At 37.5% G+C, this 72,089-nt stretch overlaps 3 protein-coding genes across 9 annotated transcripts; 1 reads left to right on the forward strand and 2 right to left on the reverse strand.

The window, feature by feature from the left end:
* Window positions 1-4,455: 4,455 nt before the first annotated feature.
* Window positions 4,456-11,296, reverse strand: inhbb (inhibin subunit beta B). Its single transcript, XM_053496574.1, has 2 exons — window positions 10,478-11,296; window positions 4,456-6,621 (listed from the first exon to the last, which is right to left on the reverse strand). The coding sequence occupies exons 1-2, from the start codon at window positions 10,854-10,856 to the stop codon at window positions 5,849-5,851; spliced, it is 1,152 nt and encodes a 383-aa protein (XP_053352549.1). The 5' UTR covers window positions 10,857-11,296; the 3' UTR covers window positions 4,456-5,848.
* A 1,402-nt stretch (window positions 11,297-12,698) lies between these two features.
* On the reverse strand, window positions 12,699-24,027 carry si:dkey-3d4.3 (actin-fragmin kinase). Of its 7 annotated transcripts, none has more exons than XM_053496570.1 (8): window positions 23,831-24,027; window positions 18,758-18,956; window positions 18,578-18,660; window positions 18,338-18,416; window positions 18,126-18,172; window positions 17,713-17,833; window positions 16,538-16,718; window positions 12,699-14,114 (listed from the first exon to the last, which is right to left on the reverse strand). In XM_053496570.1, exons 2-8 carry the CDS (start codon window positions 18,918-18,920, stop codon window positions 13,550-13,552), a joined length of 1,239 nt encoding a protein of 412 aa, XP_053352545.1. In that variant the 5' UTR covers window positions 18,921-18,956; window positions 23,831-24,027; the 3' UTR covers window positions 12,699-13,549. The 7 variants fall into 7 exon arrangements, with proteins under 7 accessions (XP_053352545.1, XP_053352542.1, XP_053352544.1 ...); XM_053496567.1 differs by having other exon boundaries at window positions 23,725-24,027; XM_053496569.1 differs by having other exon boundaries at window positions 23,616-24,027.
* Window positions 24,028-26,048: 2,021 nt separating this feature from the next.
* ralba (v-ral simian leukemia viral oncogene homolog Ba (ras related)) lies at window positions 26,049-43,818 on the forward strand. Its single transcript, XM_053496546.1, has 5 exons — window positions 26,049-26,183; window positions 40,098-40,260; window positions 41,463-41,671; window positions 41,979-42,156; window positions 42,291-43,818. The coding sequence occupies exons 2-5, from the start codon at window positions 40,147-40,149 to the stop codon at window positions 42,411-42,413; spliced, it is 624 nt and encodes a 207-aa protein (XP_053352521.1). The 5' UTR covers window positions 26,049-26,183; window positions 40,098-40,146; the 3' UTR covers window positions 42,414-43,818.
* The last annotated feature ends 28,271 nt before the right edge of the window (window positions 43,819-72,089 follow it).

A 72,089-nucleotide genomic window follows, 5' to 3' on the forward strand; every position in this document is an offset into this window, starting at 1 on the left:
TAATTGCAATGTAAGGCCAAGTACTCTATAGGCTTTCTTAAATATAAGATTTACCCCATCCCCCTTTTCCAGTGACAAGGTACTGTAAGTTTGGTAACTTTGTTTCTGAGAGTTTAATTTATGTCCACCTCTCACCATCACCACTGCTAAGCTAGCCCATGGTAAAGATGAAATATGATTTGAAGTTTATATTCTGTTTTGTTCAATCATTCTGCAATTTATTTTCAAATCTCAGGCCATAACAAAAGAGGGACTCTTTAATAAGTTCATCCATTTAACAGCAATCAAACATACTCAAATCACTCAATTTACAAAAAAATCCATCTCTCTCTCTCTGGCATGGGTTACTTTAGGGGAGTGTGTCATACTCAAGTAAAGTTATGTTAGTTCTTCTTTTTCCTTGTACATGTCTTTTCTGTCTTCATTGATGTACTCAACAGCATCTCGATTCTTAATACATTCTCTCCCTCTTCAATCAGTATCTGTGTTTTTGTAAAATCAAAAAGCCCCTCACACTGACAGAACAATACGAAGAATATGGCACCACAATGAGACTACAGTCAGCCTTGATAAGGGACACACAGTCATGCTAATGGCATTCTTTAATGTGCTCTTAGGTGAATCTACAATCACACCTGAAATCCCCCTGAATGGAATTTCCCCACCTACACACATACAGGTACACTCTTAACCCATAATCTCCTATTTCCTTGGGTTTTTCTTGGTCCTGAAAGATCAGAGAGACAACTGGCTTTGTCAGTGAACTTGAGTCCAGAGCAGAAGGGCTGCTTCATTCATGCTTGTCATTGTCACTGCCTCCGTCAGCGGTTTCAACCTCTGCATGCACCACGTCACATGAATGTGAGTAGAAACTCTGCCTGGCAAACAAAAGGCCAGCTGTTTACCCTCTTCTACATTTACCTTCAGTGAACACATTACACGTTACTCATCACAGTTTCAGTTTAAAGGCTAAACTACTGTAGCTTTATCATTCAGAATGCTGCCAAGTAGCTGCCTTGCTTCACCAAGCTATTTGCCATTCCAGCCACAACAAGATGGCCAGTTGTGTATCTTGACAGCACACAGATGATATTGACTATGTCTTGGGTGACAGGCAGACCTAAATAGGTGGGGTACTGACTGTAGGCTTTCAGTTGCAACAAATCAGTTGCCCTTTCACGGCAAACTATCAGTTCTTTCAGAGCAGTGACTCCCTCGTCATCTCCCTTTGGAGGTGGCCTCTGTAGATCCCTGGGCTCTAGCCTGCACTAGGTGAAGTTGGAAACAAATGGAGTCTTTGTGGCCCTCAGTATACTCTAGTGGTCTAGGAGTCAAGAGGTCACCATGAAGGGAGGGTGTGTGTATGTGGAGGAAGGGGGGGGTGGGTTCTATGGGGGCACTGTGTGGTAAAGATTTAGGAAATAGAGAAATAAGAACAACCATTTTTTCTCATTGTTTTCTCATTTGCCAATAAAAATTTAAAGGTCTCTTAGTCTTTCTTTAGATATATCGTTTAGGCTAATACATTTTTCATAGATTTATGATGATGAGAGATGAATTGCATGCTATAGGGCTAGTAGGGCTGTTAATAATCCAAGGGTCATTTTCCTTTGGCCTTGGTGATTTGAATCCTGTTGACCTCTCAGGAAAGGTTCCTTAACAGAAACCAAATGGTATGGCTGGTCAAGGTACATCAAACAATTATTTATAAAGTTGCTTTGATTTCTGCATGCTCTTTAAAATTGCAGTAATAATAGAAAATATCTAAGTCATGTATTATGCCAATGTACCATGTATTTTGTAGTAACATGTGAGTCTTTGGTATCATCTAAATTGGTTTAGTCAAGCTACTAGTGGTATTTTAAATAACATTTAGTCTTTTATTATCCTGACAGGATCTGGACTGTGACCTTTAAAAAAAAACATTTTGAATCACTAACCACACCTATACTAGTTTGTGAGTCGCCTGTATTGTTACTGCTAACTCTAATAAGGCACAACTGTTATGAAGAGTGGGCTACATGATTTAACTTTTAAAATGGTCCTGGTATAATGGGTTTGGAAACACACCAGGAAATGTTTTAGTTCTTTTCTTTTTTTCTGTTTTAGACCATTTTATATTTTTTTATGTAGTGGCAGGTCTGACCAGTGGCAACACGTGACCAGTTAAGGAATTATTTTTTTTAACTTCCTCACACACCCTACCCCCACTCATTTTTTTTCTTCTTTTTTTTAAAAAAAGCCCAAAAGTAATTTGAGAGTTGGCTGGTCATTTCTATGCATGTGAGTGTTATTTCTTAATTATGCTACATACAAGTAAGCAGATAAAAGATCTAGAGTGAATTTCAAGTGATTGCTTACGAATCTTGCAGTTAACTCTCAATATAAAGTCCAAAGAGCTGTCATATTATTTTAAAAGCAAGCCATTGTTAGGCTGAACAATTAAGTTCTTTGGAGACATAGCAAAAACATTATATGTGGACAAATCAACTGTTTTGTACATGATTTAAAAGGTTGACAAAACAACAGTGTCCTTTGTGAGAAAATAGCCTGTGTAGTTCTGGAACAACATACTATGGACAGTTGAGATAAAATCTGCTAATGACAAAATGATAAGAAAAGAAGACAATGGAGAAACAAAGGAACTGCTTATGATTTGAAGAACGACTCACCTTATGCTATGAATGTGTATGGTTTATTTGCAACTGCTGACAAAATCAGCAGGATGAATTCTAAAATGGATTAGTCTAAATCTCTTTAAATTAGGCAATATGCTTAAAAACTCACTGAATGGTGTTTCCCAATGTAGATAGACAATGACCTGAAGCATAATTCAATATCAGCTTGACTTTTTACGGTAAAAGATGTGGTATGTTTGGCTAAAACACCTGACTTGTCATCAACTGGCCATGCAATTTACTTGCTGAAGGCAAAACTGAAGTAAAGACAACCTAAGAACGAGCAAAGACTAGACACAGCTGCATTAAAGGCCTGGTAGAGCATTGTCAGGGAAGAAACCCAGTGTAAAAATCTTCACAGTAGCACACTTTTTTTTATAACTCAAACATGATTGGCCTAAGTTATTGGAGAAAATAAAAATGAGGGGGAGAGGAGAGGTAGAGCTTATTATTGTATCTATCACTGTTTAAGAATACTGCGTCTACCTATGCTGTTTAACATTATGTGACCAAATAGAAATTATGAAATATTGCTAAAAACATTTTACTCTATTGTGTAATTTTGTCTTTTATTTAATACCTTTTATTCCATTTAGAGGCGAGCATCAATTGACCTACTTATTACAGACCTCAAGAAAAAATATGCTTAAAAAGTCATTCACTTCAATCCATAATTTCCTGGTAAGAGAACCATTGTGTGTGTGTGTGTGTGTGTGTGTGTGTGTGTGTGTCATGAGTTAGCCAGGGGGCATAACTATAGTGTCATTAACATTCCAACAGCCATGCCGACACCACTGACTTTGCACTACATGATGAGACAGCTCTCTCTCTCTTTCTTTCCCTCTCTTGTATTGACACACATAGCCTCGTACACGTGCATACATGTGCACACTCTTGTGCACACGTGCACAACATACAAACACACACACACACACACACACATATATGCATGCACACCCACACACATACTGTATATGCACACACACACACACACACACACGGTGACCATCTAGTGGTAGTAGTACTACCGCTTAGTGCTGACTCACCCTATTTTTTTTATGTCTCCTCCAAGCAAGTTAAACTTTATTTAACACAATATTTGTTACATTATCGGATGTAGAATAGCTACATTTTTAGGCAATTATCCCACGATGTCCTTGGGCATATTTCGGAAGACTTGTTTTGCAGTGCTACACTTGCTTTCTTCAGAAACACTCAACGCTTGTGTGTGTGAAGACCAGTATGGAATAAAGAGTTCCTTCATACTAGTTTGTTTTCGTAGTTCTGCCTTAAGCATCTAGAAAAAGGCAACAGATACAGATATGGTTGGAAACCTATTCTGATGTAATCATGCCGTGTGGCTACATGTCGACAGGTAGAAAACCTTTTCCCTCATAGGTGAGAGGACACTAAGAATGACAAATATTATCAGCATTTTTTGTTCAGGCATGTACACAATGCATTTATGCCATATGAAATTCAGCCAGTTAATTCATAGGCCAAAACACCGGATGGAAAGAAGATATTTGAGATAGTATCTGCATGTATTATGAAAAAAAACGATAGAAGAAAAACTCATAATTAATGGGTTTTTTTTTTAACATCATAATTTAAACATTTCTCACATTTAATGGCTTAAAATGTAAGACAAAACTGACTTGGCTTAAATTTGCCAACAAAATTTCAAAACTCCACACAACGCACTGTTTTAAAATGCAGAGTAGGATTTTATTTTAAAGTTACAAAATAATTACAAAAGCTTTATTTTACATAAACTGTACAGAAAGAATGGGTTTTACTGGTTGACTCTGTACCAACATCTAAAAATAAGTTTCATTACATAGAAAATGAGAGAATTAAATATGAAAGATTTACTGTACAAAAAAATCGTATCAAGAGCTGAAATGAAATCTGTGATATTTTACACTGACACAGTGATTAGGCTTCTTAAAAAAGATAAACAAATATTGTACAAATACTGTAATAGCCTTGCCACTGTATATAATAACTAACATGTTGGCCTCTTTGGTTCCATTATACGATACACACAAATGTTCACAAAAATTCATTTGACTATTATAAAAATATCTTTTCCATAGCAATTTATTGTTGTTGTTGTTGTTGTTGTTTTGTCTTTTAGTTATTTCTGCAACATTTCAGTGCAAACATATGAAGAATCATCCGCTTTGGAAAGAAAGCGAAAGATCACATTTCAAGTATTTGATAAAGAGTTAAAGATTAGCAGAACAGAACACTTGGTCTGGACCAGGATTACTATACATTGCATAGGTTATGCGGCACTTTATATGACTAGGAGTGTGTGAAAAATGGGGTAGGTGCACCTCTTGACAATCCTTTTGAAGGCATTTCAATAGGCAAGTGCTTAAATTGTGCATTTAGAGCATTTCTGCAAGTGCTATACTGCCAGCTGGTCAGTAATAATGCCTCCACAGAGCACATGGTGCTGACAGCATTTATGAGCCATTGAAGTTCACAGCCAAAGAGCTATAACATCACACTTCACCTGTTGGACCTCATGTCTTGGTTCAGCAGTCTGCCACATGGACCATCCATGCACAGGGTGCGGGAAAGCCACTTTGTTACAGTATTGTCCAAGAGATCACCAGCAGTTTCATTTAGCCTACCCGTTTGATATGGAACAATGAGAAAAGTTCAGCTATGGTGGAGGGAATGCCTTGAGGAACATACAAGGTAATATTACAAATACTTGTTGAAAACCCCACCTCTAAAGAGTGATTTGTCAGTGTCTTTGAAGTGCTGATGTTCTGAAGTGTAAAGGACGATGTATTGTTTGTGCCTTCACTAGTCTTGGAAGGGTTCTTCCTAAGTACTCAAAGCAGTGGGCAATACCAGCTTGTCGTAGGTAAATGTCATGTTATGTCCTGTTGGAGTCAAAAGGGCAATGTATTTTAACTATAAGAAGCACACAGTTTGGTGATTTCTGTTCCCTTGTCACACCTTTGTATTTGTAGTTTGTAACAGAATCACTCCTGAACCACTGCTCCATGAACACACACTAGAGTGTGATTGTGCATTTGTGTATATATTATAACATGTATTTATATGCCTGTGGTACAGGTCCATAAATATGTCACCACCGCTGTAATGTCCTTTGATTACATTCAAAGTCTACAATTCTCTTACCAGCCTCAGGCACAACCGCATTCCTCCACAATCATGTTAGGAACATCCCGCTTGACAATGTTGTACTCATCGTCAAAGTAGAGCATGGACATGGTACTGAGTTTGGTAGGGATGCAGCAGGAGTTCACCGATCCTGGGCTTATACCTCGCATGCGGTACTGATTGACCACAGCTGTGTGAAATGAGGAGGCTGAGCCTGGCACGCCTGCCATGTAAGCAGGGCAGCTCCCCTCGCAATAATTGCCAAAGTAGCCAGCAGGTGCAATGATCCAGTCATTCCATCCTATAAGTCTAAAGTCAATGTAGAATTGCTGCCGGCAACATAGACCACCATGATTTCCATCGCACTCCAGGCCACGCTTGTGAATACGATGCTTCCCTTCTGTCTGGCGAGCCCGCACCACCAGAAAAGGCCGGTGAGAGGGATCACCCATGTCCACCAGTACAGGAACCACACTGGCTACCTCACAGCCATCACAGTGCACATCCAAGTCCTGCCGTCTGCCACCTTTCCCTAATGCCACTCTGACTGCCTCTGACAGTGGGAATGTGTGCCAGCCACTCCGCTTCAGCTCCAGGCGCTTCTCAACCCACCTTTCCTGAGCACCAGGCTCCTGGTAGTGCACCCTCACTGTCAACTTTCGACGCACACCTTTTTCCAGACCTCCAGGCAGAAGTTTAAAGTACAGCCATAGATTAGCCTGCTGCACATACAGGTTCTGATTTCCCTCATTGGAGATCACAAAATAAAGGCTGGATTTCACTGAAGTCAGGTCATCTGTAGGAAAGGGAGGGAAGGGGAAAGTTAATTGAAGCATGTATTCATTTTATATTATAAGTCACTAAACTTTTATTGTATTGAAACCTGCTATGAAGTGCCAGAAAAACACACACAGTATATAACTATTTTGGCATATTGGTAGGTAGGTTGATTGTAGGTAAATTGTTCCATCTTATGACATGATAGCTCTGACAAGGTCAGATCCCTCAAATGATCTTTTGTTCTCCCTTCCATATATCACTCAGATTGATGGAGAGGTTGCAGCAGTACAACACTGGGCTTGAGCCCAGTTGGCCAAAGATTGTACACGGCTGATGTAGGGAAGCAGGGGTGGACTGTGAGTTCTGCCCTGGGGGGTTCACCGAGTTCACTGTGAGCATAGTGAAAACTCACAGCTCCTGGAGCCTTGGAGACTGACAGCACAATGCACTCTGTGAGGTATTTATGGGACAACCATAGCACAGCCTAGTGTTGAGCATGTGGCCTTTGAATAAAGAGGATGAACAGGAAAACAATTTGCATGACTTAGCACAGTATTCTTAATGCTGTTGTATTCAGCATGTAGGCAGTGTTTGGAACAATTCAGAATGTTGGACTTTGATTTTTCATTTTTGAAAGTTCCACTGAGTCAGTGAACATTGCTGAGTCAGTCACATTGCTGATAGCGCAAGCATGGCGGATGATATAGGTAATGATATTTCATTCGAACTTTTGGTTAAAATTGCAGAGCTGCCTATGCCTGGGATGTGCTGAATTGCTTGAATTACCTTGTTTGCAAACTGATTAGCTGAGGTCAGTGTCAACAGCTTGCCTCGGAAGATGGCTTGTTTCTCTGACAGCCTGTCTGGCCCCATGTAGCAGTGGCTTTATGTGCACTCAGCCCTGTCCAGACTCGTTTGCCTGCCTCTGCTCTCTGGCAGGGACCCATTTTCTCAGCAGTCCCAAAGTGGCACACAGTTAAAGCTCAGGAGGGACAGAAAATAAAGCCCTTGGGACATGGTGTGTCAGCTGTTAAAAGCTGTGAAGCAAAATATAAGTGAAATAGTTTAGTAAACAAGCCCCCTAAAATTTTCTACCTCATTAACTGCCGGCATGCCTTCGGGTTACAAATATTCCACTATTCCCTGTGCAATAAAGCGCACTACTGCCTGCCTCAACAGTTCCTTCTCTAAATTAATGACATGCACAGTGAAGACTGGTCTTAATGACGGAACTATAATAGTCCATAGATTTCCTCTGCACATGGAAGCAGGAAGGAAGGTGAGATCTGGAAAGCAGCCACATGATCCATTGCCCACACGCTGATTGGGCGTGCCTACTTTCAGCTGAGCTGAACCACAGATGGGCAATCATCACTGTCTGGCCAACTTTACAGGAGGCAGAGGAAAGAAGGGTTGATTACCAGCACTCATTAACACTTCACTCCCTTATGGAGCTTCGTGTGACATTCCTTTCCTGTTGCTTTCCGGTTCCCTGTGATCTTAGGAGGTGGTGCACAGGTGAAATAGGCCAAATATTTGACCAACATGTTTTTAAGGTATTACCCTAAATGGTAAAAGGTTTTATTTCAGCTAAAAGTAATTTGGTGTCCTGTAAAATTTATTTGATACGTTTACATCACTTCACTAACCTTAAGGATTCCCAAGCATGTGCTGCGTATCGGCAGATGTGCGGCTCACTAAATTTATTTTACTATTAACTCTTTCAGCCTGTCTGAAAAAGAGATGAGGACAGCTAAAAGTCTGCTACATTTATTACAACTTTCATGCTCCCCCACCACTGCAAACACGGGCACAGAACAGTGCTTTTAGTGTACCATGTGAGCATGTTGAGAATTCAAAAAAGTGTATGTTAAATATTAAATGGATAAGTGGACAACTAAATATCAGGGTCGTTCGAATGCTCTATTAGATCTTACGTGCATGCTTGAATTGTTTCATATGAACTGCTCAATCCAAGAATATGGGCTGCTGATTAGTTTCTAACATCCTGCCAATCCCCTGGCACTGTGGAATCTAATTTCCAAAACAGTATCCAATGTCAATAAAACAATTTGCCAAAGAGATCAATTCAAACAGGGTATAACTGACATGATGAAATTACAGGTCCTGTTGCAAACCCTCTGAATACTGCTACACTGAATAATGTCAAATTATAAAGCTTAATTTCCCATGCTGGACTGGACGTTAAGAGTTCAGCGAGTCCGAATAGCTATGGACAAATGAGAAGCACACATCTCTTGCTTCGCTTCCGTGGCTACGGGACACCAAATCCTTCTGAAACGGACCAGAGAACAGAGTTAACAGAGACGTGAAGCTGGCAGCTGTTCTCACCTGCATGTTGGCAGAGTTCATAATTCTGCCCTCTTAGAGTGGAGTAGGGGATGCAAGCAACGCTTCTGGACAAACCACTAAACCATTAAAACTGCAGCCCCATGTTAAGTCAAGAAAGTTATCAAATAAGGGCTAGCTGTCAACTAGATCTAGGGAACTGCACAGGATGAGCGCATCTGGAAGCTCAGTGGAGGAGTGTGCCACTCACAGCAGAATACCTTGAGAGCTTGTCCCAAAGCCATGCCCTGACTGGCAACCTCCACTCTGGGGGTTAGCGCCAGCTGGCCCTGAGGCAGAAGGGGTCCAGAGAGCAGGGACCAAAGCCAGTTTCGTGACACAATGCAGCTCAAAGGTTCAAAGGTGTCTTGAATAATGGGTGAAAATGCAAAGAGGCCTAGCTTTGCTTTGATATTTTAAAAGCATTCTTTCATTCTTTGCAGAACTGTGATATGAGTAGACCATCCCCCACCACAGCCTCTGTCCCCCAACCACAACTCAAATGTCTCATGCATTATTCTAAGTGTTTTTGTGTGTGTGTGTGTGTTCCTCATGATGACATATTGGGTTCAACAGAATTGCATAGTGCCCTACTAATAATTAATATTTTTTTGCTCATTTGTCATAAGTGTGTAATTTTTCTCAGTGTAGAAATTATGCTGGACAGATATTTAAGTGATAAGGAAGTCAGGCTGAGAAGCATCGCACGTCATCTTTCATACTATAACTGTCAAGAGTGAGACAATTTTTCACCATCTCAGGTCTCCATTATATTAATAATGATAAGAATGAATTATTTTTAAATAGTTTCCTATACCTTATCCTTACTAGATACTTATCCTTGATGTTTTACTGTTGTTGTTAAATGGTATATTCAAAAGAAAAAAAAAAGTTTTTGTAACCAATGCTCTTTTAAAGATCTAATCTACAGTTGTTGAAAATCTATCTATTGTTTCTGAAAATTTTATTATGCTGATCACAGCAGGATACACATGATTTTCAATGTGTGTGAATATGAAATGAATTTGATAAAGAAATGCTTCTGGCTGTCAGCAAGATCATGGAAGACTTTTATCCAGTTTCTGTATGTAAATAGTAAAAGGTGTGAACATATTACATAATCTTTATGTCATCATTGCCTTTCTACATACTTTGCTTGCAGAAGGCTGTGCAAAGTGAATTAATTATATAACCAATCACTATTATGTGTATTCCTTTATGATATTAAATAGGATTGTTTTTTATTTATTATGAAGATGGAATAAAATATGTTTGATTTTTACATGTATCTCTGGGTGCTCTGAATAACCCTATTAATATTATACAAAAATGACACATATGGCAATCGAAATATGTTGCAATCTTCTAATCGATAAATATAAAACACCACGTCCACGTGCTCAGAGGGAACTAAAACAATAACCGCTGCATCATCCTTGCAAACGTCACTCCGATGTTTACATTCAAAGTCCTGAAAGATCAGTTAGATCCTGTTAAACACTTGGATTTCTTCCCCTACACACCTGACTCGGCGAAGCTGATGATCTCTGATGTTTCCTCCTGCGCCTCGTTGCTGTAAGCGGCTTGTCCATCTAAGCTGGGAATCTCGAACCTCCCGTCCTCCCTCACTTTTCCGGCGTGTAGCTTCCTCAGCGCAGTGACCATGGCCGCCTTCGGGATCGGGTGCGTGATGTTAGGTCTCTGCTTCATCTGCAATCTGCTCAGTATGTGCCTCTTCACCGCCTCTACAAAGTCTGTGTCCATCGCGTCCGGAACGTCCGCACGACCGAGGCCGCATGACGCGCACGAGTCCCGGGGCAGCGCGTGGGTGTCGCTCCCGCCGCCCCGCACTGACAGCACGCAAGCCATCAAACAACACATCACCCGCACGATTACCTTCATCTTCTCTCCGCCGCGCCAACTGGCGATCGTCCTTGAATTAAACAGACTGGGTGCCTTTGGTAATCTGTTTACTCTGCCTTCACAGATATGTCGTGCCAGGTAAATCGACGCTGTGCAGCCACATGAGATATTTAAACAACGTGTTCATAAAAAAGTAATTGAAGTTATTTTCGTAACCTCACACTTAAGAATGAACTGAATTAGAAACAGTCCAGACCTCTTGGATGAAGCGACTCTGGCCAGAAGAGATGGGCTTGATGTCGAGCATCAAAACTCAGCCTCGGGCTAGATCAGTGCACGTAAAACATACAAGCCCGACTGCGACTTTCTGTTCGGGAAATTCTTCTTCAGGTGACGGCATGAGAAATTTCATCCCGAAAACAAAAGAGTGCAGTCAGAGTTTAAGCGCCGGTCGACTGCACCAATTCTTCACTAAAAAGTAGTACGAGCTGAAACGTTGTCCTCTCTTGTATCGCACCTTGTTTTCGTCCAGGTCGCCGCTTAGAATGATAAAAGAGCAGAAGAAAGGACGCAGAGCCTGTGCGTACTACAGGGAAGGATGTTGAGCTTTCCGTCCTTTCCCCAGTGCAATCAAGCTACTAAAGCCGACTCGCGCGGTAACTTTTTATAGTTGAAACCACGTGGGTCTGAGAGGAGATTACCGTGTGTGTGGCGAGAACAGCATCAGCTGCGACTGTGATCCATTCACTTCTGGATGAAGAGCTCTGGAAGCCAGCCAAGGCGAAATACTGAATAAAGTGTAAACGTCACACTGTAAACTCCCTTTTATCAGACTCATCTTACAGTCTGCTTTTCCTGGAAAGTTTTATATAATCTTTACAATAACCCCCTTTCTAGTGTTAAATATTTAGATATTTAATATTTATTATTAATGTTGTTATATATGATCTTTTTATAATTATGATTATCAAAACCAAATAAACATTTTGATTTGAAAAATGTCTGTTGCCATTTGTTTGTAACAAAACCTTTAAGAAATGCAGCATCTTGCAATATTTATTATATATATATATATATATATATATATACACACACACACACACACACACACGCGCGCGCACACTAGTTTGTTTTTATATTGACGTAAATTGAAGTGAATCAAGAAGTTTGGTTTGGTGCTTTGGCGCCATCTATTGTTCTCTTTTTCTCTCCTTGTACTTGTTGTCTGATTCCAAAAAGCACTGCCATGATCAGAGAATGAATAGGCTACAAACACGTTTATATTTGTGAATTGTTCAAAGCTGTAAGCAGCAAAGTATTTTGGTCTTATCTTAAGATATACCTTACATTCTTTTTAAACAGCTCAAATTTTCTAATTTAGGTAGAATGTGTTCCTTTTATAATGCACACGACACAAATATCCATGAATGGTCACTAATCCATGGATGATAAAAATGGCGTATCATCCTGTAAAAATAATTGTAATATGCTTTAAAAAACTACAAAAAAAAAAGAAAATGGTTTATTTAATTCACACAAAACGCAGAAATATGTTGAACTAAATCCATGAAAATGATCAACTTGAGGGGATGGTGTTTAGAACAAAAAGGTGAACATGTTGAGCATGTGGAGTTTTTTCTGGGTTATCACATTTCCTCCATCTCCCCAAAAAACATGCCAAAATTTCAACTGGCTATGCTAAATTGTTTAGCATCGGTTGTGAATGAGCGTGCAATGTGCCCTGTGATGAACTGACATCTCATATGTCGTTAACGTTTTCCTTTGCCCAGTGGTACAGTAGGTTACAGCCTGACCATGACCCTGACCAGTATAAAATGGCTACCAAAGATTAATAAACGAATGAAAATGACCATACTGTACTTACTTCACAAATACGTTTAATGCACAGCACACAATAATTTTAAACAATTGTAATTAAGAGTAAAAGGCTGTAATTACATGCAGCTTACAGTATACTGTATATATAAAATACATTGATCTCTGCTAATACAATACAAACACAAAAGCATAAACATATTAATTATATATCCATACAAATGTCAAACCATGGCTCATGATGAAATTTATTGTGAAACAGGGTGTAAAACTGACATTAAAAAAAAGTATAGTGATGAGACTGTTAGCTGCAATAAAACATTTGAATGGTGCAAACATTTTAAAGATGCCTGTGAATGACGATCCTGCAATCATTCCTGTGACCATTCAGATACTGGAATGCCCAATCCTTAAAAAATCGATGCATAACTTGTCGCCAACGAGCAGAAGAGAGACATGTCTGTGGGACCTAAACACACAATCATTCACCAACACCACTTGCACATTATAGGAAGTCGGATGGGAATTATTTTTATATCCATACAGTCCTGACCTCGCTCCAAACAATTTCCACATGTTTGGGCCATTAAAAAAAGTTCCTGGGTGGAAGGGCTCTTAACCCAGTTCCAGTAACTTAAAACTTAAGTTGTTTTCTTTGCTTGATGCAGTCCTATAATTTTCCCCTTTCTGAAATGGTGACTTTTTGGTCAGGCGGTGTATACACACACATACATACAAAAGAAAGCATACATAAATCAGATTAATAAATCAATGTCAGTAGCATATCAGCAGCTGGATCAAAGTGTAAATATATGTCCTTACAAAGGACAATCAATGCTATTTTTTTTTCTCTCTGAGAAAGCAGCATTGGCTTTTATTAAACTTTTCATACACTTTCAGCTATCTCCCAGAGTCATTTGCCACAATGAAATTGCAGCTTGGTCTTTGAGAGGTTTACCTCCCAATATGAGGAGAAAGTCAGGCATTGGGACCTCCATAGTGTCCTCTGTTTCATTTTCTAAGTGCTCACTTTCCCTCTTCTTTTGAGCAACATGGTTTTCAAATGTGAGGCAGTTCCCATATGTCTTACTTTTTAAGCCCATATGCAGATTTTGTAGCTCTATGTTCTCCTTAGGCTGCAACTGTATGGGAATGGAAGGAAAACACTTGTTCTTGAAGGGTCTAAATGTGCTGTCCTTGCTTTTGGATATGGAGAGTTCTTTACTGCTATAATTTGGTGGTCTGGGCTGGAATTTTTGCCCAAAACCCACACAGCGGTGGTGAATTCGCATTGGGGCAATGGATCCTGGCAATGAAGACAGCATTTCCCACGTTAGTGTTGTAAGATCGAGACTCCACAAGCAGTTAGTGGGAGCAGTCTGGGTTTCTCCTCCACCAAAGAGCAGCATGCTGTCCTTGTACACCACAGCTGAGTGGCCCATCAGTTTAGAGGGTCCTGAGCTGCACATTGAAATAGGTATAATACAGTATTAAAAAAACATAATATTAATTCATTAAAAATTGTATTAGAAATAACTTCCCAAACCTTTGATAGAAAACTACTTTCGACATTTATTCAAACTAAAAGTAAAACTTCGAAGTAAGCAGTAAAACCAGTCTTCAGCTCATATAACATGATTAGCCAATGAAATGTAATAACTTACAGCTAGTTACATGTGCTGCTTACTTTCTTGAAATATATTGGTTAATGAAAAAATGTTTTCAGAATTTCCACCACAATAGTTAGTTATTTTTTTCATGTTTGTTTTTTGACTACCCATTTTTGACCATTAAAAAAAATGTTTTTGACCATCCATTTGACTACGCAACAAGTAACAAAATCATTGTGTTAACCATTAAGGTCAATTCAATGACAAGCGAGCCAGATTAATGGAAGGAAATTACTAGGGCACCTGGATTATGAGCACTTTATATTTTCTACTGAGTGTATCCAAGGTCTCATACTCCTTACAAAGGTATTAGTGTGGCATAGACTATTTGTATAGTTTTTTAAAAAATATATTCTTTAATTTTAATAAGGTAAATCGAGTATGAATATATATGCAAAATTAAAGCCATATATTTATACATATGTAAATTGATTATTCCTCTTTATTCAGTACACACAACTTGTTTCTACACTCTTTATCTTGGGTACACCTACCACAAAAAACAAACAAAAAACAAACAAACACAGGATTTGGAGCACAAAGTTTAATTTCTTTAAGGCTTTCTGATATTAAAACAGGGTTTCAACTATACAAGGGGAAAATCTAAATATACCCACTTCATTTATTAATTCAGTGATGCTGAAAATACCAAAATGTCTTATTTTGCCAATCCCAAAGCCTCTACACTACTTGCTAGTGATCATGATTGATTACATATGGCCACTGCTCTGTATCAACATAAAAGGGTTTGCTTGACATCACTGAGTTGACCAAAATACAGTACAATAGGAACATCCGAGGAGCTCAGTGCAGTTCTGAGAAAGAGTATGGTAGAAGTCAGTAATGCCTTTTGGAGCAGGCCTAACATTAACTGAAAGCTGATGAAATGCATGTAACAGTCAAAAAAGGTTTTATATTGTCACGAGCTAAAAGGCTGCTGTCCAAGAAAAAAGCCTTAGAAAGCAAAAATTCAAAGTTGACTTACGTGCAGCTCACCACACGAACAAATGAAAAGCATTCAGGACGAATGTTTGACCAGAAGTTTTGAGGTGTAAACATAAGGCATTCAACCCAGAGGACAATTAATTCAATGTTAAACATGAAGGTGGTAGTATCATGCTTTAGGTCAGCTTTGCTGCCTGTGGAATTTTATGTGGTTGGAATAACAAATACTGCCTCAGATTTCTTCTATGTAACGTCAAATCAGGAGCTAGATGTAGTCTCAAATAAGCAGAAATGTAGACAAAACAGAGTAATAACAGAATAATGACCCCAAACACACATTAAAAGTGGTTGAAAATGGATAAAGCTTTAGGTTTTATCTTTAGGTTTTTGGAGGTTTAACACTAACAAAAATCTATAAATTGTGCCTAAAAGTCAGGTTGGTACCAAAAAAACAACGAATTAAATGAAACTACCAATTCTGCTAAGAAAAGTGGATAAACTTGCTAAGCAAATATTAGAGGAAGATTAGTAAAGCATGCAGGCTTAGACAAAAATGAGCAACATGCCAGAGAGGATGCAAAAAAAATTATCTGGTAAGAATTTAACAGCATACACCAAAACAAGACTCTGCTATAGAACTCTCAAAAGCTTGAAGTCCATGTTGGACCTGAAATTCCAAATTACTTCTAAGAAAGCTACTATAAGGAAAGGTATTGGGAGAGACATCAAGGTCAACTAAACTTGTAAAAATGACAGAACACTCCAAATGCCAACAGCTTTGACCCTTGTTAAAGTATGGACAAGTCTGGCACCACTCACAGGGTGCTAGCTGTCCTTTCTGAATGTGGGTTGATAAAAACAAAGTGGTGCTGACCGTGCTTCTGAACACTATTCTAGCTACTCAGTATCAGTGGGTGTTTGTGCTCAGTGATGGTTTATTTTAATATTGGTCAGTTAGCCCAGTCTTTAGTTATGCTGCCTTACCAACGAATTCAAATGATTGCCTATTTTTTGTACTTTCAAGACATGAACTACTCAATGTCAATCATGTCAGCTCTTCTTACAAAAACCTTCTCATTATTAAAACCCAGTCAATGGTATAATTTGTACACAAAAGCTGTGTTCCCATGGGCTTTTTCTCCAAGGTTTGTAAGGCAAAATCAGACTGTGCTATTTGATGTGTAAGACATTGAATAAGATCCATCACATGGAATGAGATCTTGGTCGAATTTTAGCAATTAATGGGAATAATCATTAGATTTTTCTTACAAGGTTCTGATGCAGGACCAAGTATGGCTGTTCCAGCACCATCTCCACAGGTCCCTCTGCTCCTTCAAACCTTGCAGACCACCATATAGGTACATGTAGTCCTGGTAGACGATGGCAGAGTGGCTGTGTCGAGGTCCAGGACCCGCTTGAGTAATATTTAAGAGTGACCATAGCCTGGAGTCTATGACAGAGACCAATGGTTATAGTTAGTTTAATTTTTTTTTTTAAAAACCTAAACACAGGCAATTAACAGAGCAGCTGTAAAATGAAATTGGGTTTAGAGACTACTGTATTATTAATGTTCTCTTTATTAGAATCTACTATTTGTGAATTACACTGAGAACTAGTGAATTTTACAACCTGCATAGAGTTGTTGTTACTACTTTGGGAATTTTTTTTAATGTTGAAACTGTACGTACAGGCAATGTGATTTAAAATCCACTGTTTACAATATAAACCATAATTCAAATATCATCATGTCTACTGGGTATTCATCTCATCTGTTGGGTGTGAAATTGTCATTATTGCAGCTGAAGGCGCAACAGAGAACAGTTGACTCATATTTCACAGTTACGAATGACTAAACTTTTGATAAATAATGTCTGGCTAAGTGTCTTTGTGCTAAATTGTCCCTGAGTTATGAAACCAAGAATACTGCAAAATGTTTGGAAACATTTTTATTCATTATGAAAATCATAAATTGAAAGGTTTGTGTTTTTCACAAACATCTAAAATGTAGACATGTGCAGGCATGAATCTGTGCAAGCTTCTGCCCCTACATATTTTAAGAGCATGTGACTACAGGCGGCATTTTGACAGGAACTGATTACAACTGTAGAACTGTAGAAATTATGACTATATACAGTATTATCCATTGTATTACTGTATATTTGCAGTGTGAAATATAATTAAAACACAAATTTATAATTTATAGTATTTAATTTATTTTATTGCCTTTACACATGCTTCTCTCACAAGCAACAACACTATCACAGACAAATGTGTTGGGCAAGCCTAGAAAGGAGAATAATTACTCATTGAAGTGTGGGAGAATCTGGCTGAGAAACAAAAACTAATAGTGCCAAAGCATATCGACTGTCACATGCAACTCAAATTATTTGTCTTAGAGTTTAAATCATGTTCATGTTTCTTGTAAAAAGCCTAATAATACTGACCTGTATCGAAACTCCACAATTCCTGTGAGGCCCCTCGCATGTCAATGTATCCACCATAAATCAACATAGAGGATCTCAACACAACAGCACTGTGTCCTTTTCTGTTGGCTGGTGGACCATTCTAAAAAACAAAACAAAAAAAAACAGAGATCTGCTAAATGTCTGTAAAACATTACGGTTATGTATTCAAAAGCCTTAGAATATGAAGTCTTTGCTTTTGGGGATAACTGTCGTTTAATGTGCGAGAGCTTTACATGATTGAGATATATGCAAAGGAGAAACTTTCCTGGCAATTGAGGAATGCCTGTAGTTTGCATAACTTTATACAGAAGCAAATGAAACTTTCCCCAATCAACCACATATTTAACTCCCTTAATAAACATTTTATGAATATGTTTATGATTGTCTTTTACTTGAGAATGTGGACTTTTCTCTTCTATGTAGACCCAGTGTTCTTTAGCTGCAGAGATAAGGGATTAGGAGTAAAAAGACAGTGAATATCTGAAAAAATATATACTTGCATTTATGGACTCAATCTTTAAGTTATTTTGACAAAATCACTAATAACAAAAATACAAGTTGTATAAATCTTGCGAAAAGTTTTCATTTATTAATTTGGTATCACCTGTGTCAAACAACCAGAAAGGTGTTTTTGTGTCAGAATATGCTGAATCCCTCAAGCCTCCAAAAATGTAGAGGACACCCTGAGACAAAATAATAGGGATAATATGGGAAATGTAATGGATAAAACATTACTGTACCATATTAATTACTTACATTAATTAATTATGACTTACATTTTATGTCAATATGTATATTATTACATTGTTAGATAACAATATATACTTGATTCTTTTTTAATTACCTGATGAGCTACCATACTGTGTTCCTCCAATTCATCAGGTGCATTGTCATCTTTACAGTCCAACTCAATCCACTTGTTACATACTAAAGTTACACAAAAGGTAATCTCATTTCACTAAGCACTTTAACTACAGTGAAATGCAAATTACAGTCAGAAACAAAACAATTAGTGATGTCTTACCCACATTGTATTTCCAAAAATCTTTTAATGAGTGCTTCCCTCTACCTCCGAACAGGTACACATTCCCATTGTAAGCACAAATGGCATGCTTATAGCGGTCACAAGGTGTAGGAGAAATCTGAGGCACAGACGTCCACAGACAGGAACCGGTCTTCTTGCTCATACTAGGCCTGTGAGATTTTCATAAGTGCAATCATTCCTGGATACAAAATAAATTTGTTTTAGAGACAAATACGTTTTCAGATACAATGCATTAAAATAAAAGACGCATTTACACACACACACACACAAGTAAAATAATCACTTACATTGGCACTGGGAGGTGACATGCAATCATGTGATCAGATAACAATGACACACCTACTGTGTTGCTATTATTAAACAGGATTATATGACACTTCCCACCCAAAAAATGCAGTATAATTTAAAGACATGTGTTATAGCTCTGTAACAGTTAATCTTCAAACATTTTAAGAGGTCACTATATAAAGCCTACATGCAAACTGTGACATATGTCTAAAAGTCCAAAAAATAGGGCACCATGGGCCAATTTATTTTAGTTACTTTTTTGAGTACAAAGAAAAATATTTATTTTAAACGAGTGGCTTAACGTTAAATTTATTTGCTATTTCATGGTGTGTAACAATGGTCAGGGGGTCAACACCCTTAAACAGAAGAGCAAGGTATGTAAGGTATGTCCATGTAACCCAGCTATTTTTTTTTTTACTGTAATTACCTGTAAAACAGTTCTTATATTAACACAGAATGACTCAGGCTGACAATATTGAAAAAAAAAAAAAAAAAAAAAAAACGGTTCTATTTATCCTAATGATAATTGAATAGAATACTATGTGACATTCTCATCCAGTAAATGAAATACAATGCTGCGGGTTGATTATGCATTGTGGTAGCTAATTCATGGGTAACTTGATTGATGATAACCTGATCATTCTGTACATTCAGGTAGTCAGCTAAATATTGTTGCTGAGCCCAGACTTGACAACTAAAACTGCAACTCCAAATCATAACACCACAGGCTTGTACAGTGGGCACTATGCATGATGGGTATATTACCTCATGTGCTTCCCTTCTCACCCTCACATTGCTTTGGAATACGGTAAATTGGGAATCATCATATCACATGACCTTTTTCCATTGCTCCATAGACCAATCTTTATGTTTCTTTCCTTTTTTCTGATTAATCTCACTAACAAGTGGTTTTCTTATTGCCACACAGCTGTTTAGTCCCAATCCTGTGAACTCTTACTCTTGCTAAATTGTTAATGTAAAAATGCTCTTACTCTCACTATTAAACTTAACTGTAATTTCTATTAAATAGTTTTTATAGTGCAACTTCAATAAGCCCTTAAGTGGCTCTTAATGTTTTTTTTCTCTTCACATTTCTTTAAGGAAGTTGATGGATCAGCATAGTCCTTCCAGGCTTCTTTTGAACAATAACGAACAAACAAATAGCCTGTGTTTACCTTACCAACAAAGTAAACCAAAAAAATTATCAGACTTCATATTATACTTTAATAACTGAACATTACAAATCTTGAATATTCTTTTTATTTAAGCCCATTGGCTTTCCTTGCTTTTTGTGTTTGTGTTAAGTTCTATAAGTAATAACTACAGTAGAGAGCAAAATTATATTTATCTTCCAACATTTTTTGCGAATAAAAAAAAAAATCAAATCAGATCAGTGACTGAAAACTACGACTTTAAAACACAGCCTTCTTAACCCGATAATTTGCCTCCTACCTTCATAGAGACTACTTCTCTACTGGTTCTGAAGCAGGTGAAATCCTGGCCAGCAGGAGCCATCTCTGCACTGCAGGACTGGCTTAAACACACTGACTGGCACATGTTCAGAAAGGCTGGCAACTCGGCGAACTCACCAAATGCCATGCACTTGTCTATCAGCGTTGATGCATCAATGACATCACTATCTTCAAGACCATTACTACACACTGCACACAGAAGCCATGGATGGCTGCAGAGGTTTAAGCTGGTAGTTGTTGAGGCAGGGAAAGATGGCACTACAAACAGGAGAGCCACACTGCCTCAGGCCAGTATTTATACATCCAGATAATAAACACAGCACAAGGTATCCAGGCCATTGCAAATTAAAGAACATCACCTCTGTGAAAGTAATGCCTACCTGTCGGATACGCAGAACTGGTATACACTTAATTTGAAATCCAAAATGATGTGGTGTCGACAAGGTCCAGCCCTTTTACAGATAGCCAGGTACCGCCGCACCTTTCCAAAGCTGATGTGAGGGAAAACTCTAAACAGCATCAACCCCCGGAAAGTTGCTGGACCATACAACATTCCTGGCAGTGTGCTCACAGAATGTGCTCACCAGCTTGCAGATGTTCTTAATGACATCATCAACATCTCTGAGCAGCTCCATTGCACCAATTTGTTTCAAGACCACGACCATTGTCCCTGTACCCCAGAAGTTTTCAGTGTCCTGCCTTAACAACTACCATCTCATGCACACAATAAAGTGTTTCGAATGTACCCTGCTGCCCCTTCACTGGAGTCGCTAGAGTTTGCACATTTTCCCCAACTGCTCAACAGACTACACCATCACAACCACTCACCCACCTGGACCAAAAGAACATGTCCATATAAATGGTGTTCACAGGTTTCATTTCAACATTTAACATGGTGTTCTCAGCACCTGATTGAAAAGCTGAGGCTGCTGGGCTTAAACCCTTCCTCTGCAACTGGATCCTGGACTTCCTGCCTGGGGGACCTCAGTCAGTCCAAAGTGGTAGCAGATTTTCCAGTACCTCCACACTGAGCTCACTCTGTTGCTCACTCTGCCAACTCACAACTGTGCAGCATTAATTATGTCACGTTCATTAATTTCAGAATACAAATATCTGGGAGTTCATCTTGATAACAAAATCGACTGGTCATTCAACACAATGGCACTCTACAAGAAAGGACAGAGCCGGTTGCATGTTCTGCCAAGGGTCAGGTCTTTTAACGTCTGCAACACCATTCTACGGATGTTATATGAAACCGTTGTGGCGAGTGTCATTTTTTATGCTCTGGTCTGTTGAGGCTGTAACATAAAGGTGTCAGATAGGAACAGACTGGACAAGGGAATTAAAATCCGGATCTGTGCTAGGCATGGAACTTGACCCTGTGGATGTAGTAGCAAAGAGGAGGATTCTGTCCAAAGTACAATTCATTTTGAACAATTCTGCTCATCCGCTACACAGTCTTTTCTCTGACCAGAGGAGCAAATTTAGACCGGGACTAATTACCACCAAGTGTTCCACAGTGTGCCCTAGGAGATCTTTTCTTCCATGGCCAAAAAATTATACAACTCTTCTCTATAACATGTACACTATGTGGATAGTCACTGTCAGTAACAACAACACAAAAAAAAAACAATATTACATACCTGTATTAATATTGTAATAATACTGGACAATATTACATACCAATATGATATGTGATACAATATTACAGTTATACAGTATATTAGATTCCTGTATTAATAGTGCAATATTTACCATTGCTCTTGGGTCATATTTAGTGTGAAATAAGGCATTCAAAAAGTTTAGTGTGCAATCTGGTACTTACTAATTTTAGGACTGATTTAGGATAATTATTTTATTTTTTTCTTATTTATTATTGTTTCCTTTCTACTGAATAACAATCATGAGCAACAGTAACCAAGAATAAGAAATTTCCTTCTGGGATTAATAAAGTTCTTTGAATCTTGAGTCTTAAATCAACAACTCGACTGTAGTGGGTCTTATCAGCAAAAATTATAAAAAAAGCAAGGTGACGCTCACCTGAAAGAAAATAATTATTAGAACTTTATAAATTTCAGGTGTTGCATAACATTTATTTCCACCCAAAATTGCATGGATTTTTGCAGAGATTTCTACTGGAGATGGGAGAGTCAAACCACTCCATAAAGTCTACTCCAGCACTATCCAATGAGTTTAAATGGGGTTAAGGTCAGGAATCTATGGTGGTCAGTTTATGTGTGAAAATAATTCCTCCTCACTCTTTCACAAATTAATCCTAATGAGTGTTGGTATTGTTGATGTGGAATATGCCCACTCAAAGCATTTAAGTAACCTGACATCACAGTCATTCATGATTTGGGTGTTTTCAAATTCTTGTGTGTAAATATCTGTCCCCAGGGATAGACGCCAGGCCCCCAGCTACCATGAACAAGATAAGTGGTATAGAAAAGGGGTGAATGAGTATAAAAACATTTATTAAAACATAAGTTTCCTATTCCTGGACGTTACAATGACATTACAAATTAGGGTCGAAATTGTTTACAGAAATGCTTGTTTTGTGTTGAGGAAATTTGGAACAAACAAACAAATAAATAAATAGTACTAAACAAATAGAGACGTAATACAGTAAGGTATATGTGAATTCATGATTACAGTTAAATTAAGAACTAAAAATATTCAGAAATTCTCACGAACTAACTTCTCCGAGCTCGGCTGGGGGGAGGGGTCAGCGGTGCCGAAAACATTCACAGGATGTAAAACTAAGATTGTTGAGTGATATCGAGTTTTTAAGTGACTTGCCTGTGTAGTTCTAGTTGTTCCCTGGTCCATAATCAGTTTAGATCTGAACAAATTTATACGAAGTCGAACTGGAACACATGCGTGTGCGGTTTGAACAGCCAACCGGTTGTAACCGTTAGCTTTTGTTGCATCACCAACATTCCCCACGGCTAATAGCTAATTACACATTCATTCCAACACAAATCATTTACAAACAGAAATATTTTTGGCGGTAAACATCGTGATAGAAAACAAAGCGTTCGGTTTCCGCTTTAGTAAGATATCGCGCTAACACAAACCGTTTTGACTGGAAAACTGCGTTGTTGCTAGGTGCTATTAGATGTAGTTATATAACTCGACGTCTTAGTTTCTTTCCATAAAGTTAAGCATTTGCTTTCATTCGCTTACCCTCTAAGGTTTACGTTCCTGTTTTAGTAAAGTATTCACAAAAGAGTCGGCTCACTGAACCGGTTATTTTTTAAACACCGAGAGCCGTATATCTTCACTTTCCCACCTGATGTTAATGTGAATGTAAGAGATTCCGTTACTCTGGTGTGAGTTTAAATTTAAACGCTACCGGGAAGCGCCCCTTTAACCGTTTGTTTTCGTTAACTATTGGTCACGCAAACTTTGTCTGTTTTAAAGATAAATGTCAAGTAACCGTTTAGGAGTCGACTCCAAATGTTCCGACTCCCTGAAAGAGACGAAAGGTTCCATGCCTACCAGTTGTGCCTTATTACATGTGTATTACAAGTGAAGCACGCTGGGCGGGGCCATGTTTCAGCAGTGAAGACAATTTTACATTAGTCAGTCGCATCATATTCCAGTTCCGTCTTTTTCTAATCGCCAAAAATAAAGATGAAAACCGATTGAAAAATCGAGTATGGAGTAAACAAGGAAGGAGCTATAATTTATATATTTTATAAAAAAATTCAATTAAACCGCGCTAAACGCACAATATCTTAGAAAAATAACCGGCGTATTAATCGTTATTAGGAGGCTGTTTAGAAGTGTATGACAGACGAGTATGTACGATTCCAGTTGTTTATCTTACAGTATGTCTATATAAACGCCAGCTAGCCTAATCCGCATGTCTTTGAACTGTGGGAGGGAATAGAATTATCCGGTGGAAACCCATCAATCACAGGGAGAATATGGGAACTTCATACACAGACTCTTAGGCTGGCATGTAAATGTAAAATGTAAATGTAAAAGCTGAAACCAGACACAGACACCCAGAAACAGGCATGTGATATTTAAATATTTGTAATGAGGTTGTCGACTTCTGCCCTGCCCTAAAAGTGACATAAATCCTGCAATTTTCACTTTGGTGTGGATCAAGATGGCATTTTTTTCTGTCTTCATCTTTCCATAACTTTGTTAACAGCATTTTAAATGTGTTTAACTGAATAATTCTGAGTCTAATATTTGTTCTGATTATTTTTTACATTGAGACACTTCCCTAACATGATCTTAATTTTTATATTAATTTTAATAACATTTAAAATATTCAATCTAATAAAAACAATGCATATAAAGTGCACAATGTGGTCACTTACTCATCTTCTATACTGCTTTATCCTGTATTCAGGATCGTGGGGACCTGGGGCCTATCTCAGGAGACTTAAGGCACGGTACACCCTGGACAGGGTGCCAATCCATTGCAGGATGCACACACACACATATTCTAATTCACACACTACGAGCAATTTGGGAACGCCAATTAGCCTAACCTGCATATCTTTGGACTGTTGGAGGAAACCAGAGTTTCCGGAGGAAACCCACAAAGCAACTTGCTGCACACAGAGACGGAAATCGAGCCTGGCGGGAATCAAACCCAGACCCTGGAGGTGCAAGGAGACCGTGCTAACCACTACACCACCGTGCCGCCTACGATGTGGTCAGATCTCTATAAAATCAAAGTTCTCTCCATAAAGATGATTTGACCATATTTGACAAACAATAGCATTCAGTAAAAAGCATAGAGTAGCAGAGATAAAAAAAATCCACACCATTACTGTATACCAATATACAAGTTGCATTAGTTATAATTTGTGATCATTTAATTGTGCCATTTTATGTGCATGTTATGTTCTCCAGCAGGGGGCACTATACCATTGTTTAGATTTAGATTTATATTCTAAATCGAAACACAGATACAAAAGTGTAAAATATAAGTTTTTTTAATGTAAAGCTTTAAAAATAACTTAAGTTATAATGCGTAAAAGTAAAATAAAATAAAATACAAACGTAAAATACTCCAAAATGTATAAAATGTACATTGAATCAGAATTCTAATAAATGTAGTTCGTAGTTACTGTAGTTTATGCGTACTACTATGTTCAAATAGGTGGGTGAATAAGTAAGGTCTATACACTTCGGTGCGTAATAATGTACAATATATGCAATAGTATCCGATCCCAGTGCAAAGTACAGGAAATGTTTGAAAATAATGAGGTATTCAATAATCCTTCAGTCCCTTTTCAAAGTGAGATTGTCAGAACGCAGGTCCTGCTAATTCTTAATATGTGGATGTACTTTGCTCTATTGACAGTGTGCCTTAAATTCAACCACTAGTCCTAGAGCGCTGTAAAACGTTGCTACACACTACCTCCTTAAAGAGTTCTCTGCACTACAGTGGAACGTGATTTCGGATATGGCCAATGCAATGTCATGGCGTCACGTCCGGTTTTATTTCGGCTTTTCCCCGAGCTGGAGGGTGGGGTCGGGCTATCAGGGGTAGCAGCTTTCTCCGATACAGAGCTCGAGGTGTGAGCGCGCGTGCGTGTGTGTGTGTTACTGAACAAACGATTAATGTACGTAAAAAGATAACACCAGGCCAGTGGAGAGGCTCGAGACAGCGTGTGGTAAGCTTTTACACGGAAAAACACTCACGGATTTCGATTCTTTTGCGGTTATTTAACGCAACGGTATGTTTGAACTACTGCTCAGAGGCTCAGCCTACTTACTTATTAAAGACAATAAGATGTCGGGATGCTGGATCTTGTTAGAAGTGCCTTTGGGAAGATTTTTGGTGCTATGGTTGTGTGATATAATGGTGGTATAATCTCTACCCAGCGAAACCCGGTAACTCATTCAGGCGTCTACATGCATCTTAAAGTCATTGAATGCATGTTGACGGATTGCGGAACTGATAACTGAGAGACTCGAGAGCCTGCTGTTTAACTACCGCGTTTCCTGTGTCATATGCCATTGATGAATGCATATTTGGTATTAATGTGTGCATGGGTAATTTGTTTAGAAAGTCTTTAGATATGTGCAATTGCTTTGCAATCTTTGCATGTTAAGAAAATCAGCTGAGTTTCCCTGTTTCGTTTCCACACCTTCTCATTCTAAACTTTCTTGATTTAGTATAAGTAATGCCATTTTACTTTTTTTTTTATCTATTGGAACACTGAAACTGTGAATGGTGAACAGGTTGGTCCACATGCACCTATGTCAGGAAATCTGTTGGGCCTCCAGATCCTGTAAACAGGATTTAATTTTAAGGGTCTGAATACTTAAATGTAGCCATTTTACTTATCAAGGATTCTGATCCAGAGAGTGATCAAGCTCTTTTAAGCTCTTAAAAAAAAAACCCACACACACTCACTCACACACACACTTGGTACAGGAACCCCATGTGTTTATACACCGTATCTCTATATTAGGTCTTCTACAGCTTGTTATTTTAATTTTTTTTATTTTTTGCATAGGCCAAATTGGTTTTCCACATTCAGCAACAGTTTAACAGTTATTCAGCATCAACAGTTTCGGTGAAGAATGATCAGTTTTTGTACTTTGGGGAAACAGCGAGTGTTGGGCTAAGATGGCATTGAACACAGTCATTCACACAGGCATTTTTTCCCCACATGCATTACCCCAACCACCAAACCATACCTAAATATACAGATTTTCTTATTTAGTGTACATTCATTATACAGTTGTTGATAGTCTTTTTGGATGCTCCTGTCGAGTGGCCGCCACAACCGACTATACTATAAGTCTGCACACAACTTGGCACAAGTTATGCTCGATATCCTTCCAGATGCAACTCTTTTATTTTATCCAGGCTTGGGACCGGCACTGCATCCAGTGGCTGGGATTTTGGCATTGGGTGGGAAAATAACCTTGGCCTTCTGCAAGGCAGGCAAGAAACCTACCGATGGCCATCAATGCCCCAGAGGAGTACGCAAAAGTGTCAAACCCCCATTTCTTTATATTAAATTAAATTAAATTATGTAGAATAAACATTGGCACAGACGATGGTTCTTTAAATGTATAGTACATGTGTAAGAATGTATGGTAAAGTAAAAAGAAAAAAAGTCACTATACAGTAAGTTTAAGGGTTAGTCCACACGAAGCCGGTGCGTTCCCTATCCGATAATTTTTTTCCCTCGTTCTAAAAAAAAAAATTGCGAAACCACTGAAAACGGTGTAGTATATATGCCAGACCAGTATGGGGCGCTGTAATTCTGTCATAGAGATACACTATACACGGAGAAGAAGACTTTGAGCATGCGCATAACCTTCGCGCTGTATACGAACCAAGATGGTGTTGTCCATTATCGCTTGTTGCTCATAACAGTTGCATAGAAACAATAGATTTTGCTGTAATAAAGCTAGTAGGCTTTGTAGCAACACAAACACAATCATGTAGTCCGCCATTATTGTTGTTGCTGTTACGTGTGATGCAGCCGACACGACGATACGGATTGGCTGTACACACGAAACCGCAAGGGTGTCGTTTTCAGATTTATCCACTTTGGGACCCGGTTTAAAAAAATAGTGGTTTCAGTCTCCTAAAACGCCGGATGCGTGTGGACGAAACGCCAATACGATAAAAAATTTATACGTATACAGCGAAACGCGTCTCCGTGTGGACAGGCCCTAAAATAATTAAACGCAGACAAGGTTGGTCCTGTGTGCACGCCCATCTTTGGCAGACGCTAATAAATATTGAGTATGCAAATGCAACGGTCATGTGACAAAATGTCCTAACAAACAGGATGTTGGAAACCAAAACAAATGAAGATTTTTCTTGGCAGATTTCATAAAGATTCCATTTTTTTTGAGAGTAGGCTTTTATGTAACAATCTTAGCAGCAGCCTTATTTTCACACTCTTTTGAATCCGAATATTAAGATGTGGGGGATGGCTCAAGCATTTTACATAGTACATAGTGTATAACTTGCTCTTGTTAGTTCATGAAATTATCCTAAAGTTTTTAAACATTCTTCTAATCAATAATGTTACATTTTTTGTGATGATTGTAATGTTTCCAATTTGTTCAGTTATTACATAATTTATATTATACAACAGATTAGACAGGAGACTTTCCAAGAGTGTTGATAATGGATGGTCACATGCATGGGTTAAAGTAGATCAGTATGAAATAGAGTATTGAGGAGAGAGCAGTTACCTGACAAAATGTACATTCAAAACCAGGGTTGCATTTTAGCAAGAAAACGCATCTGATAATTCTGTCATTTTAAATCGTATTTTGTTTCCCTAATGATTTTAGATTGTTTTGAATTGCATCCATGTTATATTTACACAGAAGGCAAGCTAGAAAACTAGACTAAACTAACTTTTAACAACCTTTTTAAATCCCTCTCTAACCCCTAATCAAGGGCACTACCTGGTGTGTTGAAGAAGTAACTGTACACTCTACATTGTGCACTATGTTTTTATTTAGCAATATTTGGGATTTAACCCTAGAACCCTGAAGTAAACTGAGCTGATATTCTAAACCGTAATAAATCAGCATAATCCTCACCTTTTTGCTACATAGTACCGTTAAAAATTTACAACTACTTTCACCCCTGTTAATTACACTTAATTACACAACTATCAGTCTCCAGCTCTGCCAGTTGCGGTTAGTCCTGCCGGTCACTGAAGGATATGCTGTAAAATAACTGGTAAAAAACAAACAAACATAATCTGTAGATCATGCTGTTGTGTCGGTTATCGTAACCAGCACAATACTCTCCTTCTCTTGTGATATTGCTACATGTTTTACTATTTTTTGGTGTGGAATGGAGAACACCTTAATTAGTATAGTTTAATAAATTGTGTTGATGTAAAGCAGTGCGCACAGACAACACACATACATTGCATGACATATTTAACCTTACCAATAGATTATGGGATTGCGGCAACAGGAAAATCAAGTTATGCACCACTTAAATGACTGCCCCACCTTTTTATATAATTAATAATAAACACGCCTATAGTGGCATTTCAAAGGCATTTTCATGTGTCTTTGTCATTAAAAGAACATTTCGTCTTGAACTGGACTTGAGTGTGACACTTGAGGCACACATTTACATTAAATGATTACCTCACTGGCTTATTAACCTAAAAAAAAAACAATTTAACTGAAAAGTGAAACAAGTTTCAATAAATTTATGTCAAATCAGTACAAAATCGGTATAATTAATTTCATTTGCAGCCACAGGTTATACATCCTCTTGGAGGCCTGGTTTTGTTTAACTTGTCGGTAGCCTTTAACTGGGTGTAAAATTATATTCTGAAAACGATTACACCCATGTTACACCTCACCAATTACCACCCAGTTGATTTTAGTGACAACATTTTTACTAGATTACTGTATATGGGAAAACTATCAAGTTCATGATTTCTTAAATGTTAAATTAAGGTCTCTTTAGAAACCAGAGTGTTAAATGGGCTACTAGATACTTTTCACTCATGCTGGAAATCACAAATTGTCATAAAAATAATTGTTTGATTATTGATAAATGCAAAAAATAACGTATTGATTCTTTAAAGTTAGTCTTCTTATAGAATCCTTTTTGTCCACATACGTATTTTGCACCCTGATGTATTCATCCTTTTTAAAAACATTTTTACTGTTTTGCAAAATTGATCAGTTGTATTGGTTGTTTTTTTTTAGAAATGTAGTTAAATAAGCTTGAATACACAATATCTTGCTCTTCATGCTTTTTTTACTTGGTCAACTTTTAACACAAATATTGAGAACAGTTCTGTAAGCAGTAGCCCACATCCCCAATTATTTACCCTTTATGTGTGAGAGGTTTTGTCATTTAAATTCCCTTTTACACCAAAAACTCCTACTTACAAGAATGATCTTTCCATCCTTGAATTGTATTCTATCCTATTATATTCTTATACTATGAGTGGTGTTTAGGTCAAACTGGGATTTCTGCTGAAATTTCTTGTGACCGAAGACATGAAAACAATTGACGTTCACAGAAGGCCTCAAGCGCAGTACGCAGTAAAACATTTGAATTTTGCAAATATTTTAAAGAAGGCCATACTGTGAATAACGATCCCAGCTGAGGTGGCTCGGAGTCTACTGCAATCATTCCAAGAACCATTCCGTGAGTGGAATGCCTGATCCTAACTTTCTGCAGAGATGCAGAGTCTATTTGTGGGAACTGTACACACAATCATTCACTAACATCATGTGTGTCGTTCACAACCACCCTGTTCTTGGTTGGTTTGGTTTGGTACTCTGGTCCTACAGTCCAAAGACATGCAGATAAGGCTAATTGGTGTTACCACATTGAGTGTAGTGTGTAAATGAGTGTGTATGTCCCACAGAATAAAGTGGTATAGATGATGAGACAAGAGTTCTGCTACCATTTTAAAGCATATGAAGAAATATGAAGAAGCGAGCCTGAAAGGGTTTGGATGGGAGAGGGTAATCCATTCCTATTAAAATAGAGCAAAAGGTAAAAGTAATGGAGCAAAAAGTTTAAATCTGATAAATTACAATGTTTGCCTAATATGCTTTCCCTTACTTCTGTGTTTTTCTCAGATTACAAGAGCATATTCCATATGATTGGTTGAAAATAAATTGAGAAGTAGCAAAAAGATGTGTAAAACTGTATGTAACTAAATAAGAGAGTGTTTTAGGAACAAATTAAATAAGCCCTAAAATTGGCTTTTGCTAAACTGAACAGACAAAGAGGCATGTAAGGAAAAAGGAAGCATAAGGCAATACATTACCTATTATGGACTTGTACACACTGGCTTTACAATTAAATAGAGGAAACCAGATACTGACTGGGTAAACTCTTCTAACAAAGCCCTGACAATGGAATGATCATTAGTCATTATCGAGAAACAACATTAAAAATAACTAACCATTGAAGAGTAAAAAATGTGTCAGAAAACATCAGTCATACTGTGAATGACAGCGGGAAGATTCCTGAATAGACACGTTGGAAAGTGGAGTTACTAGAGAATACCTCGTACATAACTATCAACATGATAAAAAGATCTGTAGAAATATGGATAAAAGTACCCTGAGGACTGTTATATATGGCATAGTATAGTATCCTAGTGTATTCATGGATTAAACTGTTTGGTATATTCTTCTGTTAAGCCTCAGATTTGGCAAAACAAAATGTGAAATTTTTCTTTAATTTTACATTAAAATGTAAATGTACATTAAATGTACATTAAAGTTACATTACAGCATTACTTTTTGATAAAAGTAACTAGTTAGAGTACTTTTCTGTTGCAGAAAATTAAAACTCCTTTGTGATTCCTCATGCATGTTGTTTTAGTCAAGACCTTTATAATTATTTTACCATTATCACTCAGCGAAGTTTGGCCCATAATCTGTTAACTACTAATACCTTTATTTCACCTACGCTGTTTTGCGCGGTGGCCGTAAGTATGGTTCATCATAATTCACCGCGCTGTGATTAGGTTTCCATCATTCCACGCATCCTTGCGTAGTCAAACCGTAATCAAAGGGTATGCTCGCTCTCTCTCTCTCTCTCTCTCACTCTCTCTCTCACACACACACACACACATGAATGGATTGGGAATGACTGCTGTCTGGCTTACGGATTACATAAATTGTCTGAATAACGGATTACATTTTAAAAAAAATAACTAAATAGCTGAGTACTTAAATGGCGGAACTAACACAGTAGATTACTAGTTGTAACGCATTACACCCAACACTGTTCATGAACATACTCGAAACTTCGAACAACGCCTTTTAAATCTTATCTTTTTTTTGTGCACTATTGTAAACATTTCTAAAGTATCTTTTTTGTCTTAGTTTTATCTAAAACTTTTTGTATTTAAAAATGTGATGAAATTAACTTTTTATGATAATGCATGTATGCTGACAGTTGTAGCATATCTTGAAATACTGTAAAAAAAAATGCATAAAAAAACAAATATTACAGGGATGAAAAAATAGATAAAAGGTAAATGGGAGGTTGGATTCTTTAGAAAAGCACAAGAAACTTAATTCAAATTTCAATCATACATAATCTTCATTATATCAACATATTACTAACCACTAAACACCCTATTCTAACGAAGATCATAGCATTCAAATGTAGTGATACACTTCCTATTTCTCTTAATGTGCCATCTGTGTCCAGCCCAAGATTTAGTATTCAGTATAGAAAGTCACAGTCATGCTTCTAGTGCTAATGGAGAAACAGTTCAGAGCATTTATTTTGTCCTTGCAATAACTTGAGAATAGAATTTTAAGTTCAGGGTTGATGAACCCATTATAATATTGCATGATTTGGTTATTTTAATTACATGATTATGAATTAATTGTAATTCATATTTTTAACTTGATAATAAATGTATAATTTATAACAAAGGGTATATATATATATATATATATATATATATATATATATGTAAGTGCTGTGTAATATAGATTGTGGGATAAAATTGAAAATCAGGTGTTAAGTTTTAAAACTGAAACACTGCTTGGAAAACAGGATTAGGCTGACTTGGTTAAACTATTATGATACCAGTGTGTCACCCATAATTATTAGTGTTATTCATTACATTCCTGCACAGTTTCCAGCTATTTGGGACATGGCCTCTAGAGAAAAATAATGAGCTTTCTTGTTTATATCAGTCCTCATTGGTGCTTCTCTGTCTTATCCGAACTGGATTTGAATCTGCGTAGAGTATTTGTAAGATAGCTTCTGCAGCTAAGCTGTGTGTGTGTGTCGTCGTCCCCCCGTCCCCCCTCATTTATTACATTAGCATGAGGTCTATACCAGAGGTACTGAATTAAAACTTTTGGTTAAGAGAATTTTCTTTGAACCGAGGTCCAAATTTCATGTTTGTGTTTGGATCCAAATCCCTATATATGGATAAGTTTAGAAATATAAGCATTTTAAAATGTCAATAACATTTTAATAATATTTTTTGTCAATATTTAGTAACTATGTTAAACATTTGGACATGGTGGCCTTGTATATTTCCTTTTAATCTTTAATAAATTTTTGGTAAATCTTTATTTGCACTAGGGCTGCAATTAACGATTATTTTGATAATCGATTAGTTGGGCGATTATTTTTCCGGTTGATCGATTAATCGGATAAAACCTAGATGTTTTGCTTATAACTATAAAAAAAACATAAATCAGGGTATTATTTATGTATAAAAATTACCTTTTAAAGATGCCAAAGCCACATATACAGTTTAATGATCTTTAATTTTGACATTAAATGACAACCTTAAATGAAATATATATATATATATATATATCTTAACAACTGAATATGTCGTTTATTTTTTTAACTATATAAACAGCCAAAATAATGTCATTTTGTATAATAAAATTATGTATGCATAAGTAAAACCACAGTAAATTACGTTTGTTACAAGTTAACTTTGTAGTGGACTATAAAAAAAAAAACTGTAGAAATGCAAAAAGCTAATAGTCACAAATGTACTATTATTTGCATTCGCTGAAAACCACAACAATCACTAAATGTAATATTCTACTGTTATTCGCACCGTGTAATTTAAGCTAATCACTATTGCTCATGAGGTGATTGCGCAATGGGATGTTAGCGAGCAGCACGTGAACAGATCTAGCGCGACTGTCCCCAAGTTAGCAAACAGTTTACAAAAGCACTTAAACTATACAACTTTTACACAATGAAGAGAGCCATCCGTAACACCAACATGTTTTCTTTTTAAATGTTCGTGCATGACATTCCATGAAAGCTCGGTCTTGCATAGCGTGTAGGTTACCGGCTTTATGAGGCGTTCAATGTAAATTGCTCCCATACCTTGGAGGACTCGGGGCGCATGTTTTTTTTTTTCTGCAGACGCTTCTGTAACCTCCATTGCGCGAGCGGCTGTGTATCTGTGTGTATTTTTGTGTATTTATGCATCTTGTGGTCGCGCTCCTCAGTGACGTGAGCAGCTCAACTAATCGATAACGGCATTCGTTGACAACGAATTTCATTATCGAAAATTATCGCTTAGTTGTTGCAGCCCTAATTTGCACTGCTGGGCTGTAAATAAATGTAAAAGGACTCTGGTTGCTCTTATATACAGTACTGGGCTTTCAGTTTGGGTATTTTAAATGCCCTCAGACTGTAGATATGTTTGCTTAAACGACCTGTGTTTTGTCTTGTAGTGGCATTTCACATTACTGCTTTTCATTATCGCCACCGTTTCAGAACAAACTGGTTTTAAACTTCCTGCAGGAAGAAAAAACATTGATTTGTCTATTTTGAAACTGTCCAAGGTTCTGGTTTCATCGTCTGCTTTCCTTTTCTTGGCGTAAGCCAGTGGTTCTCAAACATTTTCTGTCATTCCCCACTTAAGGGGGTGGGCGAATTTTCGAACCCCACTTGTCAATAAAATGATAACGAAATGTTTACTATTTCTAAACCAAAAAGATCAAATAACACCAAGTTCAAAACAGATAATATACACGTGCAACTGTTATAACAGGCTTACTTCGTCACTTATCTAGAACTTACTTTCAAAGACGTCAAGTTACTTTGTTCGGTTTCATGCTGTCTGCTGCCAGCGGTTTAAGACACAAAACACACACGGGTCTCTCCTCTGCCCCCACCATAAATCCAAGCGCAACATAGGCTTTATCATATTTTCCTTTCCTTTTTTGGTTGATTAGGCTGATGATGCTGAATCACCTGCTTTTTTGTGGTCCATGTAACAAATGTATCCATTGACGTTATTATGCTCACTACATACAGTATGCTACTGACCCGGTTTGTGTCTGTGGTAAAGTTAGTTTTATATTCGCATCTCCGAATTCAATAGCTGCGTAAATAAACCTGCAAATAAGATACACACATATATTTCCTCTATACATTGTCTTTAAGCTACATCCGCCTTAAATTATACATGTTTAAAAGCAGAAACACCATTATTCTCTACGGCGCAACGAATGATTTAGGGATCATCGCACACCAACAAAAAGCGCAAAACGATATTGATCTTCCCTTTTGTTCAGCGCCTGAAGGATCAAAAAGCAACTTTGTTGCCACACTGGAAACTAGAAATGCCAGACTAGTACTGCCTGATAAAATATAAATTTTTAACAAAAATACAGAAACATCAGCATACACATTGGAATAAATTAAATTAAATTACATATATAATACCGAATGTTTCCTTATATTTTGTTCCTCTGCAATTAACATACCGATGTTAAACCGTTATTGTTGCACTATGGTTTCACTTTTTCTCTGATGTTATTTTAATTTATTTGTATTAATGATCCATTTGATTGTTTAGTTTCGAGTGTCCAATCTTTATTGTCAGTAAAGAAAAGCATGAATTAGAATAGGTACTTTTCTATTATTTTCCACTAATTCCCTCTCGTTCATTGCGCCCCACCTGTCATGTCTGTATTCCCCACTAGTGGGGTGCGCCCCACACTTCGAGAACCACGGGCGTAAGCCATGCTCTGTTTTGCTTTCGTTTCTATTTCTTCCACACACAATGTCTATACACAATAAATTATCGCAGTGATTGGCTATGTTCAGTGATGTGTATAGCTACGCTCACTTACCCTTAGAGGGAAAAAAAAAGATAACTGGTATATTAATTTCTTATTTATCTGGAAAGCATCAGGGTCCAGATAGAACTGTCTGTGGGTCTGGATCCAGACCACGGTCTGCCATTTAGTGATGTCTGGTCTATACTAATGTGAGTACTTGTTTAAAAAAAGACTTGAAATATTCTGTGTATTCTTTGGTACTAGCCATGGGATGTGACATCAGGCAAAGAGAATTTCACCCCTTGATACAGATTAGAAGGAGGATGTTAACACTGTGGGGCCTTGGCCCAGTTGTGCTCCTGCTTTTTTCATAATGCTGATCAGGAAGTTTCAAACAAGCCAGCGGGAAAAAAAAAAAAAAAATCCATCTGGTTTCCTCAGATATTTCCGCTCTAGACAGCTTGTACCATGCTGTACAGAATTATTTCCAACCTTTATCAAAATAAGGAAAACCTATTATAGAGAATACAACATGCATTTAGCAGTCTACGCACATGGCGTATAGATTTATTTTAAAGGATTTTGTTTTGCAGACACTTACTGTATAGTGCTCTTGGTCAACTCCTCCATGGCGAACATTTAATGGTCATGTTTAGGTTTGTAAAGATGGACTTCCCTCTTCGATTTCAGTAAGGTGATTGCAAAACTGCCTTTGTGTTTACTCATACTGAATGTACTGAACTTGTATTGTACTGAATACTGTAAACCCCCCTTTGTACGTTGGTGTGTGCATTAGCAAAATGTTCATGGTTTTCCCTGACCTCACATACAGTTCCAGTTTTTAGTCGTAATGTATAGTAGCTTTATACAAGTTGAGGGCCTGCATTTTATAAACTGTTATGAGAAAGGACTTGCAACACTTCCAGAAAACTTGTAAAAGTGGTGTTGATTTTGAACCAGCAGTAAACTATACTGTGCAATCTTAACCACTTGATATCTCAGTTCTAAAACTGTGATATATGTGCTCTTTCTGTTTTTTGTTTCCAGAAACAGCTCATGGATACATATTGTGAGAAGTTTCAGACATGTGACATTTTTGTTATGGACCTATTGTGTTTAAGGGTATTTTTAACTGCACATGGATTTCCTTTGTATAATGCTTCTGCATACATTACCTGATTTATAAAGGTCAGCACCGATCAGTCTCTTGTTTTTTGTTTCTCATGGTAAAGCAGAAAAGCAGGACATAGTTAAGGGTAAAAAACAGAGTGGCTGAGCACTAAGAAAAAATAAAAAACACAATTGATTTTCAAGATTATTATTCGGCATTCATTAGTTTAATACTTAATGTAATAAATAAATGTTACTGTGAATAAATTTGCTGTTCACTAAATATTAAATAGAAATTACTAATTAAAAGGTTACAGTGATTCTTTTATTGTATTATTATTATTATTATAAAAAGATCATAATATACGTTCAACCATTTCATCTACTCTGTTCCCATTCATGAAAGTTTTGTTTTTGCCGGTATAGTGAGCATCCTTGAAATGATTGCTCTAGCTCAGTAAAAAATTAGACTTATCAGGGACATATCTCAGAGATATATCTAAAAAAGGCAAAGACCAAACCAAAAAAAAAAAAAAATCTAACATTGACATTGGTTTCAGTAACAGCAGTTTTACTCTGGGATACAATTTCAGTACCTTACATTTCAATCTTCACAACATTTATTCATCTTTAGTAACTACCTTATTCTGCTCAGGGTCACAGTGGGTGTTTTTACTTTGATCACAGGGCGTCACTTTTGTGTCATTAACATTTGTGTTTCGTTAACACATTTAAGAAATTGGGCTATGCTACTTCAAACCAGATAATGGTTTATGTAACTTGCATCTTTGCATTACAATTCAGTAGGGATAGTAATAGTGCATGTAAGCATTAATTTTAATTTATCTTGTCTACAAGTTCCATGCAAAATTAGAATATGGTTTATGGTATATAGTACATGGATTTTCAATTCATAGTAATGCAAGTGCACACACATAGCTGTGTGTGCACTTGCATTTATGTCTGCCTTAAGCTCCTGTCGTGCAATGTGATTGAAACCAGTGTCACTGCTATCTCTGGGAAGAAAGAGGGTGTGAAGTTAAACTGGTTATTTTGCCAAACACTTACGTCAAAAGGAGGAAGAATGAATAAAGGCCAATGCAAATATAGCACACATTAAAAGGAAAAAACACATTGCACCTAATGCCTTAGGAAATATAAGCGTACGCTAAGCATAATTTTTTTCTTTTATGCCAGCAAACACTAGCACTTGCAAATCTTAGTGTTGTGTCTTTGTGTGTGGGAGAGTGAGAGTTAAGAATGAATGTCATGGCTTGCATGCTACATAGCCTTTGGCAATCTGGGAATTCTAATGAATTCCTTTATCTGGGGGCAGGGCAGCGGCATTTATTTTTCAATGGCAGGTAGCCATTAATGAAGGTAATAAAACACGTATGACCTACATATGTAGGTCACAATTTTAACCCTGTTGCCCTCTGTTCATTCCTTACTAGAGTTTACCCTGGTGAAAGCAGTCCTGAAGTCATGTCCTATTTTATTAAAGAGCAAAATACTTATTTTAATGTTAGGTTCAAAGTACAATGTCTAGAGATATTAAGTGTATTGTAATATTATCATAGTGTTTGAACCAGTTGGAGCCGGATCATGGCCATGCCCAGAAATGTCCTTGTTTCTGTAAAATTTGTGCTGACATTGAGGTACATGTATGAGGAAGAGTGAGCATGCACCAAAAAAGCCATAGCCAGCAAATTCTGGTGCAGTGTCCCTGCATGCATGTTGTTGCTGCTTTCTAGTAATGTCCTTCTTGCTTCAACACTGCCAAGAACAATAGCTGGAAGCAATGCTTCAGGGTCCCATTTCCTGGGTAAAGAGCAGCAGTGTGAATAGACACCGGACACCACATCCTTGAAACCATCAGCGCTCTCTCTTTCCCCTGAACAGCAAACTCAGTTTCTCAGTGATAATTTGTTGGTTTTGCGGTACAAGATTTTTTTCAGGGTTTAAGTACTATTTTATGTTTTCAAACAATAAAAATAGTACTCTTTGGTACTTTATAAAAAAAGACAACATTTTTCATATTTCCTCATTTGAAATTTATAATTTAAGTATGTTCGCTGGGAACTATTACAGAAAAGGAGGCAAGAGGGGGGTCCACCCTGGATGTGGAGCCAGACCACATCACAGGACACAGACGTGCCTCACACAAAATCGTACACTTTGAGCAATATGGAAACACTAATCCACAACGCATGGACTTCGAGTACCCGAAAGAAACCAACAGCTGAGGCGTTTGTTTACAGCTTATGGAGGCATGCAGCATTTCTTTTGCCATAATGAATAATTTGTTTGTGTGGGCTCACTTTATTTTTCGTATTTTTTCAATAATATGGATATATTTATTTGAGTTTGATTAATATTTGTTCATAATGTACATGAAATAAAAAGATAATGGGTTTCACCAAATAACTACATGGTATTCCTAGTAAAGAGACTACCAATCGGTTTTATGAGTTGCTCTGTATATGGGTCTCTGCTAAAGGTGTAAATGTAATTTAAAATAAGCTATTAAAACTTGACAGCACATTCTATATATTAAGGGAGAGTGATGAATAATATGAATAACTATATGAATAAGTCTGTCAAACTATATGTCAACTTCATATAGAGTCAACTATATGAATAAGTCTGTCAAATCGATGTTGCTATTAGTTAGTCTATTTAGCTGTAAATTTCTACTCTTTGAGGAACACGAGTATGATACATATGTTTTTAAATGCACAGGATTGTCATACATAGATGTAGTGTGCGTGTGATGTATTAATTTTTTGTGGTAAACACTTTTAAGGTTGAAAAATTGAAAAAGCCTATTGAGATATGATCTGGTACCATGCTATCCTGTGATCCTTTGTTCACTTGCAAGAGTAGGTTTTAAACACCAAAATCTAATGTCTGTCTCTCAACAGGTAGAATTAGACCAAGTGTGTGTGGAGTAGCTGAGAGAGGCATTCAGATATGGCGGCCAACAAGGGGAAAAATCAGAGCTCCTTGGCATTGCACAAGGTCATCATGGTGGGCAGCGGTGGTGTAGGCAAGTCAGCTCTTACACTCCAGTTCATGTATGATGAGGTGAGTAGTCCTGTTGAAGTATAAAGTCCTACTAATTGTTTGGAAACTATATGGGATTTAAGAATCTTATTCTAAATGGTCAACTCCTGATCATCACACCCACAGATGCTTATTTAATATCTTGTTCCAGACATGGTCCTCTATTTGCTATTAAACTAATCAAAAAAAGTCATTTTACTGCATCTAGCAAAGGAGACAATTGCATATAGTTAAAATTACAAGAATTGGGTTAAGAACTATCCAAGACATTTTCAAAACTGGAAGGAAAGTGCTAAAAACACCCCAAAAATTAGAGTGGAAATCACAGCTGTCTGTAAGACCATTTCTACACACATACAATTTGACAAGAACTTACAGAACTGGGAACATTTGGCCAATCAATTGGTCAGGTCTAGGCTCAGCAAAATTATATGGCAATAAAATGAAGCCAGCTGACTACCCGAATGTCATACTGAATGACCAGGTAATCCTGTTAATGCCTTTTTTTTTTCCTTCTCTGATGCCAAACATAGTATTCCCAGACTTAAATTGTAAAATGGTGCTTCTATGAGCATGTGGAATGACTTTTACACCTAAATCGCCCATCATATTGTGCACTAAAATCAAAGCTAAATACATTCAACCAAAAATGTGTGAGGATTTTTTTTTCTTTTGGCGATTGTGTAAAAAAATCTTGAATGTTTGTGGAGATTTGTCTGTGCAGGCACAAGCGCATTAGTCATGTTAGTTAGGACTGGGGCATAGTCAACATCTCAATTTATCATAAAGGTGTTCAGTGAGGTTGAGGTCAGGGTTGGAGTAATTTCACATTAATCTCAACAAATCATGTCTTTATGGACCTCACATTGTTCACAGGGGCATTGTCATGCTGAAGCATATCTGGGCCCTGAAGCCTGATTCATAATTTTGCGTCGAGTCTACATGGAGCCTCTGCCAGGCTAAGCAAGGCATTCGCCCCTCTCTCTCGAGATTGTTCTTCTGTGTGCTACAAACAATGGTGAAACAAGCAAAAGTGGTCCAACAGCTGAGCAGATCTTGTTGGTGGTGGAGCCAAGAGATGCTGAACAACATTTAATTCTATGAAAATTGCTGCAAATACTGAGCATATTTAATATAGAATAAATATGTATCCATAGGTTAAAGAAATTGGGTAAAATTCCTAGATAAATTTTTGGCATAAATATCTCTTTTGTGCTCATCAGTTTGTTGAAGACTATGAGCCCACGAAAGCGGACAGTTATCGGAAAAAGGTTGTGCTGGATGGGGAGGAGGTACAGATCGATATTTTGGACACAGCTGGTCAGGAAGATTATGCAGCCATCCGAGACAACTATTTCCGCAGCGGAGAAGGTTTTCTGCTTGTATTCTCTATAACTGAACAAGAGTCTTTCACAGCCACAGCGGAATTCAGGTCAGTAGTAACACACAACAGCACACCCTTGTGATTTAAAAATAATGTAGTCCTTGCCCGGCTAGTGTGCACACTTGTCTTGCTGGAGATCTATCCAGGGAGCTGATCTTGCAGGGGCATGAACGTGATCCTTGTATTTTAAAGTGGCATATTAGTAATTTTATGACATATATGATAATGTAAAATTTTACTATTAATCTTTTTTGGAATGAAAAAGAGATTGAACAGTCCTTGAATCCATCCTGGCTGTATTTGAGAGTCGTGTGAAAAGGCTCTTAGACGAGTTATCATGCATGTGTTTGTACAGGGAGCAGATCCTGCGTGTCAAAGCCGAGGAGGATAAAATTCCACTGCTGCTGGTGGGGAATAAGTCTGACCTAGAAGAGCGCAGGCAGGTGTCTGTGGACGATGCCCGAACGAAGGGAGAGGAGTGGAATGTACAGTATGTGGAAACTTCTGCTAAAACACGTGCCAATGTAGATAAGGTTTGTCCGAGTAGTTACATGTTGCTTATGTGTTTTACTTTTAAAAAAAGAAAAAGAAAAAAAATCTTTCTACCTACCTACTCTTTTCTGACAATCTAATGAGTACATATTAATAAAACTATTTACTTCCAAAGGTATTTTTTGACCTTATGAGGGAAGTACGAGCCAAGAAGATGTCAGAAAATAAGGACAAAAATGGAAAAGGAAAGAACAAGAAGAACAAGAAAAGCTTCAAGGAACGGTGCTGTTTACTTTGAACTCCACATGGAGGTCTTCATAAACAAATCTACTTTCTACTCTAAGGACCATTTAGTTTTTTCTTTGTTGCAATCTAACAATAATTAATGGCAGGTCATCACTGTCAAGGCCTTTCATATTTCCTTTCTCCATACACAAAATCATTTTTCAGAGATTAATGACCAGTGGCTACGTTGTGAGAAAAAGACTGTAGCACTTTAGGACTCACATGACATGGAGGTGATCAACCTGTGCACAACACTAAGCTTTTTTTTTTTTTTTTTTTTAATGTGATTTTATTTTAATTTCACAGCTTGTTTTCATACTCTTGCTAAAATCTTTTTTTCTATTTGAAGAATTATTTGATGATACAGTTTCTTTTATTTAGAAATATATATATATTTTTATCCCATTGCCACTACATAGTGGAGGCATTATGCTTTAGCTCTGTCTCTTCTGTCTATCTGTGATTCCTATCCTTATATAGTTATAATTGGTGGTATATATTGGAGGTAAAGGTATCCTTATCAACGGTTTGCCTTAGATAAAATGAAATTGCTAATGAGAGTATGTTTGGTATCATAAATCCATTTTCACTTTAATAGAAACAGATTACTGATTTGTGGTATAAATATTTTTCTTCAGGATGCCTGAGAGGCTAGAAGGCTGATATGAAGTTTTGGTAACAAAGTAGGAAGTAAATACATGGCGGCCATTATATGCTGTCACACTCAACAAAATAAATTTTTAACAGTAAACTGCAGTTAAACAACTTTGAGGGATTGGAATGATGGAACTTTTTGTGCACTAAATAAAGCCCAGTTTTGCTATAGAAGAATCGACACTGCCTCCCACTGGTTGACATTAATACTTCACAGTCATACAAAAGAGGTGCATCACATGGGTAGATACTGCTAAGATAGTATTGCCTTGATCACTCACTTACTTTCACTCACCTTCTATACCGCTTTATCCTGTATTCAGGGTCGCGGGGACCTGGAGCCTATCCCAGGAGGCTTAGGGCATGAGGCAGGGTACACCCTGGACAGGATGAAAATCCATCGCAAGGGTATTGCCTTTATGTTTGAGTTTTATTGAGATGGCTTTTCAATATTTTTTGTCAGTGCCCATATGACAAATGTGCCATAAGTACTTGTGCCAACCTAATATTATAAGTATAACAATGACTTTTGACTGAATGTTAAATGAACTTATTTGCATAGCCTGTTTTATTTAGTATTCAGATACACCCACTGCTTGCTACAGGTCCACCTATGATGATGCTGAAATTAATGTTTTATATCATGTTTAAAGGGTGAGCTCTTTCAGAAATGGTCTGCAATTTTAAAGATTGTTTTCCACTGGATGATAATCAAGATAATTTTAAGTATGTTGCCAAATAAACACTTTTGTTGTATTTCTCAACGTGGTCCTTACACAGTATGAGCTATGTTTATAGAATTTCCTCATCTTACTTCTTTAAAAAGAGATGAATGCAGAAGATGGATGTTAGATAGGATTTATTGGTGCATCATACATTATAAGTTTTCTCCAACTATTTATAACCTTAAAAATATTTTCCAATTTTACAACCCATTAGTTTATGCTTATGGCCATGCATGCAAACTAAATATGTCTATAAGAGCTAACTTCCTTAGCAGGCTATAACAATGGCATTCTTCTAGCCATGTAGTGCCTAAACTTACTTCACTAACCGAGGCCTTAAAGGTACAAAAAAAAAAAGGTGCTTAAATTGTAAAAAAAATAAATAAAATAAAATAAATCCACATGTTTGTGAGAAACAGGTGCAGATGATGGCAGGTAGTCAGGCCGGTGAATATTATACTGGTAATGCTGAGTGATAAAACAGATGAGATAGAAAATGAGGTTGCTGCTAAGCTTGTTACATAAGCAAGCAATTTTAGGTTCTGTTATATTAAAACATTTGTTCTGATTTATTTAATTTAACCTACAGAATGTAATTTAATTTAATATAAAGAAATGATTCAGTTGGGTTAACGCACCATCTCTATCAGTACAAGCTAAAGGTGTTTTACAGTTGATGTTATTTCTGAGAGAAACCCACAAACTGCAGCAATGGAACTTCACCAAGAACAACTGGAACTTCTTGTGTGCTGTGGTCAGGTGAGTCCAACCTGTGGTCAGACAGTGAGAATGGATGCCATCATGAAGTAATTTTCATCTCCTTTTTAATATTATTAAAATCCTGTGGTCTTACACAAACCATAGAACATAAACAGGTAGCATGGAGGAAAGTAATGATTGTCCCCAGTTAAGGGGATCTCCCCTCTAGTTAGAAGGTATGAGTGTTCATGCTCAAAAGAACCTCATTGCTTATGCTGTTCATTTAGTATATTTGTGTATTTTATGAAATGTGCCACTTGTGTTGCAATCTAAGTTCAATTAATTGGTACTGATCATACATTCAGTATACTGTGGCCCAGAAAAGCAAAGCATCTCTCCTGTGTATGTGTATGCTTTTTCATCTGTAGACATATGATTTTTTTTTTTTTGTGTGTGTGTGTGTGTGTGTGTATTAGGGTTGGCTTCAGAAGGACAAAGCACCTCTCCCAGGAAAGTGCATACACATACACAGGAGATATGTTTTGCCCTTTCTGGGCCACTGTATGCATAAAATATGAACTTTATATTTTATTATACATATGATCTCTGCTGAAAATTATATGGAAATCTTATGTCCATTTTTGTAAATTTGTGTGAAAAAAATTAAACAGCATTGCATACATATGTTTACAATTAATCACTGATTTCATTATGGATGTTAAAAAGGTAATACCGTATACTGGGGTTTATTTAAATAAAAATAATAAAATTAAATCGTTACTTTTATAGTTATTTATTAATTTTGGTGTAGTGAGGCAGCAAAAGCTGTGGCAATAAGTCTAAACAAACGTGTCTGTTTATTATTTACACTAGAAAACTTCTTCCTGATTACAGGTTTGAAACTCTAGTATTAATTAAACACATGCAGTTATCATGAGTCACCAGCATAGTACAAGACTGTAACAGATAACTTTGACCACTAGGGGTCAGTCATGTCATGTCATGTCATTCACGTCAGAAGCAGGGATATTTTTATCACATGAATCGTGGAGAGGTGTGATTGTATCACCATACAGTAGTGTGCAATGCAGACTTCAAGTCTTTCTAGATAAACAATTACAAATTGTAGTCAAATATCTAAAATTGTCTAAATGACACTTTGTTTTCTCTTATTGATGAAGATACTTTAGTATGGCTTGACATCATAACATGTATGTGACTCTGACATACCAAAAATACATCATGCTAAAAGTAATTTGTCATAAACCACTAAAGTACACTGCCTGGCCAAAAAAATATCATTTAACAACTTTAAGCTTTGATTATGATGTGCAATGCAGTTTTATGTGTGAAAATGATTCTTATGCAACCAGAACCACTCATTCACAACTTGAGTCTAGGAATACACCTGTGCTGTCCTTCATTACAGTATATTTGGTTAGTCATAATATTTATAAACCTGCCTGCATAGGCCTGTACAGTGGCCACTATGCATGATGGATGCTTCGCTTCATGCATTTCCCTTCTTGATGCGCCCATCACACTGGAATAGAGTCAATCTGGACTAATCATACCATATGATCTTTTTCTACTGTTCCAAAGTCCAATCTTTTTATGCACTAGCAAATAGAAATTTTGTCTTTTGATTATTCTACCTAACAAGTTGTTTTCTTATGTTCACACAGCTGATTACTTCTACCAATCTTGCGAGTTCAACTAACATGTGCATTTGGAAATACTTTTACGTTCACTATAAAACAATAGGCTGATTTCTACTGCTGATTGTTTTTTTTAACAATACACCTAAGTAATTAACTGATTTCTATTCATGATTTTTGTCTGACCACATTTTCTAATCAAAGTTGATGGTCCTGCACTGCCCAATTTTTGTTTTCTTTGCATGATGTATGCCAGTAATTTGACCCTTCTGAAATGCCAACTTTTTATGGCCAGAAGGTATAAGTTACCCCTGACAAAATCATCCACAACCAGGGTTGTAACCACCTGAACTCAAAACTGACAAGGGCATTATTTGTCAGCTGATGTCAACTAAAATAAGCCTTTATAAAAGTTTCTTTAAATGTATACCAGTTGTCCTTAAAAGTATAGATAGGTGTCACTCAGCCTTATGAACACTACCCCAACATTTTTTTTTCCAGTTGTAGTTGTAGTAGAAAATCAGCTGCAAGAAATAACCCATCTCAGAGCTTGGCTAAGCTAGAAATCAGAGTTTCAGTGCCAGTGGTTTTATCTTGACTGTCAAAGTGAGGTACACATTCTTCACTAGGTCTGCTAAAGGTAGCAGACCAAAACACTACAGAAGGGCTGAGATCCTGCCATTTTCTTTTGCTTGGCGTGACAGGAAGACCTTTCATTTCAGCAAAGCCCTTTGTTTGGTGACCGTTTCACACACCAGATAAAGCTCTTGCCTTTAATGAGGCTCTATTTATTAGAGCAATGGCACCTTAAAGATATTGTGCCATTTTACATGTAAGTTACTTGTCAGCATGGATAATTCTTTTTGGAAAAAAAAGATCTCCAATATTGCTGATAAAAAGAGCATTGGTAATTGCTCTGGAGTACTATTATTGTGGTACAAGATATGATCCACAATGCAGTGTGATATACAGTAAATATTATTCAGGAAAGAAAAAAAATCAATCATATTCATAAATTTGTTCCGAGGATGTTAAGCCAAGCTTATATCAATGCAATAAAAAAATGTCAATCTAGACAAAAAAAAAATTAAAGAATAGGGAAGAAAAACCCTTCAAACACCCATACGATAACAGTACTTTGCAGCTGTGCCCCATGGGACTTCAATGATGTAGACTTAATTAATCCACACACCTGAGCCCAATTGCATTTCTGGATATTTCAGGCTTGCACACATGCTAACCTAAGTTGTAGGGGTTTGCAAATTATATTTTAAGACATTGAAGCCTTTTTATGAAGCTTTCCCTTGGCATAAAAAAGTTTTGAATGTAGAATGTCACACTGTAAAATGTTTTGAAATCATCTATTGAGTATAGGTAGCGAAAAATCTTAAAGATGACGTTTTTGAAATGATTTATTCATTTATTAATGATACACCTATAAGGTAGTTAATTGATCGCCACACTAACTATAGCATCTGTTTATCTTAACCATTGTCCTAATTAGAAAATAAATTTTCAGAACTTATTCCTAATGTACTTACTGATTCTTTTCAGTAAAAGATATCTTTGAAAGATTATAGATTATTTGATATTCTCTTACATTATAATAGCAATATTTATATTACATTTCATATTCTTGGGCGATTATTGATGAAAGTTTGAAGGCTTTAATAAAATAACCTTAAAACAATGACCCCAAACACTGTTGCAAATTCAACCTTAAAACAATAGAATATAAACATGTCTTTATAGAATTTGTTTAATATCCATTCACATAATCACTGTCCAGTATACATTTATGGTCCCTTAAGTTTATTAAGAATTTAGAAATCTTTATTGAAGAATGAGGCGAACACAACAGCTTTCTTGTTTAAGCATAATTCCTCATGCTCCCAGACCACTCTTACACAATTTGAGTACTTGAATATGGCCGGGCCAACAGTCAGGAAAAAAATTATTGATATGATAAACTGGTCATTTAGTTCATTCAGGTCATTGGCATTCTTTCGATGAGCTTCAAGAGATAGTCACCTGAAATGGTTTTTCAACAGTCTTGAAGGAGTTCCCAGAGGTGTTTAGCGCTTGTTGGCCCCTTTGCCTTCACTCTGCGGTCCAGCTCACCCCAAACCATCTCGATTGGGTTCAGGTCCGGTGACTGTGGAGACCTTTTTTTGTTAAGTACATAACCCCACATGTGTTCATTCATAGATTTGATGACTGCAGTGAGAATATACCAATGTAAATGGTCATGAAAATAAAAAAACACATAGATAGTGTGACAGATAAATAAGAAGGTGTGTCCAAACTTTTGGCCTGTACTATATAAATATTACTATATATATTACTATAAATATATATACAGTAAATAATTAGCCCGAACCGATAAATGTGTTGCAGCTCCACACCTTCCTTGGGTTAGCCTCTGATTATCGCCGGTTCGTGAAAGACTTTGCCACGAGTTGGCATATATAGTAAATATACATGTATATATAATGAGAGAGAGCAAGAGAGAGAGAGAGAAAGATAGTCATAGCAGCAGCTTAAGGAAAAGTATAGATGTTGTAGTGAATATAATGGTTATTAAACAATACAAAAGTAAAAAATCTGTGAATAATATTGCTCGTAATTTAGCATGTGGTGGACCTAGTACACTGAAGCTACAATGCAGCATTTTATTGACCAAGCAGTATATGTATATTTACTTGCCTTTGCAGTAGATTTCTTCGGGGACCAATGGATTTTTTCCAGTCAGTGTCCTCGCTGGCTCTGCTCAGGGCATTGGCCTAGTTGCCAAAAAATTAAAAATAAAACCCTTGATGTGAGAATTTCAAGGTTGTATTTTAGATAAGAGAAAAATTAAAAGCTTAAAGTCTTGATCCAATGTCACGTTTTTAAAGTAATTCTAGCTTTAAAAAACAACCTAATGACAGTAATCATGTCCCAACATATGTACAATATACAAATTAATATTAGCAAATGTTTTGACACACAAAAGTTCCTGGTGGGTTTTACATAACATTAAGAACAAATAGTTGTTTATTAAGTATAAGTACCATAGCTCAAAAGTGGAGGACTGTTTTCCAAAACAGATTCCTGTAGTTGGGTAGTTGAAAACAATCTAGCAAAGCAGTAATTCTTAGCAAAAATTATGGTGCATTACACTTCAGCAACATGGAGAAAACATTCCATGCCCCATGTACTCAATGTAACTGTGTATTGAGTGCAAAACCCTATGTAGGAAATGAAGTAGGCCTAGAGTTCTTTTAAGTTTTACACTAATTTACATATGAGGTCAATTTAGAGTAGCCAATTTGCCAACTGTCAAGTTTTAGGAGCTGGGCGAAAAAAACTGCCGAACCTGGAGGAAACCCAGGCTGATGCAATATACTGACAGTATAAACCCCATGCGCTAACAATTTTACCCACTGTATCTTGTATTTTAAATAATAATAAAATGTACACCATGTGTCTAAACAAACTTAATAAATTAAATTAAACATGGTGCAGCGGCCTCGCTCTTAGATGGCTGACGGTTCATTTCCGGCCCTGTATCTGTATGTGCGTATAGAACTTTGTGGGTGTTCTCTGGGTACTCAGGTTTCTCCTGAAGTACAAAAACAGGCAGGGTAGGTATTTCCATGAACAGCCATTACAAAGTACAGTATATTTGTATTGCACAACCCTGTCAAAATCTATCCACATTTCACGATTTCAGATGTTTCTAAGAAAAAAGTAGTAGTAATTAATATTACTGTGTCACGGCCTTGACTTTGTCTATCTCACCTATCTAGTCAGCTCACCTGTGTGCCTGTTAAAAGCTGGACCTAATTAAATAATTTTCAAGCATTGCACATGGAACACGTAACATATATTATAGATTCCAATTAAACACATGCAATGACTCATTCCAGTATTAATTAAGGGAAAAGAAATGACAGAACAAGAAGTTTGCCACGTTCTTATTTTTTATGTTTGTTTTAACCTTGGTTTAATATTTAACCTTTTAAAATGGGAAAAAATGACCAAAATGACTTATAAAGTCTAAAGTCAAACTAAAATCACAAAATAAAATCACATTGGTTTGTTTTCATAAGAAGTGGTTTGATATCTTTAAACTGATATGTTTAATAACTTCCAATACAGGCTTTTGTATACTTGAAATACATAAACCCAAGCAAGTTTTTTATATTTAAACCTAGCTGCTTTATACTCTGTTATTACCTTTTCATTTGACATTAATGTTAGAAGTAAATTTCTGCCTGCCTTTCTTTATTTTACCAAATACGTACCTTTAATAATGTCTATACAAAGAAAGCTTGGATTTTATTTCATATTTTTAAACACATTTTTTAAGCAAGATAAATAGAAAGTAAGTAAGTAAAAACAAAACAAATGTTCTTAACCTATTTCCAGTTCAAGGCACATAGGTTAATGCACTTTCTTAACCAAAAAATTAGAAGACCATTACAGATTCATTAAAGATACATATGCAGATGAGTAGCACAGCACAATTAAATGGTCTGAGAATGTCTGAGATACATACATTTTTAAGTCCCTGATAATAATACACAACTGGCATGTAATCAAAACTGCTTTTGTTTTGCCACAAACTTTTTTTTATAGATGTTCCTATTATGACCAGCATGATTGAGTCGGTACAAAGCATTGTGTATTTCCAAATATAATAAAATAATAAAAATATTAAATAATTTCCAAATGTTCCAATTTTTTTAAAAATAATTCTATGTCAAAAAATATATGTAAAAAAAATTGTCTGTCAGTACATTTACATTTACATTTAGGCATTTGGCAGACGCTCTTATCCAGAGCGACTTACAAAAAGTGCTTTAATGTTTACAACATTGGATACATAACATACCAATATTCACACAAAAAGAGATTTGGTCTGTCACACCATGTATAGTTGTTATATTTTATAAATGTTTCACTTTCTAGGTTATTTAATGTAAAAATGTTACATTTAATTATTCATAAAGACCTCTTAGCTTCACAGTATTTCTTTGCATATGTAAAGCCTAACCCTAACTTTAATATTTTTCTACAGTGCTTATTATGTACAGTATATTATGCATTATAGGCAAAAAGCAGAGGAGACACAATATCTGTGTAATAATTATATATATTAAAAAAAACAACCTTAGGTAATTTTTTTTTTTAGTTTGAAGGCTGCTATTAAAATTGTTAAGGACTTGGGAAGAGTGTCCTTGAGATTTTTTAAAAACTTTTTTTGTAAGATGGATCGAGCAAGCTGAATGAAATGATTTTTATCTATGTGAGATCAACAATATGGTCAGAAGGCCATCCATTGATTTCCAACCATCTTTACAGATGCACTAATGACACATAACATTTTCTTTGATGTTTTTACACTATTCCTCTGCTTTTCCTGCTAAATTTCTACTGATTTCTTAGCACTTTAAAAAAAAAAAAGCTAATGTAAATATTTTTATTTCCTGTTATTTACATTTTTATCTGAATATGGTTAATTACAGTCGGCATTCAAGACAAACAAGGACATTTGATAAATAATATTTGTGCAGAATAATAGAACAGTAAAATTAGAATAACAATTTTCAAGGAGCAGGTGTTCCACTCACTGAATGTTCCCAGTCTCCTGCATCACATACAGGAATGCTACTGTAATGGAAATCACAACATGGGCTCAGGAATACCTCCAGAAAACATATCCAATTGTGCGATTCGCCATTACCGGCTAAAACTTTATAGGTCAAAAAAGAAGCCACATCTAAACATGATTCAGAAGCGCAGCTGTTTTCTCTGGGCCAACGCTCATTTAAAATGGACTGAGTGGGAAACTGTTCGGTCGTCAGACGAATCTAAATTTGAAGTTCTTTTTGGAAAACTGGGACGCCATGCCATCTGGACTAAAGAGGACAAGGACAACCCAAGTTGTTATCAGCACTCAGTTCAGAAGCCTGCCTCTCTGATGGTATGGGGTTGCATGAGTGCGTGTGGCATGGGCAGCTTAGACATCTGGAAAGGCCCCATCAATGCTGAAAGGTATATCCAAGTTCTAGTACAATGTATGCTCCCATCCAGGCATCGTCTCTTTCAGGGAAGACCTTGCATTTTCCAACATGACAATGCCAGACCACATACTGCATCAATTACAACATCATGGATGCGTAGGAGAAGGATTCGGGTACTAAAATGGCCAGCCTGCAGTCCAGATCTTCCACCCAAAGAAAACATTCGGCGCATCATAAAGAGGAAGATGCGACAAAGAAGACCTAAAAAAGTTAAACAACTAAAAGCCTGTATTAGACAAGAATGGGACACCATTCCTATTCCTAAACTTGAGCAACTTGTCTCCTCAGTCCCCAGACATTTGCCGACTGTTATAAAAAGAAGAGGGGATTCCACACAGTGGTAACATGACCTTGTCCCAACTTTTTTGAGATGTGGTAATACCATGAAATTTAAAATCAACTTATTTTTCCCTTAAAATGATACATTTTTTCAGTTAAAACATTTGATATGTCATCTATATTTTATTCTGAATAAAATATTGAAAGTTGAAACTTCCACATCACTGCATTCTGTTTTTATTTACAATACGTACAGTGTCCCAACTTTTTTGAAATTGGGTTTGTATTGTGCATGAAATCTGTACGACTACTGGATACATTTTATCACTAGTCCCGGATTAATGAGAATGGCACTTATAAAAGCATTGATAAAATGAAAAATCTAAAAAAACATAGCTAATTAATTGTCTTAAGTGTGTTGTAAGAGTAGTACTTTTAGTGTTGAGAGGCAGATATTGTACATTTCCAGTGAACCATTCATTTCATCTTGATGATAACGCATAAATGGGTATGAAGAAAATAAGAAGGCCAATCTCTTAAAGTAAAACTTAAAATGGAGAAAATGGCTGGACATTTACTAAATGTACTTAATTTAATAAATATATACAATTTTATGGTACCAAGCTTCCCTGCCTTTCTTAATAATAATTGCCTTATAGTAGCTCCCTCCACATGGTTGGAGATAGAATTAAATGGTTTATTTAAAACAAAAAACCAAGGCTTCAAACCTTTAACACGACGTTATAAAAAGCTTTTAATGGGAATATTGATTGCTTTACAAATCACACAAGCAATTTCAACATGAGGCCGAAGGGTATTGAACAGGATGTTAAACTGACACTGAACAGCAAAGCTACAGCATATCAAGCACAAATATTTAGTGTTTAATATATCATAACATATTATCATGGACGGACCTATGTAGTTTTATCTACTACTTTTGTCAAAGAGAAATATTTATTTTATTTTGAGCTGGACCTATAACTCTATAATCTCCTCCTGAACCTAACACAAACTATTAAAATAAGTGATTTTGCTGTGCTGATAAGATAACAGTCTTGAGACTCGATAATTGATTTGCTTGTTGGATTTGTTTTTAATCAAGACGAGGAGCAAAAGACCAGCTGAACTGTTTGAATATTACTCATTAGCATTTCATTGTTTGTGTATCTTGGCCTCATGTTAACCTTTTAAAGTCAAAGCTTATTATTCAGCTATTCACCTTAAAGCATTTTTTTTTCAGTAACTGTGTGCTGCAATGTGTTGGAGTTGTTAGCATTACACATGGAATGACAAATACCTATTACAGCAAACAGTCAAGCATTATGGACAGATCCACAAATCTCATGGGAGGTCATTATACTGACACTGCGCTCAACTTACTGGGTGGATTCTGCATACAGCAGAGTTTGGGGAAAGAACAGTAAAAAATCTTGTGGTCAGAAGTAACAAATTAACATGATGGTACATTTATGATAGGTTGCTGAATGAATTATGCACATGCAATATGTATATCATAAGTTAAGGAGGCTGCATGACACAAGATTTAATAAAATTGTATTTGTAGAACTTTTTTAACAATGATCAAAGCAGTTTTAAAGAATTGTAAGGGCATATGTATGAATTATAAATATAAATTTGTCCCAGAAGTGCAAGCCAGAGGAAGTGGTTCCAAGTAAAAACTCCCTGAGATGACAATGGGAAGAAACCTTGAGAAGAACGAGAAGTAACTGGGAACCCATCCTCATTTGGGTAATATCAAATAGTATCACCATAAATAGTTCCCTGCTATATCTGTGGTCTATATCTGTGTTCTACATCTGACATCATGAATGTTTAATATGATGGTAAAGGGGTTTAAGTTAATAAAAAGTCCACTTTCGGGCACAAAAGTGTTTGTGGGAATTTCGGTATTATCCTATTTAGCGATTGCAGTAACAAGCCATCAAAGAAAAAAAAATGGCTGCATCAGCCCAGTCCAAGGTCATATCATGGTCATTGAGTGGAACCATCTTCAGTCACTATACACGTCCCAAGCAGACCATATGTGGCCATTTTAATCATTTAAATCAGTTCCAGACTATCATTATATAAAATCTGTTATCTGTAACTATTTTAATTTAGCAGGTTTTTAAGTTAGTGTCCATATTTCTGGATGAGCTCCAACATTTAAAAACATATATTTTAAAACAAACCTATTCAAAATTCATGAATATAATTATATACAATGCATATCCAGCCATGATAAAAGCTTAGCAGCCATAAGTTTGAAATCTATCTAAGATATTTTACATCTTAACATTCTTAACATCCTTCTAAGGCCTTTGAAAAAAAAATCTGATAAATATCACAACAGATGGTAGCAAATGGTATATCTGAAATGGAAATGGCATTTTAAACCCAGTGGGAACATATAAGAATTAGTCTTTCTGCCATTTTCACCACCACTTTTATGTACATGTAAAGAGACTATCCAGTGCCGTGTAATAAAGTACAAGCTAAATGTTCTGCCAGTCTAGTTTCATAACACCCAGTTTGCTTTCTGCAGTGAACCGTGTGTGCAACAGTCACCGTGCTTGGTGAGGTCTTAATTGCATGTCGCAGTAATCTGCTAGCTTGTTTGAGGAGCCTGTGACAGAATTGCCTTTGAGAGATAATCACCTGACTGATAGTGGAGCACTGTGCACATCTGTCTCTCCCTTGTTGCTGCAGGATGATAAAGAATTAGTCTTTTATCTGGACTTTGATGTCTCCAGCCACTGCTTGTTGGTTGTGGGCAACTGATCTTACAAAGAATTTTAAATAACAATATTGGTATCAAAATATATGATGCAGAGGAGTTTGTGGCACATGTTAGTCATAAGAGATATAACTTGTTGGCCATTTAAATTTAACAAGCAATACACCATAAAACTGTGGATTGTTCTGAAATTGCTCAAGCAGTCACTTAGATATACATCTTAGCTGACACCTTGTTAGACGTTCATCAATTATCTTTATTGTCTTTTGGGGCACAGATGTGGTCTAATATATTTCTGAAACTTAGTATTGTCATAAACATACAGTCTGCCGTTCAGTTTTCACTCCCTGTTGTTGTCTAATATGATTTCCCATAAACAAATGACATCAAGATTTATGACATATATTACAGCAATTAGGACACCTCACAGGTCATATATTACATCTATATACATGTGTTGGTATTGTTCGGTAGTAAGCTTAAGTGGAAATCAAAGTCTTTGGAGTTTAAAGCATGCTTACAGTAGAAACCTTCTTGTCATCTCAGGATACTATTTAGAGGGAAAGGCAGCAATTTCAGCTGATAGCCCTACTGTGGCCTTTCCCAAAAGGTTCTACTGTTGGCTGCTGCTGGCCAGTGATGCATGGCACCTCAATAGACTTAAAATAATTGTAGGTTATTTGTTGAATGTGACAAATGACCTGCACTGGGGCCAAGTCCTGAAGCACATAATGGAATGTTAAAGTGTCACAGGGGGAAGAATGGAGGTGACTTTGACTATTGACCTTGACCGTACAGGGTAATAGCAGAAACCACATTTCTCTAGCATGAAGCAAAAAAAATGGGGGAAAATACCATTATGCAGCACTGCTAAATGTTATAAATGTTAGTGGATTATTCAGAATTTAATGCAGCCCCTTTATACTTATGACATCTGACTTTCATCCATTTTCTCACTCCTTCAGGCATTGATCTTTAGTAACCACTTTATCTTGGTCTGGGTATTCATCACAGGGCATCATATACACAAACACTGACATATTTGAATTAGTTTTTCTTCCTACCTGCAAATTTTAGGCCAGTGGGAGGAAATCAAAGGACCTGGAGGAAACACATGAACATGAGCAAAAAAACAAACAAACAAAAAATAAAATAAAATAAAATAATTATATATACAGTATAGTCAACATCCATGCGAAAATGTACTGTTTTCTATAACATTTTGACTAAGTGTGTGTGTGTGTCCCTTAAGCTTTTTTTAAATTGTAATCCAAGTGTGGAGACTGTTCTTTAGTAAAAAAACAACAACAACTCAACTTCAATATTTATATCAGTCTTATGTAATTAATCACAGTCTTTGCCAACCATTAGCAGAATTATTAGTACCATAGTTGATTGTACATAATTATGTTACCATATTATAATTTACTCACTAGGCATAATGTAAAACAACTAGTATATTTAGTTTTTCCCCTTAAAACATTATTTACATAGTATTAAAAATGCTGAACCTTTCTGTTGGTTTTAAAAAAAAGGAGATAAAAAAATCCAAAACATAACTGACAAACCTCTTGTGTGTCTTGTAATTAATTATTTCACATAACACCAGGAACAAGCCATCAGGACTTTTAACCCATAAAGAAAATTAATACCTTTTCTACCTGAGTGTAAAATAGATCAAATTTCCTAAATAATTGTTTCATGGCCTCAAGAGAATTTCATCAGCCCCTAGTCAAGTGACCTATATGCAAATACAGTGTCAAGAATGTGAAAACAGCCTTGCCTATGAGCTGCATGTAAAATAAGAATAGACTCATAGCAAATGGAGAGGGAAAAAGACTGAAAACCGAAAGTCTTCGGAAATTACTCAATCTATGAGTATTTACGAATTATTATCATTTCAGGTCCTCCAAGTTATTAATTTAATGTCTGCTCTTACTAGTTGATCAATCACCATCAAGCAACCATCATTAACGTGGGAGTCTTGGCCCCTACCTTGCATTGTTATGATATGCAAACAGTGTAGGACTGAATACTGACTTTGAGAACTTTGTTATTTACCATTGACCATTTTAATGTTTCAATTATATTTCCTCATAAAAAACACTTCATGTTTTTTTCATATGTTATATTCTTAAAACATTCTGGTGATGGAAATGACTCCTTGATAACCAAGGTCATATGAGAATGGCCAGACTGGTTCTAGCCGACGGGATGTTTACTTCATACTAACTTAAATTATCCCACCATACATCCATGTTGGTCAGAAAAGCATTGCAAAATTCAAAACACATCAAAGGCAGATGGGCGATAACAAAAGAAGAGCACAGCAGGGTTAACAGCATGAATTTGCAGGTGCACCTAATAATCAGGTGCTCCTAATGCAGGTGTTCCTAATTATCTGTCAGAATGCAATCTTAATTGTAATTTTACATAAAATGTCATAATAATATAGCATTGTTAAAAAGCAAAACAAACAAACAAAAACAGAAAAAAAAATTAATGCGGCATAGTTAAGGTCAAGGTCATTGTTGTCGTGTATTGTAACTGAGAGAGTATAAGGATGATACTTGCTGGCGACAGAGTTGTGCAATGAAAGATGGGCCCCTAAATCAAGAGGGACCCAGTTCTCTAGTATTTCTGTTGTTGCTGCCACACACTTTATCATATTGCTGAATAAAATTACTATTTGCATATTTGAAAATTCATAGAAATGGGGCATGGGATCATTCATTGTGAAATGGTCCAGTTTGTGATAAAAGCCTGGCAGACCAACTGTGTACAAAATTAAATGTATTGCCATATGTCTAAGAAACAAGTGCTATGTAACAAACATTATTATTATTATTATTATTATTATTATTATTATTATTATTATTATTTTATTAATTATGTTGTATTAGTGGACTACCAAGAATTTGAGGTAATTAAGACAACCCCGATGGTAGTTTAAGGCAGCCACAAACGTAACTGCCTCAACAACATTATATTATACAAAACGATGGTGCTTGTACCCCACAGACAGTGTGAAAATTGCAAGAATGCTTTTTTGTTTATTAAACTTAGAGAGAGAAATTGTCATTTTACACCCCACTCCAATTACATGTATTAAATGGTAATAGTTATTGATAAATTCTTTAAGAAGTGTGTATGCTACATACGAGTTTCTATAAAACACTGGAAATATCGTCATGCTACTGAACGCAAGAATATTAACAAAGTTGTAAAACTATATTAACAATAACAGCATCAGTGATTTTTACTAGTGAAAGATAAGCATAGGACAAACAATGAAAATGAACAAAGAACAAAGGCATGAAATAACCTTACAAAAAAAAAAATCAAAGTGGCTTTTATGTGTTGTTAGGTATATTTAACATTTGCTCAAACTATGATTGTTGGTTTTCATAATAGCTACCTGTGCTGGATCCATTGGTGCTTAATTGATGTCTACATACCTATAGGGGGCAGTCATGTACTGCAACATCAAAGCAAATGCATGTACTGTACTTGAATAAACAGGAGCAATAATTGCATATTACCAACAAAGGTACACCAGTATTTTATGATTTTAAAGTTATTGTAACTTTAGTAAAAATGTTTTCTCTCATTTATTGTTACTTATTTTTGGTACATTTATTGGAATTTAAAATACTAAGTTTACAATATGCTTCATGCCCTAAATAATCCCTGAAACTTGTATTTATTCATCTTCACTTATCCTGTGTACAGAGTTACAGGGGCACAAGGCAGGGACCACCATGGACAGGGTGCCACTCCATTGCAGGGCACACACAGCGGGCAATTTGGGAACACTAATTAGCCTCATCTGTATTGTCCTTGTGGATGACTGTGGGCGGAAATGGGAGTGCCCAGAAAAAACTCACCAAGCACAATGCAAACTCCATGCACACAGACTCGAAGATAAAAACCCTTGATCCTAGAGGTGTGAAGCCACAGTTATAAACACTACACCACCATGCCACCATCCCTAAAACATATTTATGTAATTCTGTAATTCACCATTACATCAGACTGACATGGTGTAGACATTTATTTAAGTTGCAGTTTTGGGAAACAAAGAAGCAGTAGTGAAATAGTGAAAAAGGTGTCAGCATTTGAGGACAGTTTTTGTAGTTTTTGGCTATATGATGCCAATTGGCTCAGCTCACTGACAGCTCATACTGTATGTTCACACTCTGCTTCATCCTGGAGCTGTCTTTAGACATGCAATAGATTGTATTGGATGTCTGGCCTGGTCTCATGGGAAACCTAGGATTACTGGCTATTGGCTCTGTGAGTTCACTTTAAAGATGCCACACAGACAACAAGCTCCATTTTGGGAATAACTGGCTGCAGAAAGGCTGCTAAAGGCCTTTAGATCTCTATATAGAATTTGACTTTACCTGGAAATACAGTCTTCTCACTGGTCATTGCTTTTAAAGAAGAACAGAGACAAGAACAGAGACAATCAGATGAGCACTCATCGGGAAAAGGTAATCTATTCAGAGTAAGAGTTGCTTTTGTGTTGCTGAATGAACAGTTACAGGAGGACACTTATAAATGGCTAGGAGGATTATTCTCAGTAGGAAATCAAGAAAAGAAAAAAGGCCTATATCTGAGCTGCTGATTGTAGATTTGCTAGACCGAGATAAATTGGATTTTCATGAGTGAAAAAAATAATGAAGGTTTGGTTTGAGGAAAACATTGACTTGGGGAAAGTGTGGTGATTGTATGGGATAAGTGAGAGGCCCATGGGTAAGTTAAGAAGATCCTAGAGAAAGGAACTGACTACCAGTGAGCCTTAAATAAGGTTTAGAGTAAGGTTTAGAATATACACCTTACCAACAAACCTATGTCTGATTTTCCACTTATTGCCCTTATAATAACCTTGACTTATTCGGAAATTCTTTCCATTACATTTTGGAGCATGACTGTGGGGATTTGCCTATTCATCCACAAGAGCTTTTGTGGGATCAGGGACTTGTGTAGGAACAGGGAACAGTCGGTGTTTTAATTTACCCTGAAGATTTTCAGTGGGCTTGAGGTTAGGGTTGTGTGTAGGAGTACTTCTATTGCAAACTTGGCAAACCATGTCTTGGATCATGGATTTTGCTTTGTTTACAGGGGTAATGTCATGCTGTGATGGGCATGTCAGTTTTACTGAAGGGAAACTGTAATGCTACAGTATGCAAACATATTTTAGACAATTGCATACTTTCAACTTCGTGGCAACAGTTTGGGGAAGGTTGATATATGGGTGTAATGGACAAGAGTTTACTACTTTGGGCCATGTATTTCAGAAGAATATCTATGATCTGGGATTTGTTTTACCTGAAGAAAACAACAACTAGGATATAGTTGCCAGGAGCATTGTTTTTGCTATTTAGTGTCAGAGTGTCAATATTGTAAAAAAAAAAAAAAAAAGTTTGTTTCATATGTATTGCTCACAAACAAAAACAATATCAATTTGTCTGGTTACCATTTGGGGTTTACATTCTAAATTGTAATGACAACAAAGTTGTAGTGCAGAATTATAATATTTAGAGATATATACTGTAAATATTACACTGATAGCTCACCTGATAACTGACTACTCTTTGTTTTCTGTTTTAGTCAAATTTTCTCAGTATATTTAAGTAATAATTTTTTATGTTTTTTGTATTCTTTCTTATTCTTTTCTATTTCCAGTTTAGGAGTACGTTTGCCCCATCAATTGCCGATCTTGTCTTTACAAATTCCATAGTTAATTATTATGGAAATAATCATTTATTTATAAAAATTTACTAGATATCCCTAAAATGTCAACTAAATAACCGTCCGAAATGAATTGCAACCACAATCTCATTACCTAAAAAAACATTTTAAAAACTTATTCAAAAATAGTTGTAATTATATTATTTACATTAAGTTGAGGTAATTTTGAACAATGTGTCTTTTTGGGCAATATGTCACATTTTCAATAGAAATTGACAAATTGAATATGTGTCCGAGAAGTCACTGTCATCTAAGTTACCCATAGCAAATACACCCCTCAAGGAAGAGTGTGTTTTCCAAATCACATGACCTGCTCCACATGATGTCATTTCCTCCTGAAGAGAAAACTAGCAAGATTCCAAGGTATGTTCTCCCTCCACATTTTCAGTTATTTCACCTAAAGTAGTGCTTGGGGCAAATGTGTACTTATCATATGTCAACAATGTTACTACAATGAATTCATAAATAACTTTGAATTTCAATTTTACTCAGTTGTACATATAATATTTAGAAGAACCTCTCTGTAAAATGCCATGTGGTGTCTGGTGCTAGGCAACCATTTTGATTTTATCCCTAAAAACAGCAAAAATGTCAACTAGGTTACCAGTCACCTATGTTACTCTGCAAAGCACACCTCTCCCCAGTACTTAACCATCTCAAGGAAACATGCCCAACAGTGTCAATGATCCACTTTTTCAGTGATGGTCCCTGCTCACAATACAGGCAAAAGGGCAACTTTTACATGTTGACAACTGAATTGTACAACCAGGGCTTCACTGCGGGCACTTAGAACTTTTTTGAGGCCAGTCACGGAAAGGGTGCCCCCGATGGGGTAGGAGGCCTTCTGAAGAGAACAGCTGACAGATTGGTGAGCCAAGGTGAAGACATTTCCACTGCTAAACATCTTTTCAATGCATTGGTAAACACCAATACAGCTGTCAAGATCTTCTACATTGAAGAGGCTACAGTGGAAAAGGCCATACAGCAGATGCCACAACGACTCCCCACTGTACCATGCACTATGCGGATTCACCAGGTCATCACGCAAGCACCAGGGAAACTGACATACCGTGATGTGAGCTGCCTGTGTTCAACAAGGCAGATTCTGCAATGTCAGTGTTACCAAGCTCAGGCCTTCGACTTCAAAGTCAACTCTGCTGTTCCTGCATTGCATCAAGAACAACCAGACCTTGAAGTACAGTGGGATAGAGATGACATTGTTGGTCAGTGGTGTGTCATCAGATATGACGATGAGGTTTACCCTGGAACCATTGTTGAAGTGAGTGAGACACATGTTCATGTTAAGTGCATGCACAGAGTGGGACACAATCGTTACTACTGGCCAATGCGAGAGGATGCGCTCTGGTATCCATTTGAGGATGTGCTCAGGTTGATTCCTGCCCCACAGCACGTGACAGCACGTCATGTTGAAATAAAAAGAGATGTGTGGGAAGATATTGCCAAATCATATCTTCATGGCTAAGGACATGCGCACACACACACACACACACACACACACACACACACACACACACACACACACACACACACACACACACCCACGCACACAAACAAACACACACTCAAAGATTACTTGATTGAGCTTGACAAAGTCATTGAAAAACAAACCATAATTGGCCATGTTCTTGGGTTAGAAAATGGGGAGTGTGTTCTGTCTCCACCGGTTTCATGGGTGCCTGGAAGTTGGAGGGTATGCCAATGTTTTACTTGGGTTCTAACATATGAATGTTTTTGAGATACAACAGTTTGCACAATTAAAATTTTGATCCAATGCAGCACACTTATTCTGTTAACCAACAGAATAAAACACTAATTGGTTATTGTTACTTATTGCAGTGCACTATAATTTTTTGTTCAATACAATGCACTACTGTATTTCATTCCACAAACAAGATTTTCTAAATTTTTTACATGGTGGAATTTTTGTGTAAGTGCTGTTTTTGATACTTTTGTTGTTGTTGTTTTCTATGTTAGGATCTCTTGCTTATGATATATGTGCTTGTTAATAAAGTTGTGATTGATCCTTGTAAACTGATGTGTCTGTATTTCTCCTTTATGTCATGAAATATTCAACAGGTCTTGATTAAATGCAGTAAAAGATTAGCTAACATATAATAATTGATATAGTTTAGGATTGTTTTTGTTAAACACATCACCCTACTTTGTCATGTCCAGTCAACTATGTTACTTTTGTCAACTATGATACTGGGCTGTCAATTAAGTTACCATTATGTTTTTAAAAAAATATATGTATTTCAATGGTTCCCTAATCTCCAAGTAAATATTTAGAAACTGAGTAGCTGTCAAATATATACCTCAGCATAATTTCATCAAGAAAATTATCATGAATCAAGCAGTTTGGAAACAAAATATACAGACCGGTTACTTCAGTACTTGAAATTTGGGGTTTCAATTGAACAAAATGTGTATTTTCTTAATTAATTGGGTATTTTAATTGAAAAGGTAGGTAAATAGACACATATTGTTCCAAGAGTAATGATTTTTTAAAATGTCTGACATTTACCTAAAGTTAAAACTTATAGGTTTTGTCCGTAACATAGTTGACCAAATAATGAGTAAACTTCTTGTTTTTAAAACTAAATATCTGAAATCAATTATGCCTGAGCTTGGCAATGACTAAAAACAAAATATTTCAGGGATGATTTATCAGGGAAGATAATAATATTTTGTAAATAAATATATTTTTTCCCAGAATTGTTCAAACTCAAAATCTCCCACAATTATATATTGACCCACCTCCACTCTCTTCATTTACAGGCTAAGAACAATAAACAGATAGTATTACACTGTAAGCTATATACTATTCTTATATTATTATTAGTAGTCTAATAATGAATGAAGAAATAGAGATGGTGATACGTTTGCAAGTGTAGTTCAAAAAAATCTAGTATATACTTGAGAGAACATTCAACCAACAATGTCATTTTAATGTACGCATTAAATAATCGACAATGAATAATTCATTGAAAACATAATCGTTTAACCATAATAATAAGGTTAGTTGATTACTTAAGTTAATGCTGCTTCTTCTTTTGCAGGAAAAAATACATGCATACCAAGTTTGTAGGTAATTTAAATAGTGGTATGAATTGATAAATGAAAATCATTTCTTTTTACATTTTGAAAATATTGTGGTGTGGGCGGGGTGGCGGCTGACGACCAGCATGCCTTTAGGGGGTTTCTATGTGTTTCCCCTGTTGGGGAAGGGTGTTTGGCATAATGGCTTCGGCCCTGTTTGTTTGTGTGTGTTTGTGTGTGTTTGTGTGTGTGACGTGTTAATTGTGCTCCAGTTTATGCTTAGGCTGAATTGGATGTAGGTTCTCATGTGAATGTGCTGCTTATGCTATACATGCTGTGCGTAAAATAAAGTACTCCCAGCCGTTGCATTGGGCAGCAATTAAGCTCACTCGCCTCTCCAACGTCCTTTCCGGTGGAGAAACGCTACAATATATGTAAAGTTTGCAGCTTTAAGTAGCCCAATGAAGTCTGGAATTGAAAAAAGTACATAAAGATGATAGCTATGTCAATATTAGTATCTACATATAATCAGTTTAATTAGTTTAAATAATCTCTACATAGATTATATGTGTTTGAGAAAAAGATAAAGAAAGAGGCAAAAGTCAGAGATAATGAAACTAATCAATGTGGGATAGCGTACGTATAAAAAAATCTGTCAGACACCCATTTTTCTAAAAGGCCACTCTTACCCATGAGGTATAAAACTCAAACACCCTATACCATAGAGAAATATCATCAAACATTCAGATCCTTTAAGATATGCCATAATCTGCCCTGCTAAAGATGTTGACTCATCTGGTCCTGACTGAGAATTTACCAGAACTGATTAATGTCATAGACTACAGACCTCATCTGCAAGTCTTTATTCTTGGCCTTTCAAAGGACCTTATGAAAAATTTTTGACAGCGTTTAGATATCACTGGTTTGCATACCCTATAATACATTAGCATTCACAAATTGGACGTTAGACAGATTTCAATGTGAATGAAAGGTAATCAAATAGAACAGGCGCCCCAGTAACCACACATGTGGAAAAGTCATTTCTATTTGTTCAAAGTGCAAATCAATGAAATTCTGTTCACTATTCAAGACAGCAACAAAGTCCCTCTAGTCACGATAGATAATATCAGTGCTAAAAAGGTACTAATATTTGGTCATTGTATAATGTCATTATAACAAATTACTAAAACTATGTAAGGACAGGAATTACCAGTATTTCATCAAGTTTGGTGAGACAATATTCTTTTATTTTTTGTTATTTCGTAAATGTAATTGACAGTATTCAATGATTCTAAAGCCATTCTCATGTCCTGTAGTATGCTTTAGTTCAAAGTCCCCAAGTTTTTTTTTTACAGGCAACATAAAGTGCACGTGCAAATGTGCAAACAAAAGCAACAAAGTGACAGTGCGACAGACACGCACACATAATACTCTGTGGTGTTGAGGTAATGAGTTGAGGTAGTGGAGAACCAGTAAACATTCCTTAACGTAGCAGCAAGAATTAAGGAGTTAGTGCAAAGGCAATCCAGTAAAGAATATTGTGCAAACGAGCATTTACAGGTTGCTGTGTACAATAGTTTGGTAGTGTAGATCAGTGTGTTAGCGCTTGTGTTGATTAGTCAGTCCAGTCTCACTGTTTTGTGGTTGTTGAGTTAAGCTTAGTGATAATATTTTTGTGTGCGTGCTTGCGTGCGTGCGTGTGTGTGTCTTTATCAGTCCAGTCCCTTTTTGTTGAGAAGACGGATGGCTTGTGGAAAAAAGCTGTTGCACAGTTTGGGTGTGTGTGCCCGAATGCTTCAGTACCTTTTTCCAGATGGCAGGAGTGTGAGGTGTGTGTGAGAGGAGTGTGTCCGATTAGCCACAATGCTGGTGGCTTTGCGGATGCAGTGTGTGGTGTAGATTACTTCAATAGAGGGGAGAGAGACCCCGATGATCTTCTGTGCTGTCCTCACTATCCGCTGTAGGGTCTTGCGGTCCGATAAGGCACAATTCACAAATGAGACAGTGATGCAGCAGCTCAGGATTGGTGGTGAAAGCTGGGCCTTCCTCAGTCTTCTTAGAAAGAAGAGCCGCTGTTGGACTTTCTTGTGCAGGGAGCTGGCGTTGAGGGACCAGCTGAGGTCCTTCTCCAGGTGGACACCCAGGAATTTGGTGCTTTCGACGATCTCCACAGAAGAGCCGTTGATGCTCAGCGGAGAATGGTCGCTTTGTGTCCTCCTAAAGTCAACAACCATCTCCTTCGTCTTGTCAACATTCAGAGACAGGTTGTTGTCCTTACACCAGTCCGTTAGCCTCTGCACTTCCTATCTGTACGCTGACTCGTCGTTCTTGCTAATGAGTCCCACCACGGTCGTGTCATCAGCGAACTTGATGATGTGATTCGAACTGTGTGTCGTGAGTTAGCAGTGTGAACAGCAGGGGACTAAGCACACAGCCTTGTGGGGCCCCAGTGCTCAGTGTGGTGGTGCTGGAAGTGCAGTTCCCGATTCGTACTGACTGAGGCCTTCAGATCAGAAAGTCCAGGATCCAGTTGCAGAGGGAGGTGTTCAGGCCCAACAGGCTCAGCTTCCCGATCAGTTGTTAGGGGATGGTAGTGTTAAATGCTGAGCTGAAATCTATGTACAGCATTCAAACCTTATTGTCCAAGTGTGTGAGGGCAAGATGGAGTGTAGTGGAGATGGCGTCATCTGTTGAGCGGTTAGGACGGTACGCAAATTGCAGTGGGTCCTGAGAGGGGGGCAGCAGAGTCTTGATGTGTCCTATGACGAGCCACTCGAAGCACTTCATGATGGTGGGTGTAATTGCAACGGGACGGTAGTCATTGAGACAGGACACAAAAGACTTCTTGGGCATGGGGATGATGGTGGTGGCCTTGAAGCACGTGGGAACAACAGTGCTGCTCAGAGAGATGTTGAAGATGTCAGGGAGAACATCTGTCAGCTGTTCCGCACGTTCTCTGAGCCTGAGATGTTGTCAGGTTCAGCAGCTTTACGTGGGTTAACTCTGCGTAGAGTTTTAACTCTGCGTAGAACCGGTTTTTATTGCCTGACGAGTGTTCTGTATGCTGGAATTAGCATAACAGAGATGTGGTCTGAGTAGCCGAGGTGGGGGCTTCAGCAACAATAAACAGTCCATCCGGGTGTGTATTTTGCAGTTCACTGATCTTTGTATACAGCTTCCATAGCATTAGCGCTAGGTGGAATATACAGTATACTCCGATACTGAAACCCCCTCGGGTTACTTTGCTGTAACCCTGTTCCCTAAAAAAGCGGGAATGATATGCTGTGCGAAAGCACTCTGGAAAACGTTTCGTCATGACCGGTTGTAAAGCATGTGTGTGTCAAACACGCCAAAATCTTTGGCATATATAACCTTTGTCAGGTGATGTCACTTGATTAGGTGCACCTGGAGGTTATAAATAGGCATGAACCGGAAACATCCTCAGGTCAATTTTGTTTGAAGGATGTCCATTCACGCATGATATGTGTGGCATTGGAGCGCAACATTTCGTTCCTGCTTTTTCAGGGAACATGGTTACAGCAAAGTAACCCGAGACGTTTCCTTTCAAAAGCTACACTCGATGCTGCGGGAAAGCGCTATGGGAACGAAAATACCCACTCCACCGCACTGAAAGTGTCTGGACCCCCAGGGTTGTGTTAGTGTGCGCACAGTCCCCCCAAGGAATCTTAGACATAATTCTGGGGTGCTGACTCAAGGACCCGCAAGCCTGGCATCCAACTATAAAGCCTGACAGATGTCTTGCGGAAAAGGCAGCCTGCCGCATGACATACTTGGAAATCCCTCTTGCCAGAGCAATTGATGAGGCAAGCTTCCTGGTCGAATGGGCCTCAAACACTAGGGGCGAGGTGTGCCACGCGCCTCATAGCCTAAGGCACTAGCATCTCCCACTCGACTCATCCAGTTGCGGCTGCAGTCCCATGACATACTGTGTGAAACCTGCTCTGACTTACGCCACTGGCTAGTGCGGTGGTGTGCTGTAAATTTTGAAGAGCATGAACTAGACACAGTGAATGAAGTCTTACTGCTCCGGAGCTGTAACGGCGGAGGACAGAGTCTTCGAGACCAACTGCGGAAGATAGTTGGGCAAGGATGCAGAATAACTATGCATAGCTAATTGGCACAGCCTAAGCACCATAAAAAGGCTGATGAGGCCTGCGAATAAGCCGGCAACTAAGGGGTGTTTTCCACAAACCCCATCAGTCAGGACCTAGGCAGAAACAGTTCAGCAATGGACTGGGTCTACATGTTTTATGTCCTGGAATGTAAATGACCCTGAGGGAAAGAATTGTCCGGTCCTTAAAGCAGAACCTAGTGCGCTAGTTTACTTAACGGTGCAAATCTAGTCTGCCCAGGCGATATTTACAAGACTACCCTGATGTTATCCATCGGTGCTAGGATGTGCTAGCCTCCTGATTGCTGAAGGGAGTATTTCAGGGCGAGAAATAAAGTCATTGATTCGAGTTGGTTGATATGCCACACGAGAAGATGACCTCTCCAGATCCCTTGGGCTGGACGGCCATCTAAGGCCGCATTTTGGCCCGTAAGAGAAAACCGTCTGCCATTAGCAAATTGCGACGACAGCATGGACCTAGAGTGGGACCCAGAGTCAAGGACAAGGGTCTGAACCACATAGAGAGGGTACCAAACCCTCGGTGCATAACCCTTATTGGCTCTGGGGATTCGCCCCTGGATGAAATCCACCGGCACTTAGCCACCACTGAAACAGTGAAAGTTACTTCCTGGCTTAGCTTGAACTCCTTTAGAGTGTTTAAAATAGATTTGTTGCCGCATTGCAGTCGATTCCCACATGACTCTCAATGCCATTGTACGTGCATGTTATTCACAAGTTCTGACACGTGTCTTTTGTTACACACTCACGACTTCAGATGTTTCGTTGATTTCTTTGTCTCTTGTTTATTTTCAACATCAAAGTACAACGGTTGTTACAGTTTCTTGCATAAATCCACTGTAGTCACGACAAGTTGCTTGCTGTGTTCTGTGGCTTCGATAAATTACAGTTACAACAACTCCACAAATTTTACTGTATTCCTTTTAGCTTACTGTCTCACGGTCAAAAGCTTGTGTTCTCCACATCTTTCTGTATCCTTCCGTGTCTTAACAACAACAACAACTAATGTGCGTGATAGACATGAAACTGCATAACTGTGGGATGATGTCACAGAACAACTCATGAAATAATGTCACAATACAAATTATGAGTATGATACTTAATGCTTAATGCTTAACTAATAAACTGAAATAAGATAAACATAACAACAAATCACAAGAATGAAATATGGCCCTTACAGCCATACTTTGTGTAGGAAAGAGAACGCTTTCCGTGGCGTTGAGACTCCATCCTAAAGAAAATTAGGTAAGCTAGGACGACATGTCCATGCCGAGGCGCTAGCTCCATAGAGAGGGTACGAAGCTCTCGGTGCATAACCCTTGTTGTCAATTGATGTGCCACGCGAAATGATGACCTCTCCAGATCCCTTGGGCTGGACGGCCATCTAAGGCTGCACCCCAGCCTGTGAGGGAAAATTGCTAACGACAGCACGGACCTAGAGTGGGACCCAGAGTCAAAGACCAGGGTCTAAACCACATAGACAGGGTACGAAGCTCTCAGCCCGTAACCCTTATTGCCTCTGGGGATTGGCCCTTGGATGAAATCCCCCAGGCCCTTAGCCACCACTGAAACCACTCTAGGAGCGGTGAAGTTACCTCCTGGCCTAGCTTGGACTCCTTTAGGGTGCTATAATGGATCCGACGCGTGCAGGAGACAGCTGTGCCCGCATTGCGGTCGGATTCCACATGACACTCAACGTCATACCTCGTGTAGGAAGGAGGACGCTTGCTGTGGCGTTAAGACTCCACCCTAAGAAAATGAGGTCAGCTAGGGCGACGTGTTGACGCCGAATGGCTCTGTCTGGGAGGGGAACATGTGCTTTTCCCCGCTGCTCCACGAAACACCAATGGTGGCAGAGATTGAACCACGCTCTCCTGCAAGTGCTCAGCTCTCAGTAGGTCAGTCTGGTATGCCTGCAAAGCCCTTGTGTACAGGACAGCACCAGGCTGACCCGCTGCCTGCAAAATCTCCTCCCACCCACGAAGATGTAAGTCTACACGCTTGGTGGGGAGTGTGAGGATTTTTATGTGTAGAGAGATAGCCCACAAGCGTCTCTCTGATCTGGGACATGATCATAAAGGACTGCGCTTTCATCAGTGACATTGGAACAAATCGATGTCAATAGCACAAAAACACGAGATAAATACGGCTTATTCCATGAAAGAGTTAACTCATGGAGGTCGCCAGGAAGGGGAGGGGCCATCATTGAGGCCCCTCCTCCGGCCACCCGACAGGCACCTGTCGTCTGACCTTGAGCGTTTGGGGGATTTATTTTGTTTATTTATTTTTACAACGAATCGAGGTGTACGCGTTAGACCGCACGTTACCACCTCTAACAACATCTAACACAATGGCTAGAGGAGCGTTCTGAAGTGATAGTTTCCATCTCCGCAGAAGCGAGAGAGAAAGTTCTTCCCCCCTAAGAAGTGTAAGGTAAAAGGCTCATGTTTCGGCGAGAGAGGGAGAGAAAAGGAAGTCTTTTGTGCTTCCACCAGATATGCATGCGAAAAATGCGTTGTGGCTCGCGGTTTTGTTTTAAAAAACGGCAAACTCGAGCGCGAGGGACTTTAATAGGGCGAAATCGCAATATTTACCTGCTCCCTTAAGCCCGAGATAGTGTGCTCTTCTCCCAAACACTGAAAACAGAAAGCGAGGAGAACTCCATCAGCGATGAGCAATAACTAGAAACTAGCACAGAGTGCTTGCACCATTACGGGTGATGTAAACACACAAGCCGCCGCCGTGAGTCTTACCGCACAGAGCTGCAAGGCAAGGATTTGGAGATAAAGTAGCGATTGTCCTACAGATTTAGTCAAAATTTTATGAACACTTATTTTTGCATCGTCACTGCTATTACCCAAAGGGTTCCTAAAAACAATGCTTTGTAAATGATCAGATAGATATTTAGGTTTTCTTTTGTGCTGTGACATAGAGCTGTAGAATGCTGGTAGATCCTGCATTGGCATTTCATTACAAGTTATGCCATGTATAAGGTGGTGGCAAATTCTGAGCTGCTGACAAAATGTACACTGAATGAAACAGGGCAAATTGGCTTGGAGGATATGACAAGTCTCAAGCTGGAGCTCTGCTGGTGAACCCCTTTGTCGAGCCTTTGCATCTTCAAATATTTTTAACATTTTAAGTCTCACTTTGGTCCTTTATTACAGTTTATGGCAACAACTTTAAAGAGAAACAGTGCTGCTTAAGTATAGGTGCTGCTTATGCACACTGCTCAACCAAAAATGGCACACACTCTAAAATGTTGTTGGACTGCCTTTTGCTTTGATTATGGCACTAGGCATGATGAGTGCATCACTTCATCTGCTTTTTTTACCCTGATGCACCCATCACTGTGAAACAGGGTAAATCCGGACTCATCGGACCACATCAACTTTTTCAATGTTCCATAGTATATTCTTTATGCTCCCAAGCAAATTGAAGCCTTTTATCCTGATTAGCCTTACTAATAATTTGTTTTCTTACACAGCGTTTAGTTCCAATTTCTTGAGGACACTTCCCATTATGTATGTGAAATGCTTTTATAGTACCTTCACTGCTAAACACAGCCATGAGTTCTATTGTTTTTTTTTTAACGATTTGATCTTCTTCAAATGATTTGACACTATACTTCCAGGTTGTAGCCCTTAAAATCTGGAGCATTTTAGCCATTTTTTGTTTTGCTGTTTGAATAAACATATAGCGGGCTAAGCATTGTGTAGTATAGCATATATGATGCCATATCCTTTTTTTTCAGCACAATCTACGCAATATGATGAACTGAATTTTTTTCCTTTTAAACAAGTTCATAGGGTCAAAGATACACATGATCACATGTTTTTATGACTTTTTACAACAATATGGACAAGTGGATCCAAGAGAAGTTTCTAGTTTGCATG

The sequence above is a fragment of the Clarias gariepinus genome, chromosome 5, assembly GCF_024256425.1.
Source record: "Clarias gariepinus isolate MV-2021 ecotype Netherlands chromosome 5, CGAR_prim_01v2, whole genome shotgun sequence".
Lineage (NCBI taxonomy): Eukaryota > Metazoa > Chordata > Actinopteri > Siluriformes > Clariidae > Clarias > Clarias gariepinus.

Coding starts and splice junctions, on each gene's coding strand:
- si:dkey-3d4.3 (XM_053496570.1), bottom strand. CDS start 18,920: ATGAGCAAGAAGACCGGTTCCTGTCTGTGGACGTCTGTGCCTCAGATT. Junction 18,661..18,757: donor TTTTTGGAAATACAATGTGG/GTAAGACATCAC, acceptor GTGTAACTTTAG/TATGTAACAAGTGGATTGAG. Junction 14,115..16,537: donor TGGTCCTGCATCAGAACCTT/GTAAGAAAAATC, acceptor TTCAATGTGCAG/CTCAGGACCCTCTAAACTGA.
- inhbb (XM_053496574.1), bottom strand. CDS start 10,856: ATGAAGGTAATCGTGCGGGTGATGTGTTGTTTGATGGCTTGCGTGCTG. Junction 6,622..10,477: donor CATCAGCTTCGCCGAGTCAG/GTGTGTAGGGGA, acceptor CCTTTCCTACAG/ATGACCTGACTTCAGTGAAA.
- ralba (XM_053496546.1), top strand. CDS start 40,147: ATGGCGGCCAACAAGGGGAAAAATCAGAGCTCCTTGGCATTGCACAAG. Junction 41,672..41,978: donor ACAGCCACAGCGGAATTCAG/GTCAGTAGTAAC, acceptor GTGTTTGTACAG/GGAGCAGATCCTGCGTGTCA. Junction 42,157..42,290: donor CACGTGCCAATGTAGATAAG/GTTTGTCCGAGT, acceptor TTACTTCCAAAG/GTATTTTTTGACCTTATGAG.